At 37.4% G+C, this 72,089-nt stretch overlaps 2 protein-coding genes across 2 annotated transcripts; one reads left to right on the top strand and one right to left on the bottom strand.

The window, feature by feature from the left end:
- Positions 1–46,039: 46,039 nt before the first annotated feature.
- On the top strand, positions 46,040–46,453 carry LOC145121765 (uncharacterized). The gene has a single exon (XM_079057465.1). The coding sequence runs from the start codon at positions 46,040–46,042 to the stop codon at positions 46,451–46,453; it is 414 nt and encodes a 137-aa protein (XP_078913591.1).
- Positions 46,454–55,708: 9,255 nt separating this feature from the next.
- Positions 55,709–56,341, bottom strand: LOC145121764 (uncharacterized). The gene has a single exon (XM_079057463.1). The coding sequence runs from the start codon at positions 56,339–56,341 to the stop codon at positions 55,709–55,711; it is 633 nt and encodes a 210-aa protein (XP_078913589.1).
- Between the last annotated feature and the right edge of the window lie 15,748 nt (positions 56,342–72,089).

The following is a 72,089-nucleotide window of genomic DNA, read 5'->3' as shown; positions in this document are numbered from 1 at the left end:
ATTGTCATATACCACTCAAGAATCTAGTTAGGATAACATACCTTATGGTGGTGATTGAAGTCTTGATGTATCTAGCCTTAAGAGCTTAGCCCCAATAGTGTGGAAGCCTCAAGTGGAATCACAACACATCATGGACAAAGGAGGAACTTTGAGAGAGAATCTCCATGCACCCAAAACCACCATGAACTCCAAGAATATACTAGTGTCGATTTTGGGTAATGAAGTATGCATTTATATGTGGGATTTCTAGGGTCATGGATATAACCCAAATCCATACCCATGGGTCTTATGATCGATGGTTCATGTGGCCCAACTCTTTATGTATCCATACAAAAACTTGGCCCAACATGGATCATAAGCCCAACACACATAAGTATAACTAATTAACATAATTAGTCCCCATAGATTTAATTAGTCTCTTTTTGATCACTAAATCAATTCTAAATTAATTCTTGATCAATACTAATTAAAACCATATGATTTCATATTAATATATTAGTACTTATAATATATTAATAAATCATATATAACCTTCTCTCAAGAATCCATCCTAACAAATTGTCTTGATGATATGCAACCCAAATGGACCATGCTACTCTCGGGTCAAGTACATACCAATAATAGTTATGGACTTAGACATCTAATCCAACAGTCTCCCACTTGGATAAGTCTAAAGCTATTATTGCAAGTATGACTTCATAACCCGACTAGCAATCGTAGCTCTTAAAGCCGCTGTCGAACTCTGAACAAATCAATGACACGTCCATTAGATAAGTGATCATATATTCCTCCATTCTAGATATCACATGGACTGAGACATGGATTATAATCATTCTCTCTGTCCATTTGTTGTTTCCCGATTTTCGATTTATGACAACTGACTAATTGAACAAATCAAATCAATCCAGGCTTGGCCAAGCACTTAGGGGTGTCATCACTAAATCATCGAGGGCCCCACAGATATCGCTTTTATCCTTATGAGGTAAAAGGAATGGATAAACTTCGACTCATATGCTTGTACTAACTACTTGTTGAATCATACACAAAGGCACGTTTTATAACATCAAGTTACTGATGCGTTTTCGTACAATCAATGTATAACCAACTCATAGTCAACAACTCATATCTCTAGGTTTGAAGAATATAAGATATTATCGTCTCATGATTCACTCGTGATAAAATCCATGAAGTGATTCAAATGAGCGTGGGTTTAATCCAATACTCGAATCTTATTCCAGGAGCACTCATGAACACTGCAGCTAAGTGTAGCCACCTAGACAGACTACAAACCCATTAATGACAGTCTTGCCTCAATACCTACTTCCAAAGTATGATTGACTGTGGACGGGTTGAATAACTTAGTTATTCGGGAAGTCAAAACATGCAAAGTGAAACACAAGAATAATACTAATCCTATATGGCCCCAACACTTTGAGAGTAAATAAAAAACACCTTTTATCTAAGCACCATATTGATTACTCATTATTCATGTAATGTTTCGAATTATCAACTTAATACTTGAATTAAAACAATAGTCATGCCATGCTCCAAGCATGCACACTATGTTTACCTATGGTCCTTTCTTTTGTGAAATAGATCAATTGAACACGACTCCAATGATGCTCATTTCACAATCTCAATCCCTTTTGTAAATGTAAGAATACCAAACTCTTGCCATTTACTGTAATCTGTTAGATTCTAAACTTATATGCAATGATTCTCTTGTAATGACTATGCACAAAAGTCACAAAGATTTGGCAACAGACATTACAAAGTATTCCAATGGAGATCAATTCCATGGAAACGAAGTCTCATATTCAAAGTACATTCCTTTGAACATCCTTCTTTGCATTAATTTTTCTAATCTTACACAGATTCAGAGAATAACTTCCACCTATGGAAACAATTCCATATTACCATTTTGACTATCACTTCTGAACAAGAGTTGCCTCCTTTCAATATATGTCAATATGGTCCTTTCCAAAGTTTACACTATACTTCCAATTGTCCACGAGCAACCAATCTTTGGTAAACCTCAGATTGTCCTCGACAATTGTTTAATCATTTTAGTCATATCCGGTTCTATTCCTTTTTCCCTAAGCATTTGGAAAATTTAGAATGGATGTAATCGATCCTATACCCGAAGCAGATGGGACACGATTCATGCTATAAAAAAAATTATTTCCCATGTTCTCACAATTCGAACTATGAAGAGGGATGCCGTAATCATAATCGAATTTTGAGAACGCCACATATATAGAATTTCCATATGTTGAACCATTCCAACATAACATTCATATATATCCTTGAATAAAGCTGATTAAAATCTCAATCTAAGCTTGTAGAATTGGAATGAAGTATAAAATCCTCTCCCTTAATTATAGCAAAACAACTTTTCAAAGCGAATTGAAACTTTTGTTTTCTATAATTAACATTGCTAACTTGCAACACTTATCCTAATTATCATGCTCCCACTAACATGATGATTATTAGCATAACACTTATGCTCCCACTAGCTTTGACATGTACTCAGAAATCAGCTGGACTTCTAGAAATCAATACTTTATTGAATTTCTTACCGAAGTTCAGATTTCTGATACGAGATGCTTTGATAAGACTTTATCAAAATCATACACCTTTTCTTAGACAGCTCACATGTGTGTCTAAACATTTTTAGAACTATGAAAAGGGATGTCGTAATCATAGTTTCAATTGTTTAGACCTTTCCCATTTCTCACAAGTCTATGTTAGTGTGCCGGTTACCCACACACGCTCCACTAACGACTTTGAGAATGCAAATATCACAATTACTATATACTTAAAACCTACTTAGTGAAAGCGTTTCCTCACCATCATTTTCATGAATCGGAGAGAAACCTTATGATACTTAGATTTTATTTTTATGGTGTAAGTGTTCCTATCCATGCGAATTTGTCAAAACCATAATCATAAGACCAGGTTAGTGACAAATCCAGACTCATATGGACTGGACTTGTTTAATCTTACTTTCTTGCCACCTGGCAGCTCAGGGCCTACCATTGCTTCCAGGTTGTTATGCAAACAATTGAGAACTCATAGAACTCACAAGCATAGTCAACTTTTAACTGGAATAGACACAGAAATAAGAATATGTCAACATGATAGGTTACAAACGTCAAGTTGTGTGCTAGCGATTAAACAATGGGTTTTATTCTTGATTAGTTCTTGAAACTTTTCCAAGATCTTTAAGACTCCCACTGTCCTCTTGACATATGAGATTCTCTTGTCAAGAACCATTCCTTGACAGAACAAATATTCAAGAGTTAGTGCGGATTCTTATCAAGATAAACACTTCTCACAATTGGTCTTAGTTGGTCTATGTTTTATCCAAAACATCACAACTTACCAATTTCAAATGTATAAGAGTAAGAAACATGTTACTCTACATTTGATAAGTGTTATAAACCTTTCTTAAAATTATGTCACTCAAGTTACAATCTTATAGTATGACTCTAAGACTTGTTTTGGAACGAAGTATGATTTATCTTTTGATATGACCATTTCCACAGTTCATGATTCCTCTCCTTAGCCAAACAAATGGACTAAGGTGTCTTTAGAGGATCAATTGTGATATGGTTTTATAATCACTAAGATAATCATAAAACAAGATACTCAAGTACTCTCCCATCTCTTTAGATTGGAGAAACTTTTACCTTTTTGCCTTATTTGATTCTTCTTATCCGTCCTGCCATACATTGAAACTTTTCCAATGTTTCAGAATTACACTTAAACTTGTAAGTATAACCAAATTTACTAAACTTTAGTAAATCATAACGAATAATCTTATCGATCTTTGTGGTGGACCCGACCAGCGCACAACCAAGTGTACCCAATCTTTTAGTCCTTCACTTGACTCACATGAACATGCGAACAAGGAATTAGTCTTAATTTACAAAAGATGAAAATTCTCATTCACCATACAATACAAGTTGCATGATTCCAGGTTTCTATCCAACTGAAACTTGGGTGATGAGGATCTTTTCATATTTGGTAAATTATGACTTACCACAAATGAAAGAATCAAATCCATTTTCCAATATTGCTATCAATGAAATCATATAAACAACAATTTTTCACAAATGTCATCGTAAGGATACTTAAAATAAATAAAATCAAAACTTTTCTTTTATTTTAAAACTTGCGGAAAAACTTATCCTTACAATGTAAATACATATGAAAACATGTTGTTATCTATTACTAAGCAATCTATCACAACTCTTTAAGCAACAGCTCAAAATTCTGATCATCGAATCATGCGATCGAAATCCATCTTCGCGATTAGAATCAGCTTACTCTTCTTTAAGCTTCCTCTCTTTTCTTTGATTCTTAAAACTTTAACATGTGACCCAGTCACATCATGTAATAAGAATATCCAAATAGGAACTTAACAGAGTTAGATAGTGGATTTATCTAAAGCAGAGTCAAACTTTTTGACTTTACCATCCTTATGATCTTTCAGGTAAATTTGGCAGCTTCGCAACCAATGCCCCTTTCTTTGGCAATAGACACTTATGGACCTTTTGGGAATGGTACACGGGACAATCTCAGACATAGCCTTTCTCTTTACCATTTGGTCAACCGAGTTGACTATGGCCAATCCCTTTCCATTGGGAGGAGAAAGCTTTTCTAGACTTTCAATGTTACCATTACCAATGTCCATGGAAGCATGGGAAGTAGATCTTCCATTCAAATTTTCTTTACCATTGCTCCAAATCATTGCTGATTCAGAAGCATCGAACAAATATGTAAGATCATTAAGGGTCATGTCATGGTCTGTCACATAACAGTCCTTAAAAAACTCACTATATGACTTGGGAAGTGATTGAAGAACCCAGTTAACAGTGAACTTCCTTAAGACTTTGACACCCAACTCTCCGGGCTTTCCAATATGTGACTTAATCTCCAAGATGTAAGCACATATAGACTTTGCTTGCTAAATAGGGATTGAGTGACCTTGAACTTGTGTGTCAGGGAGAATTATTGGAGGAGGTGGAGGAAGTGAAGCTCTATCCAAAGGATGAGGAAGACCATAGTTGTCTGAACTTAGACATATATGAGGGAGAAATTCAAGTTTCAGTTGATTTAAGTCCTTAACATAACACCCAATATGAAATATTAAGGCTAGGACCCAACAAACTATTTTATAACTTGGAAGAGGGATGCCGTAATCCAAGCTACAAAATATTTGAAGGTAGGTAAATGACGATTTACCAATTTCCACCATGAAAAACAAAATAAATTATTAAGTTTTAATTGGATTGAAACTCCTAGATCTTTTGAGATTCATTGAACTTTCAATGGCATGTTTAAATCTCGATTTTTCCCTCTCAAGTTTGTGACTGGGATGCCGAGGATCACAAACAAGGTGTGAATAACCATGCAAATTGACTTAGTACCCTTAATTTTATCACCCAATCGATGTGACGGTTAACCACACACGCTCCACCGATCTATGATAAAACTTAAGTCACCCTTTGCCACACATTGTCAGTCCCATGTTAGTGTGCCGGTTAACCACACGCGCTCCACTAACGACTTAACAAGGGTGCAAAGTGTAATTTCATGGGTTAGCACCATTTCAAATTTTCCTAAGTAACTAAGATTGGGAATTTATAAGTGTTTAGTTACTTGGTATTTATCATTATACTTTTAATGAAAGGAGAATTAGAGTCCTATCCTACCCGTTCGGCTAACGACCCTCCACCAGTCAAGGAAGTGGTGGGTGAGAGTGGACACCCATTAAACTGCCATTTTATAGGCAGTAACCTTATACCCCCCCTTAGAGACCGGCTTCGTGAATGAGGCCTACTAACGGTAAGATTGACCTTATCTTCTACATATATATATAACCATTAACTTTTAATATTATAATAGTATAAGGTTGAATTTTAAACGTTTAAAATTCTAAGGTTTAATTTGGAATTAAAGTATACATGGGGAGGTAACTTTGCAAATTCCAAAACTTGAGGGCAAGTTTTGAAACTTTTCAAAACTCTTAGATTTTCATAACTTATGAGTTTAATTAAGGTTTTGAAGATCTTTAATGAAGAGACTCTTGAACATCCATAACTTGAGGACAAGTTATGGAGTTCATAAAACTATTTATGACAAAAAGTCTCTTCATTTTGTAACCTATGGCAATTTTATGAGTTTTAAGAGTCATAAATGTGACTTTTCATATAATATTGAGGACAAGTTACAAAAACACATTTTATGAACTACTTCTAGATCAATTTAGATTGAAAGCAACTAACACATTACTTTTTCATTAATCTAAATTAACTCATAAAACAAGGTAACACAAAATTAAACTTTTGGTGTTCCATAACTTGAGGACAAGTTATGGAGTCCATTCAATGTCATTGAGATCAAAAATTACACTAACAAACAATTTTCACATAATTCCTATGATCTACCAAAACTCATAAGCATGAACAATCCATATCAACAATTTTCAAGAATCATATAAACATATATAAAACTTGAAACTTTGATAATAACTTTGAAATTGGTTTACCATAATCATTACCACATTTAAAAACAAGTTTTATAAGTCCAAAACAGTTAAAGGTAATGATTCTAAACAAATTCCAGAACCAAAACTTGAAAATCTGCACTCCGGAGCACCAACTCGTCGAGTGCATGAACTGAATCGGTGAGTTGGTTGAAGATACACATGAACTCGTCGAGTTCCTTCATGGACTTGGCAAGTCCACTGTCCAGTGAGCAGTTTTTTGTCATTCTCGGCAAACAGCATCAAGTATAATTGAAAACAAGCCTAGGCTCTGATACCACTGTTGGGTTTTGAGCATTCTAACACTCCTAAGGTGTTCATGCAACTCTAAATACCTTGGATCTATGTTATCACTAATTATACATGCAATGGAGTTTCCAAGGTATTAAACCAATAACTAGCATATAATTATCATATACCACTCAAGAATCTAGTTAGGATAACATACCTTATGGTGGTGATTGAGGTCTTGATGTATCTAGCCTTAAGAGCTTAGCCACAATAGTGTGGAAGCCTCAAGTGGAATCACAACACATCATGGACAAAGGAGGAACTTTGAGAGAGAATTTTCATGCACCCAAAACCACCATGAACTCCAAGAATACACTAGTGTCCATTTTGGGCAATGAAGTATGCATTTATATGTAGGATTTCTAGGGTCATGGATATAACCCAAATCCATACCCATGGGTCTTATGATCCATGGTTCAAGTGGCCCAACTCTTTATGTATCCAATATAAACTTGGTCCAACATGGATCATAAGCCCAACACACATAAATATAACTAATTAACATAATTAGTCCCCATAGATTTAATTAGTCTCTTTTTGATCACTAAATTAATTCTAAATTAATTCTTGATCAATACTAATTAAAACCATATGATTTCATATTAATATATTAGTACTTATAATATATTAATAAATCGTATATAACCTTCTCTCAAGAGTCCATCCTAACAAATTGTCCTGATGATATGCAACCAAAATGGACCATGCTACTCTCGGGTTAAGTACATACCAATAATAGTTATGGGCTTAGGCATCTAATCCAACAGGTTCTCCAGCTCATTTGCAAGTCTCATAAGGTATAAAGTTCCTATCTTGTTATCTTATAGCTTGAGATCTAGATTAGGGCTTGTTTGGTGTTCTTATGAGCTTATGGACTATCTCTTGGGAGTTGAGCAACTCCAGAGCTTAGGAAGAGTAGATCTGAGGTCCTTTGGTCCATTTACTTCATAAAAATACAATCTTGATGAGTATTCCAACCTCATGCATGGATCAAGACCCTTGGAAAGGTCTTAATGGGTTCTTGGGAGCATATGGAGCATGCAAAGGCATAAAGTTGCCAACTTTATGCCTTAAGACGTATTAATGGACTTAGATCTGAAGTTTGATGTTGAAATACCGAGTATTAAGCACTTAATGGAAAAAGTAGCTTAACAGAGGAGTACGCTGGGCGTACATGCAGGTACGCGCAACGTACACCACCTTCAGCCAGTACGCTTAGCGTACATAGGGTACGCCTCGCGTACTCATCAGTTATGGGCTTGTGACGTTTTGGGCTTTGGGTTGGGCCAAGGAGTGGACTTTGGGTCTTTAGGCCTTAATGGGCCATCATGAGTCAGATGTTTTAGGTCAGGAATATGTTTGGGCTTAGGTTTGGGCCCATTAGAGGGTTTGGGCCCAATTGAGAAAATTAGGTCATTAGTGGACCATTAGTGGGCTCGGAAAGCCTACCTAGTGTTGGGTTTTGTTTTGGAGATTTGGGCCTTAGTTTTGGATCTTACTGATCCAGGGGTAAAATGGTCATTTTACCCCCCATGCATGGATTAATGATTATGGTATGGGACCCAGTCGCTAATTGGGTATATTGATCGGTATTGATGGTTCAGGAAGTGGGCAGGGCAGCAGCTGAGGATTTCTTCAGGAAGCTTCTACATTCGAGGTGAGTCTTCTCACCATACCAATGGGTCTAAGGCACCAAGGCCGGCCCATTGTATGATAGTTGGTATACTTGCTGTGTAGAGGTATGTGGCATTGTTATGCATTGATATGTGGTAGAGATAGCTTTTACAGCTAGTGGTAGAGATAGCCTTCTGGGCTAACGGTAGAGATAGCCTTCAGGGCTAGTGGTAGAGATAGCCTTCAGGGATAATGGTAGAGATAGCCTTTATGGCTAAGGGTAAAGATAGCCCTTGTGGCTAGTGGTAGAGATAGCTTTATAGCTAATTGATATGTATTATGTGGTAAAAGTAGCTTTACAGCTAATTGGCATGTGTTATGTGATAGAGGTAGCTTTTCTAGCTAACGTGTTATGTGGTTTAAGTGTGGGGTATGCTCTGGGGAACTCACTAAGCTTCGTGCTTACAGGTTTGTTTATGGTTTCAGATACTTCAGATCCCAAGGGCAAGGGCAAGGCGTGATGGCGCGGCGTGCACTCTCTCACTGTCATATTATGGGACACTCTGATGTTTGGAATAAAAGTTGTATTTGACTTATGTTTCTTAATGTATGGGAATATGTTTACTTATTCTAAAATGAAAAATTTACTTTGAAAATTGGTCCGTTAGAAGTTGGTATCAGAGCCTTGGTTTGAGGGATTCGGGCATACTCTCGGTGTGTCAGGACTCAAACTAAGGAAATGGTAAAATTGTTTTCAAAATGACATAAAAAGCTTTTGAAAGAAAGTAAAAGATGAGAGTGCAACGCACGTGATCATCCGAGCCAAGTAAGTAGTTCCCCAATGTGCTAGTCATGTTATTATGATATTTGAGCTTTGATGATTGTATAGAACTTGCTATGTGTATGCTTCCAAAATTATATACAGTTAGGAATTATAGCCTTAGAATGATTGATTTGGCCTTATTTCCTGTTTTCCTTATCTGGTTGTGGTCCTAGGGTAGAATCTTTTATTTGAAAGTCTGTTTGATCCTTTTCTGTGTAAAATTTGCATGCATAAAGGCAACTTGTTATGATTGGTCTGATTAATATGAGTAGATCAAATCTTAGGATAGCCTGAGATTGATGTATGCGGTAGTTCGTGGAATATGGCTTGGTTTTGGGATGAATTGGGGTTATCAGGTAGAGCATTGGGGAAAGGTACAGGTAGGTGTGGAGGTAGTATTGGGCCCGTACTACTGAAAGCACAGGACCCGTACCCGAACCAACATTAGATCTGACGACTTCAAGGAGGACCGGTGTAGGGAGATCCCTTTATGGAAATTCTGATCATTATGATTTATGACATTTCAGTTCGGCATGGTGGTGACACGATTTGGAGCAAGGGGATTAGGATCGGGATCTGGATCCGGGAATGGATCGGGCGACACTACCGATGTGGTTGATGAGAGGCTGCGCGAGCTTATTGCAACAGAGGTTACCAAGGGCATCCTTGACGCTACCCCAGTCATTTTTGGGACGGTCAAGGAGGGCATTATGGAGATCATGGAGGAGAGACTCATATCATTCAGAGCTGAGATTGTTGCGGGCCAGATTAGGGCCCGAACTCCCTTGTTCCAGGAGTTCAAGGCGTGCGGGGTGCCGGAGTTTTTCGGGGCCAGGGACCCCATTGTTAGTCGACGCTGGGTGGCAGATATCGAGAATGCCCAACGCACGAGTTCTTGCCCAGATGCAGCAAAGGTGGGATTTTCTTATTGTATGCTGAGAGACAGGGCCCGAGATTGGTGGGGCGAGGTTACGAGTCAGGTGGGAGCAGCCGGTGTGGCTGAGATGACCTGGGCCGAGTTTGTTCGGCGATTCGACTTGGAGTTTGCACCAGCCATTGAGGTGCAACGGCTTGTGAGGGAGTTTCATGACCTTCAGCAGACCACCGAGACTGTGTCGGAGATCACCGCCAAGTTTCGGGAGCGAGCTTTGTTGATCACGCAGTATGCTACCGATGAGGAGATGCAAAGGACGAGGTATCATTCCATGCTAAGGGATGATATCCGAGGGTTTGTGAGCTTTACAGGGTGTAAAACCCTGAATGAGATGGTAGAGAAGGCCCGGGAACGGGAGATGAAGTTGGACTTCCGCACCAAGCGGAAGTCGGAGCAGACGCAGGCAGCGAGGGCTCAGGCTAAGAAGCCTAAGACCTCAGACACTTCTAGCAGGGGTCAGCAGGGTCAGGGCCGGTGTACCAAGTGCAGTAGGGTACACGGTGGAGCTTGTCGTATCATAGGCACGAGATGCTATGCATGTGGCCAGCAGGGCCACTTGAGCAGGGACTGCCCCACGAAGGGCTTGATTTGTTATCACTGCAACCAGACCGGTCATAAGCGGTTCAACTGTCTGAGGTTGCAGGGAGAGGGAGGAGCGGTGACGGCGCTTGCACCCGCCACGATGAGGATTACCGATGGCCGTCCTGCCAAGGCGGATGCTCCAGCGGTGAAGAGCCGCACATTTCAGTTGACCACTGAGGAGGCTCAGGCAGTGCCAGACGATGTGGCTGGTACGTGTTTATTATTCTCTGCTCTTTATTATTCGTATGATTTATGTGTGCATTATGCTTGTATGAGGACCTTTTCGATCAATGGTATGTCGGTACATGTCTTGTTTTATTCGGGTGCTACCCGATCGTTCGTGTCACTTGCGCCTAGCTAGAGGTTCCGGGATGCGCCGGGAACCTTGGGTTCCCGCTCGAGGTAGAGGTTGTAGATGACCGCACGGCGAGTGTCGCGTGAGTGATATTAGTATGAGCAGCTAGAGTCATTAGCATTTTTGGGATTCGAGAAGTGCTAGCCGGTTTTCAGGAGTCATGTTGTTTGGAAGGGGTATTCGTGGTGCCCTGGCTCTGTTAGACACCGGCCGTCAGCAGACTGTCAATTAGACGAGAGAGGGCTTGGGGAATCCTTAAATTCTCGTGTGCCGAGCGGATCAAGTTGAATCTAAGTGGGGGAGGATCATCCAGTTATCCAGGATGGAAGCGAGTGTGAGATGAGGATGCGTTTCACATCCCCATTGGGGGAGGAAAGGTGGCCTTAGGGGCCGACTGAATGCAGGATATCGAGGGATGGGATTTCGGGAAACTCCCCAACGTTGGAATCACGTCTTCTTGACGCCATATAGCAGGATTTGGAGGAGGAACCAGGTAGAGTTCCAGTCAGTATTTGATTTCAGTTGGGAGGATAGACCGCGTGGGCGCTCAACGCTGAAATGCGTTTGGATTCGTTCAGATGGCTTAGACCAGTTCGCAAGGTCATAATGAATCCACAACTTAGGTGGAATCAGAGTTGGAAATGATGATTCGATAGGATACCTGTGGGCGAACCCGGATGGTTATGGGATTTCAGAATGGAATTGGTAGAGACTGTTGAGGAAAGGGTTGGGACCTCGAGTTGCAGGATCTTGTGGATAAGCGGCACGTGACGCATGAGGGCTATGGCTGGGTGGTCCTGATATTTGATCTTTTAGGAACCTGGTGGTTGAACCGGGTGCAAGACTGGTAATCTCAAGGTAGTGGCGGAGTATCGACCCGTTTCGGAGAGGACTCCGAATCGGGGTTTGCACAGGTTCAGTATAGGATTTTGATTCCGTGAGATGGGACACGGGAGCGTAAGGATGCCAAGGGCATCACATGCAGTATACCAGGAAAGGACGGGTCAAAGGAGGTCGGGCATGATGTAAGACTATAGTTGTTCTGGTAGCATTCATCTTTTTGTTGGGTTCAGTGGTGACGGGTTGTCTGCCTATCATGATCAGATGGATCAAGGATGGAAGGGGTCAAGAGAGGAGGTGTCGTCGGGGCAGTTATTGTCAGACGAGGTGTCCTTCGGAGGTCAGATGGGATTGCAGAGCGTGTGTCTCTGGCTCAGCAATCGGGAAGGTAACCGGTGTTTCGGATAGTTGGCAGGCGAGTTGGGACCAGGAGGGTCCCGACCGTTCTTCAGGAAAGCAGCCATGGGGCCACAAGAGGAGTAGAAGCGATTTTAGTTATATGGAGTCTGTGTATGGAATTACAGGGCATTCGGTAGTCGTAGTTGGTCGGTGACTTTTGTTCTCTAAGAAGTCTCAAGGTATTACGAGTGGGAAGTATTCTATCTAGGCATGTCTCTGGTGGAATCAGTTCAACGATGATTCGTTGTGGGTAGTCTGTCAGGAAGACAGACCCTCTTGAGACTTTAGGTTTCGGATTGAGCGGATGTGATCAGGTTGCAAGGAAATCGTTCATCTTCGGATTCTAGAACCCTGCGAGGGCTGGTTTTGATTGCCTTGGGAAGACTGGGGTATTCCCGGGTTGAGACCGTGTTGCTCAGGTAGTCTGGTATGTCGGCGATGGTGGTGCATGACTTCGAGGGCGAAGTCTAGTTTAAGTGGGGGAGAGTTGTAACATCCTGTTTGAAAGTACTCAGTTGGGTCTCGAGGACCAAAGGGTAGGGGCGATTCGACTTTTATGGGTCTCTGGTTTTATCCGGAAGGTTTTAGACTTGGAGGCGTCGATAGGAGCATAGGGCTTCCCGCCACCTTTCCGTGGATATAAAGTTCGTCGGAAACGGACTTAGAATGAAGGAGTTATGACACTTTGAAGCTATTGTCAGTTCTAGCCCCTAATGGAAATTGGTGACAAGAAGATCCCATGCATGCAAGGTGGCTGGCACAAGAGTATGCCCAACGTAAGCTGGGGTACGCCCAACGTAGGTGGAGTAAGTGGTCGCGGGTGATTAGAGACGTATGCCCAACGTACGAGGAGTACGCCCAGCGTACGCCCATAGTCACTAAACCCTAAATTTTAGGGTGTGACACTATATAAAGAACATTACACCCTCCATGCTCAACCTCCTTCTCATCCTTCAACCCCTCTTCGAAACCCTAACACTAATTGTGAGAGTGTGAGCTTATAAAGCCATCTTGGAGTGCATCTTAGTGTTCTTGAAGAGGAGTGATCATCTTGGAGTCTCATTGATCAGGGAAGAGCTTTTGGATCTAGGTTCTCCAACTCATTTGCAAGTCTCAGAAGGTATAAAGTTCCTATCTTGTTATCTTATAGCTTGAGATCTAGATTAGGGCTTATTTGGTGTTCTTATGAGCTTATGGACTATCTCTTGGGAGTTGAGCAACTCCAGAGCTTAGGAAGAGTAGATCTGAGGTCCTTTGGTCCATTTACTTCATAAAAATGCAATCTTGATGAGTATTCCAACCTCATGCATGGATCAAGACCCTTGGAAAGGTCTTAATGGGTTCTTGGGAGCATATTGAGCATGAAAAGGCATAAAGTTGCCAACTTTATGCCTTAAGACGTCTTAATGGACTTAGATCTGAAGTTTGATGTTGAAATACCGAGTATTAAGCTCTTAATGGAAAAAGTAGCTTAACAGAGGAGTACGCTAGGCGTACATGCAAGTACGCGCAGAGTACACCACCTTCAGCCGGTACGCTTAGCGTACAGAGGGTACGCCCCGTGTACTCATCAGTTATGGGCTTGTGACGTTTTGGGCTTTGGGTTGGGCCAAGCAGTGGACTTTGGGTCTTTGGGCCGTAGTGGGCCATCATGAGTCAGATGTTTTGGGTCAGGAATATGTTTGGGCTTAGGTTAGGGCCCATTACAGGGTTTGGGGCCAATTGAGAAAATTGGGTCATTAGTGGACCACTAGTGGGCTCGGAAAGCCTACCTAGTGTTGGGTTTTGTTTTGGAGATTTGGGCCTTAGTTTTGTATCTTACTGGGCCAGGGGTAAAATGGTCATTTTACCCCCATGCATGGATTAATGATTATGGTATGGGACCCAGTCGCTAATTGGGTATATTGATCGGTATTGATGGTTCAGGAAGTGGGCAGGGCAGCAGCTGAGGATTTCTTCAGGAAGCTTCTACATTCGAGGTGAGTCTTTTCACCATACCAATGGGTCTAAGGCACCAAGGCCGGCCCATTGTATGATAGTTGGTATACTTGCTGTGTAGAGGTGTGTGGCATTGTTATGCATTGATATGTGGTAGAGATAGCTTTTACAGCTAGTGGTAGAGATAGCCTTCAGGGCTAACGGTAGAGATAGCCTTCAGGGATAATGGTAGAGATAGCCTTTATGGCTAAGGGTAAAGATAGCCCTTGTGGCTAGTGGTAGAGATAACTTTATAGCTAATTGATATGTATTATGTGGTAGAAGTAGCTTTATAGCTAATTGACATGTGTTATGTGGTAGAGGTAGCTTTTATAGCTAACGTGTTATGTGGTTTGAGTGTGGGGTATGCTCTGGGGAACTCACTAAGCTTCGTGCTTACAGGTTTGTTTATGGTTTCAAGTACTTCAGGTCCCAAGGGCAAGGGCAAGGCGTGATGACGCGGCGTGCACTCTCTCACAGTCATATTATGGGACACTCTGATGTTTGGAATAAAAGTTGTATTTGACTTATGTTTTGAAAACAATTATAACTGGATTTCTTAATGTATGGGAATATGTTTACTTATTCTAAAATGAAAAATTTACTTTGAAAATTGGGTCGTTACAACATTAGTCAAAAAACTATTTTATTAAGCTATATATAAGTTGGTGAAACTAATATAATTCATGTATAATGAAACTGAACAACATATTTACCGAAAAAGACGATGTTTGAACCTTGAAAAAGAAAACAATTGTTGGAAATCCCTAGGAAATGTGTAGGAATTTCCGAGGGATTTCCTAGGGAATTTTTTATTTTTTTTCATTTTTTGGGGTTTAAACGTCGCCTTTTTTGTTCCATATATTGTCAAACTTTGTTTTATACTGAATACTTTGATCTTACTATCTTATACAAACGTAAACATACACATATACATATAGTATAACAAGATAAACATGTTTTACATAATGGGTTCTAGTAGTACACACACATGTATGTATGCGTATATATGGTATAAATCGGTAAGATTAGTATAATTCATGTATAATGAAATTGTACAAAAAATGAACCGAAAAAGAAGATGTTTGAGACTTGAAAAACCAAAAAAGATATTCTATTCGTTGGAAATCCCTAGGAAATGTGCAGAAATTTCCAAGGGATTTCCTACGCACATAAAACTGTAGGAAATGTGTAGAAATTTCCAAGGGATTTCCTAGGAATTTTTTTTTTTCAGTTTTTGAGGTTTAAACCTCGCCTTTTTTGTTCCATATTTTGTCAAAAAAATTTATGTACCGAATACTTTTATCTCACTATCTGATACACACATAAACATACACACACATATACATATACATATATTATAATAAGAGAAACATGTTTCTGATACACGGTTTTGTGGTTTAATGTTTTTAGGTACTTCCAGTTCAAAAGAGAAGGGCCATCATGATTGCATCATATCCACTAGATTCATACTTGTGATTTAATGATACTCTTATGTTTTTTTTTGAAACAATAATTGACATTGATGGTATTTTATGATATGTGTTGAATTTTTTCCTATTTAAAAGTAAAAAAGAATTCTATGAGTTTTTGGATGTTACACTTTGGTCAAAGAAACCGCGCCTTCATTATCACATAAGAGTTATATTGGTTCTTGAATGGTCAGGACTACTCCGAGATCTCCGATGAAATTCTTCAACCAAGTCGCTTCCTTCGATGCCTCACTTGCTGCGATGTACCTGAATTACACGTAGAAATGACCACCATTAACTGCTTAAACCTTTTCCAAGTCACCGCTTCACCATTCAACAAGAATACCCAGGTAGATTGAGAACAAAAGTTGTCTCGATCTGTTTGAAAGTTGGCGTCACTGTAACGACTCACTCTCAATGTATCATTGCCGCCAAGAACTAGAAACATGTCTTTTGTTCTTTGCAAATACTTAAGAATATTCTTGACTGATGTCCAATGGGATATGCCTAGATTACCCTGAAATCAACTAACCATGCTCAAAGCATAAGCCACATTAAGGCGAGTACACATCATAGCATACATGATCGATCCTATATCCGAAGCATATGGGACTCCACTCATGTCATCTGTTTCTTACTCAGTACTAGCACTTTGAGTCTTACTCAGTTTGATAGTATAATGAACGGGAAAATCCCTTTTCTTGGAGTTCTCCATAATGAAACGCTTCAATATTTTGTCCAAGTATGTACTCTGGCTAAGTACAATAAGTCGTTTCTTTATATCCCTCAAAATTCTTATCCTAAGTATGTAGGTTGCTTCCCCTAAATCCTTCAAAGAGAAACACTTCCCAAGCCAAGATTTTACTTCTTGCAAGGTTGGAATGTCATTTTTTATAAGGAGTATGTCATCAACATACAACAATAGGTAAGTTACTATACTCCCACTAGCTTTGATATACACACATGAATCATCCTCACTCCTAAAGAATCCAAACTCTGTGACTTTCTCAAGGAAGCAAAGATTCTATCTATGAGATGCTTGTTACAATCCATCAATGGATTTCTCAAGCTTACACACTCTATCAGGATACTTGGCATGTACAAAACCTTCTGGATGACTCATGTAGACGTCCTCAGTTAACTTCCCATTTGGGAAAGCGGGTTTAAACATCCATGTCCATACCTCATAATCATAAAAGGAAGCTATGGAAAGCATAATCATGATCGACTTGATCTTAGCCACTAGTGAGAAGGTCTCATAATATTCAACTCCTTGGGTTTAAGTAATTCCCTTCGTAACCAGTCGAGCTTTGAATGTGTGCACCTTTCCCTCCATGTCAGTCTTCTTCTTGAAGATCCATTTACAACCTACTGTCTTTCGATCAAGTTCATGATTAACAGTTCCATACTTGTTTATCATACATGGATTGGATCTTGCTATCCATAACCTCTTTCCATTTTGCAGCCTCAAGGCATGCCATCCTTTCTTTGTAGTTAGCAGGTTAATCCAAATCCACTGGTGTTCTATCACTGATGAATGTTTCCCCATTTGTAGTTATATGAAAACCATAAAACTCAGGTGGAATACTAACCCTTCCGAATCGACGAATAGGTAATTAATTGTCAATGGGCTCAACATGAGTCTCATCCTCTGGTAAAGAGCTAGTGTCATTTACGCTTCTTTTAGTGGACGACTCTGGAATTTCTCCCATATTAATAGCACTCCCACTGTCCTCTTTCAATATGAGCTCTCTCTCACGAAATAATTCTCTTCGATCTACAAAGACCATGTTCTTACTAGGCCCGTAGAACAAGTATCCAAAGTAATTTTGTGGGTAGCCAATGGAAATACACTTCTCGGCTCTGGGCTCGAGTTTGTCATGAGTTTCTCGTCTTACGAGAGCCTCACAACCCCAGACCTTGATATGTTCAAGAGATGGTATTTTCCATGTCCACATCTTATGAGGTGTTTTGGTAACCTTCTTAGTGGGACTAAAATTTAGGATATGGGTGGCTGTCTCTAAGGCATACCCCCATAAAGATATTGGAAGAGAATCTCAACTTATCATGGAACGAACCATATCGAGTAAGGTTCGATTACGCCTCTCAGCCACACAATTAAGTTGTGGTTTGTTTTGGGAGGAGTCATTTGTGAAACAATTCCACATTCCATTAGATAGTCATGGAACTCAATACTAAGATACTTTCCACCTCTGTCAGATCGAATCATCTTTATCTTCCTACCAAATTGATTCTCAATCTCGTTCTTAAACTCTTTGAACCTTTCAAAAGTTTTTGATTTATCTTTGACCAAATAGATATACACATATCTGTTGTAATCATCTATAAGCATCACATAGTATCGATTAGCATCCCTTGTAGCAGATCTGAAGGGCCCATACACATCCGTATGGGTAAGGTCCAATAATCCTTTACCTCTTTCACATATTCTAGTGAAAGGTGATTTTGTCATCTTGCCCAAAAGACATGACTCACATTTATCATCTGACCTTAAGTCAAATGATTCCAACACTCCATTCTTTTGGAGTTTGGCGATGCGTTTCTTGTTTATGTGCCCAAGACGACAATGCCACAAGAATTCCTTGTCTACACCATTAGACAAATCAATATGGAATACACTATTGCTTAAGTTATCAACACACATCACAGTTTTATACACACCATTACAAGGTAAATATTTGAATATTAAAACACCATTTTTATAAACCATAATCGAACCATTGTCACTATCAAATGAATATCGGAAACCTCGTTTGAACAATGCATGAAATGAGGTAATGTTTCTTGTCATTTCTGACGGATAACAACAATTAATCAAATCAACCCTAATACCATTATCAAGCATAAGACCATAAGTCCCAATCTTGGTAACAGTAGAAGAACGTCTATTTCCCATGATCAGGTTCAGCCTTTAATGCTCCACCTCCTCACTTTATCTTATCCCCTAAATATTAGAAAAAAATATGAAAACCACATCCTGTATGAAGGACCCAAGAATGAGAAAGTTGTGTGTTATTGATATGAATAGTGTATGAAACTAATGAGGAGCCAGATGGCTTGATCTTCCCCTCTTTCATCTCATGAAGGCACTTTGGGCAGCTTCTTCTCAGATGCCCTTTTTCACCACAATGAAAGCAAGTGGCCTCCTTTAGAGTCATGTTTATATTTTCACATCCAATCCATATAGTTTGGACCGGTCAACCTCTCTTTTGACATAATCGATAAGACAGTGAAGTTGGCATTTTGAGTGGAGGTTTGAGTAACAGGAGCATCACCGTTTCCAGACATCTATAATAAGAGATATAGTTTTAGTTAGTTAATATAAATCCTTAATATTTTAATCCAAATTAATAAGGGTAGGATCTAAAATACAATTCACAATTAAGAAGAGGGATGTCGTAATCTAATTGCAAATTTATTAAGGTATGTAAAAAAATTCACCAATTTCAATCTAATAAGAAATTCCTAGACCGTTTGAGATTCATTGAATCATATCAATGACATATTTAATCTAGGATTATGCTCTTCAATTTGTGACTAAGATACTGAGGATCACAAACAATATGTGAATAACAATGCAAAACCGCTCGACAACCTCGATGTCATTTATGATCTCAAATTGATCTTCCAGTAAACCACACACTCCATCAATAATGATAATTTTTGAGTTGTTCCATCATGTCAACTTTATAGTCCTAAAATAGTGTGTCGGTTAGCCATGCACGTTCCACTAATGACTTATAGAGAATGATATGCGTTTTTATAGATTAGCATACACTTCACATTTTTCCTAAAGTAACTAGAGTAAAATTTTTGAAAAAGGTTCTAGCATTTTATGTCATTATAATTTTAATGAGATTATGTGCTATCAAACCCGTTCAGCTAACGACTCTCCACCACGCAAATGAGCGGTGGGTGAAAAAAGCACTTATTCAATGGTCATTTTATAGGTTGTTTCCTTAGACTCATCGTATAACGCCGCTTCATGAATGAGGCCTACTATTGATTCGATTGATTTTTTCTTACATATATAGTATTAAACTTTTTAGTGTGTGTATATATATATATATATATATATATATATATATATATATATATATATATATATAAGGGTGTCTTTTAACACTTTTTAAAAGACAATGTTTAAATATTAATTATCTAAATTCATCATATAATTAATTAATCAATTTGTAACGCCCTGTCCCGAATCGTTTCCCATTTGGGTGTGGGTGTCGTAATTTAGATGATCCGGGTGTTCAGCTTGTGTTTTGGATCCAAGGGGTATTTTGGTAAAGTGTCAGCTTAGGCTTTATGGAAATTGGATTTTTGTTTGGGAAATTTTAAGGCGTGTATGAGTTTTTACCTTTTCGTGGATATAAGGATCGTCGAAATCGGATTTATAATGAAGAAGTTATGGCCTTCGGCGTATTTTAGGGTTTAAGGGTAACCCTAGTACGCGGGGTGTACATAGGGAGTACGCGGGGTGTACTAGTGCAAAGTGAAGTATGTGGGGGCGTACATTGGTTTACGCTTAGCGTACCAAGAAGGAATGTCTGCGAGGCCGAGGCCTCGTATGTTGGGCGAACGAGGAGTACGCTGGGCGTACGAGGAGTGCAAGGAACCCTAATTTTAAGTGTGTTTTACCCTATTTAAGGACCTTAAGTACCTAGGGTTGGCCTCTTTACCAACCCCCAAACATCCTAAAACCCTAAATCGACCCCTTAAGCCTTCTTTATGGTGTTCTTGAGCTCCTGAGAAGATTTTGGTAGTTATTTTGCCCTTTGTGAAGGAAGTAAAGAAGATTGAAGGTGCTTTTCTTGATGAGGAGCCTATAGATCCAAAATCATCACCCTCTTTGCAAGAATTTTGAGGTATCAAGTTCATACCTTGGCTTTTAAATGTTTAGATTTCTTTATGGCTTGATTTGTTATGTGTTTGGTCCCTTTTTGGGTTGGTTGTTGAGTTAAGACATTTGAAGGACTTATTCTTTTAGATCCGAGCTTATTAGGAGTTCCTTAAGCATAAAGGTGCCAACTTTATGGGTGTTGGGTCTCATGGATGCATTAAGTCACATATTAAGTCCTTTTCAAGCTTAAGAGCTTCATTTAGACATGCATGGATGTAAAGTTAGCAACTTTACATGATAATCCAGCTCAAGGAAGGCAGATCTACGTTTTGGAGCAATGTGTTAATGGATCAAGGGGTAAAAGTGAGTTTTGGTTGAATGGGTGAGAACGTTGGGCGTACAAGTCTGTATGCACCGCGTACAAGCCATTTAGCGTGTACGCTTAGCGTACAGCTGAGTACGCCCCGCATACTCAGTCTGATGGGCTTCGTATTTTGGGCTTTGGGTTTGGGCCTAGATGCTTAGGGTGTTGGGTCATCTGAATGAGAGTGTTTTGGGCTAGGAAAATTGATGGGCCTTGGGGTGAGGCCCGTGTAAGGGTTTGGGCCTAATTTGGAAAATTGGGCCATGTATGGGCCTTGGATGATTATTTGGTTTTGAGCCTTTTAGATTGTAGGTTTGGGCCTTAGTCTTGGACTAAACTAGATAGGGGGTAAAATGGTATTTTTACCCTGAGTATGGATTGATGGTTATAGATTGGAATCCAATTGTTAATTGGGTGTTTTTTGATATTGATAGCTTGAGGATTGTCGGAACAGAAGTCAAGGATTATCAGTGTGATTCAGCAGTGCGAGGTGAGTTTCCTCACCCTGTTTAGTGGGTCGAAGGCACCAATACCGACCCATGATCTGTTACATTAGAATATTCGTTGTCTGTGTGACACTAGTATGTATGTATGCTTGTATGCTTATTGGGCGGGGCCCGATAGTTATTCTGTATGTTGATACCTGTTATGCTTATATGAACTGTATGTGGGCAGGGCCTGTTATGCGAGTTAGGGCGGGGCCCGTTATACTCAGTGGGCGGGGACCATTATGCGAGTTAGGGAGGGGCCCATTACACTCATTTGGGTGGGGCCTGTTATGTGTTATATATATATATATATATATATATATATATATATATATATATATATATATATATATATATATATATATATATATATATGGTATGTGGTATTTTGGGAAACTCGCTAAGCTTTGTGGTTACGGTTTTCAGTGTATGTTTCAGGTATTTCTGTTTTCAAAGGGAAGGGCTCGGGATGATTGAAGGACACACACCGCCTCGTTCCACATCTTCTTGATTTACTCTGATATGTCATAATGATTGATACATTTGTTTATCTGTATTTGTATGACAATGTTTTGGAATACTGGTTTGTTAATTTTAAAAATGAAGTTTTTGAGTCTTATTTTTGGGACGTTTCACAATTTAAACCTATTATGGATTTATAATTATCTTTTAATTAATTTTATAATTAAACACTATCTTATTCAAGATTATCTCCTAATATTTAGGGTTTTAATTTCAATTATCTAAGGCAAGTAAAAATCAGATTTTGGCACAAAATCAAATCAAATAATCATCAAAAATAACCACAAAAATCAGATTAGACAGAAAATTCCGAATTTATGGTTTTGAGCTGAACTCACGTCGTGACAGAGGCTCTGTTACATTGTGAGAACAAATTTTTGAAAAAGGTTTTGTTTGATTCAACTCATACACTTTTAATATTAGACAACCAGATGGCTCTAATACCACTGATGAAATTTTCAGGTTACAACAATATACACAATGTTGAAAATCACTTAACAATTAAGAAGGGCAGATGCAACCTAAAAAGGATCTATGTCTCAACACTTTGAGGGCAACATGCATGAATAACAAAACGAACATGAACCCTAGAAAATTCGAAAACAAGGAAATAAGGATTTATATCTTTATATCTATTATAGCAAACACATTTCTTGATTCCTTCATTTGCACTTCAGAAAAGAAAGCACCAAAAGTTTAGTGCCTCTAATGGTTTGTGCCCAAACCCTAGCAACTACAAGACAGAGGAGAGAGGATGAGAAAAAAGAATTTCGACTATCCTTTTGGTAGGTGTGGTGGTCGAAAACAAGCGCCCAAAGGGTCTTATTTATAGCTGATAGGAAAACCCCAGAAACCGTACTCTTGAATATAATAATAATATTTCAAATTCTTGTGGTTATCCAGTTTCCTTATCTTCAGGAGGCTTCCAGAAACCCTAATTGAGTCTCCTCAAAATTGTGCCACAAGGAAGGTTCTTGATATGGGCATATTTAGTTATAAATTCATGCATTATCTTAATACTTTATGTTGTTTTTGTCTCAAATAATGAAAAAATGTACTTAATTAGTTTAAAATCTCATTTTAGCAACAAAGACATGCTCAAAAGGAAAAGGAAGCGGAATTGGCGATTGGAAGCTTGGATCTTTGATTTTGAAGAAAGAAGGATGTTGCTGGACAGCTTGATCCCTCGTCAGTGTTTTGGACATATCTCATGACTCGTAACTCCGATTGACAAGATTGAAAATGTTCTAAAAACTAGACACAATTTCTGACGACTTTTGTGTTTTGAGAAAATGTTGATTCCAAACGAACTCGACGAGTTGGGCCCAAAAACTAAACGAGTTGAGATGAAAATTCCCAATAAATTAGTGCCTTGCCGTACACGCGTCTTAAGTAAAAAACTCGGCGAGTTTTTCCATAAAACTCGATGAGTTGGAGCTGAGTTTTGGAATCTATATATAGATCGTTTATTCCTGAAACCCTAACGGATGCTGGAGGTTTTGGACGACTTTTGGAGGCTAGAAAGATTCTGAGAAGCTTTAGTTTTCGAATTTCAACTAGAAGCTTGGATTTAAAGATATAAAAGGCATAAAACTTCTACTTTTCTCTTAATCTTTGCTTTGAATCATGTTTATTACATTAGATTTCGATTTTATGATGTTATTTGCTGTAGTTATGAGCTAAAAACTTCATACTTCTGTTTAGAGTAGAGAAACTTATGAATATGGCTTGATTGAGTGGCTTGGATTAATTAGATTTGGTTATTTGTCTTGTCAAGCTTGTTAAAAAAAAAATCCTTGCATGTTAATGATAATTGTTTTATGTTAATAACTAAGTAATTGAGTTTCATGAACATCATCTTGATTGCTTGAATCTTATAGTTTTGTGAAAACAGGATTGTATGCCTAGTATTAGTGAACATGAACCTACGGTTAACTAGAAAATAAGTAAGTTAATGTTTGAGCATATGTGATGACCAACCTCATATGAGTTAATTGAACCAACCAATTTGATTAAATATATTACAAGTCTTGCTTGATTCGAACTGAACACTAGGAAACCTGTTAGTTTAATCAACTGGCCACTGTTTGAATTAACTTGTTTGCTAAAGGATTAGTAATAGTGAATATGAACCTAATCACATTAGAAATCGGTAACTAATGACATTAATCCATTGCACTTGCCACGAAATCAATCATAGGAATAAGTGAACCGAATCTAAACGGAAGTCTCTTTAATTTGATTGAATCCCGTTGTCTTTTGTTTCTCTTTTAGTTGTTAATTTCCTTTTTGCTAAAGTGTTTAGGAAGTTACTTAAGTTTCTAGTCTTGTAAAACTAGAGGAACCCCTCATTTTAATTAGTTGCTTTATTTAGATAATATTAGTAGTAATTTTAATTGTTTAGCGTTCCCTATGTTCGATACCCTACTTGCTTGAACTAAACTACTATCGATAGGTACACTGCCTATGTGTGTTTGTTTTTATTTGAGTTTGTTAGGATTAAAACTAGTATACTTCACACATATCAGTTCTGGAACCCTTCCATGTTCAACTCTTGAACAATTACAACTTAAGTCTTTGTACATTCAGTTAATTCTAATTAACCCATAATTAAATCCAAATAAATTATGATTAATTATTAATTAATTATTACTATTTTCAATTAATAAACTAATCATATAATATATTAATAAATAATTTCCAATTAATTTATTATTCATATGATAAACTAACAAATTATCCACTCTCTCCAAATGTCATTCAATTCAGTTACTAGTTATGAGGGTAACCCAAAAAAGACTTTGCTTCCAATTACAAGTATATACCAATTTAGTTATAAGCTTAGACACCTTAATCCAACAATACTATCTTTCGAGTTTTTGAATGGGTTAATGATTTCAAAGTATACTCTTCATTAGAATAGTAAATATTTAGAGTAAATTACATGAATGGCTCCTATGGTTTGATGTAATACTCACCTACGTCATCACTGCGCTTCCTTCACACCCACACCATACATCCATACCAACTCTATACTCACCCACTTCATCCGAGTGGTCGAATTCTGATGCTAAGCTAACCCACCCAGATCTCCGACATCAAAGATCACCATACTACTGTCACCGCCTCCTCCATACCAATTCTTCTTGCTGATCACCATAACATCATTGTCAAGATTAGACAAGTAATAGATCACCACAACACTCGAACTAGGAGCCAGAATTCGCCAAAGAAAAATTAGGTTCTTCGAAGAAGACGAAGCTTACCGGAAGAACATTGACACTTCCTCTATCATTCTCTCTCCTCAATCGTCGTATGAAACATATCTCTAAACAACACCTTGAGCAACGACTAGGAATTATTGGCCATATATGTAAGTCTCATTCTCTCTAAAAAACACATAGGCGCCGTAGAAGATGAAGCTTATCGGAGAGGACGAAGCTTTCAAGTTTAGTTTTGGTTCAAATTTGTTTAGTTTTCTTCAATTTCACGAATGATGTAATACATCGTGTTCAATTTAGAAACTCTAAAAACAGCTGGAGCACCCGATTTTAACCGATACTTATTGTTGTTCTGTAGGGTTTTGCTTTTAAGTTCAAGTTTGATTTTGTTTGGGTTTTGTTAAATTTCTGTAACGATTTAATGCTTTAGGTTAAGTCTAGAAAGCAAAACACAAAATGATTGGAGTACCTATCATTCTTATTGTTCTTTGGGATTTTGTTTGGTTTTGATTTAAATTTATGGGTTATTATGGTTTTGGTTTCTTTGTTTTGGTTGAAAGGGATGATGATGCTGCTTCCTGAGGTAGTGTCATAGGTAGGCTCGTGTAACATAGTAAGGAGGAAAGGAGTAGGGTTCCAGAGGTAGTGTCAGAGGTAGCTTTGTGTAACATAGTAAGGAGGAAATGAGTATGGTTGGATATGTTGGGGGACATTTAAATTGAAATATTATTAAAATATTAAAATCAATAATAAAAAAATCTAAAAAGAAATAAGAAATGGTATATCAATCATTTTAGGTCTGGTAAGGACAACACACACAACAAAATAAAACTATAAGGATGGTCTAAGTTTAAAAAAAAAAGTTAACACGTAAATTACCTTAAACCATTGGGAGTATTCGTGTAATTTACTCAAATATTTATTTGACTAGAGAACAATTAAGTTTTAGGGAAAATGATAACATTGTTTTCTTTTTGTATATAATTGGTTAGTATTATTATTATTTATTTTGCAAAATACACTGTCTGATTTGTTGATGTTGTCCACATTACGCCCTTATAACCTGTTGTTGCAAGTTTCCACCCATATGATGGCTTTTATGGCGATTTTGGCATCTTCGGCAGGCCTCTAGTCATCTTCTCCGCCAATACATGATTTCTCCGATGAGTCTATTTTTCCAGCCAATCTGCAGAGATCTATTTTTCAGGCCAATCTCCGGCACTATGGTTTTTGTCATTCTCTATCAGATGTGAAATTCGGGAAAGTAGGCGTAGGCCATCTTCTCCGGCAATATATGATTTTTCCGACAAGTCTTTTTTCCAGCAAAGCTGCTGAGATATATTTTCCGGGCCAATCTCAAGCAGGCATGGTTTTGGTGGTTCTCCATCAGATGTGAAACTTGGGAAAGTAGGCAAAGCCCATCGGGTGCGAAATGTGGAGTTTGAGGACAAGTAAGAGACTCTGATTGCGAAGCTTCGACATGATTGTTGAGATGCTCGTCGGAGATTGGATGGAAAAATATAATGGCCAAAAAAACACAAATCGAGAAAGAGAAACCCCAAAAAACAGAATCTTAAGATTGATTGGAAAAACATAATCGTCGGAGATTGGCCAGAAAAACAGAATCGCTGGAGATTGTCCGGAAACAACATAATCCTCGAAGATTTTCTAGAAAAAAACAGAATTGCGAGAAAATTATATATCACCAGAGAAGATGATTGGAGGTTTGCTAGAGATGCCAAATCGTCGAAAAATCCATCTTTAGGTTGGAAACTTATAAAAGATCATAATCATAATGTAGTAATATGGACAAATCCAACAAATTAACTTGATGTATTTACAAAAAAGAAATATTAATGACTAAATATATATAAAAAATGAAAACAATATTAACCTTTTGAATATTTTTTTAGTTTTAACAAGTTAACTCTCATTTTTTTAGTTTTAAGTTTTAACAAGTTAACTCTCTTGAGAATAATTAAAGATCGGCTAAACAAGGCGCTTGAGCTAGTTTGGTTAAAGGTTTATTGGACGGACTAGACCCACTTAAGGCCCAAACATATTTAAATGAGGCTTGACATAAAAAATGGACAAAGAGTACAAGACCCGTAAAGTAATCTGTTGAATTATAACTAGAAAAGGGCCCGCTTTTGCAAGGCGATTTCCCAACTCTCACACAAATCACAATAATGTTTAGAAACAATCGGGTTTACCTTTATCTTCACCCAATTCCTTCGGTCTCTCCAGTGGCTTTGGACTGTTTGAGATAAGTTTGGGCCTCTTCTTCAGTCTTCACTATATAGTAGTTAGTATATAGGTATAATTCGGGCCTAGTAGCATTATAACTTATAAGTAGGTAAAATTATCCATACATTTGAAAACCCTAGGTAAAATTAATAAATTAAACAAGTTTTGTGAAAAAATGTCACAAATATTTATCCTACCTTAATAGATTCTCATTATTTGCCACTATATGTGATTATGTGTCAATTATCACACTCTTAATTATATTTTCATATAACGGCATTTATTAAGACTAATTGATGTGATATATATATATATATATATATATATATATATATATATATATATATATATATATATATATATATATATATATATATATATATATATTGCAATCGCACGTTTCTCTCTCCAAATGTCATACAATCATACTCGGAAAGTTTTTATTTTTACGCACAAATGCACAATATTGCAATAAACTTCGACATAGTGCATGTATCACCCCCAGGAACACAAAACTATCGATACACGGTATATTCCACGTTAGTTTTTGCTAGACACAATGATAATAAAATGTAACTATTCATTTGATTTGTTATAAACACAAATGTTTTCATTATCCTTATATGACAATTCAAATTTTTTGTGAAGAACTTATTTCCACAAATAAAATATCAAACTTTAAAATAATGTACGACCATAACAAGTTTAACATCGACTACCAGTTTTTTACAGAAGAAAAAAAATGCATTTCTTGATGGGTGAGTATTAATTTATAAATTGTTTCGTTCTATAAAATAAAAAAGAAAATATGATACAATTAAATAACAATATTAGATTGATAGATTCTATGAGAAAGAAAAAAATGATGTTTGCACGCTAATTAACAAAATTTGTCTCATCTAGTATTCACTAGAATCCAATACAAATACGTCGCTTTAGAAGGACAGTAGTAGCCACTCTCCAGCATTGCATGTGCACCCATTGCTTTCAGTAAACGCATTTCACGGATCAACTGCACCGATAAAATTTTCAGTCACCGATCTCCCAAGTTTGCATGGTCTCAACCGGGTCAAACCAGTACAACTATCGTCCGCATCCTTCAATCTTCATGAAGCATCATGTCTCAAGATTTTATTGATATCAAAAGGAAAAGTGTGTGTTATATTAATGGAGTGTAGGTTTGGCAGTAAGGGAGGAAAACAACAGTTGATTTGCATGGCGCATGCTATAACTTTAAGGAAGAAACCAAAAGGGGTAGCCGTAGGGTTACTGGTTTGAACTAGGGGCCAGGGATATGGTTTGATAACGAGGTGTTTTTGGCTTCTTGTACTCGTATGGACCATCTATTTGTCACGAGATTAAACCTACCCCACCTGATGCACATGCATGAAATGGCTTATATGGTAATTAAGCTCAAGGACTCAAGTGGTTCTGAATTTGTTGGAAACGAGAGGTGCTAAGTTACTTAGTTTGTACCGTTTTCTATAAAAAAAAAGTCTTTTGGGTTCTCTTTTCTCTAATAAAAGGGTAAATTGTACACACTCGCGGTTTTACTATGGTGCCTGTATACTACTAGAAAATTGGGTAATTAGCTACGATAGTATTTGTAGGAAATCTGTAGGAGCAAGGTGTTACCTACAGAATTCCAAAAAAAAAACGGTTTGTAGGAAAAACTCTCGTGAATAATTTTTTCCTACAACTTACCTACAGGCTTTCCTACGGCTTTCCTATGAAATATTTTGTTAGGAATTTACCTACGGAACACTTCTAGAGTACCTACGAGTTTATTTGCTACAGAACACCAACAAAGTACCTTATGGATTATTTTCTTACAAAATACCTACAAACTGTTTTTCTTACAGAATACCTAGAGACTTTATTGTATTTTAGTTCCTACAGAATATTTATTTCCTATAAAATTTCTATTATTTTTTGTCAGTTTGTATTGAATACAATTTTATCAAAAATCTGTTGCTATATTAAATTTATAATTTAAAAATATCCAAATGTTATGTTTAAAATTAATGAAAAAAAAACACAAAAATAGTTATAATAATAGTAATATACCGTTGCATTCATTAACGTTAAAATAATCAATAACATAACATTCATACATTAAAGTACTCAAAATACCATTACAATACCATAACAAAAAATAAGAACTAGTAAATAAAAACTGCCAATTGTTGTTGCACTTGCAATTTCATTTCATTTGGCATTTGCTGCATTTCCAAATCCATTTGACTTTGCCCTTGATCCATGGCTTGTTGCATGTTTGACACTTGTTGTCACACTTCCGCCCGACGGCAGAAACGTCGGGCTGTGCGACATTGTGATGGTGGTACACAGTTATTGAATACATTGAACATTACACAAAAGACATAACCATTATTCTTATTTATAATAAGGGATTACATCATCATTCGTGGTGCAAGCATATCCTAACAATACTAAACAATAGAAAACAAATGAAACTTTCAGATACTTCCTTCATATTGCTACCTCCACAACTCATTTCCCTGAGAATACATGTAGTTTAAAACGTCAATGTAATGTTGATGAGTTCATAGGTTTTTGTAGTTTTTATTGGATTAAGGTGTTTAAACTTATAACTAAATTGATATATTCTTGTAACTGGAAACAAAATTCTTTTTAGGTTGCCCTCGTAACTAGAACTTGATTAGAATGACATTTGTAAAGAGATGATGATTTATTAGATTATTATATGATTAATAAACTAACTGGAAATTATAAGGAAATGATTTGTTAATATATCATATGATTAATATAAATTGGAAATAGACACTTGATTTGTTAATTTATTATGTATGGTTAATAAATTAATATGAGATCAATCATTAAAATAATTGATTTTTTAATTTATATGATTTTTTAATTTATAACTTTTAAATGCGGGCTCCGATATTTACCCTCTTTATACCCACGTGATGCTCTATACTAGTACCACAACTCTTCTTTAGGTTGTTTGACAAATGTTAACTTTCATCTTTTGGCCTAACGGGGGTATCTTTAAACGATTTTATAAAAATCATAACTTCCCTGTACTGGCACCGATCTTGACATTTTTCGTTTCACAGTTCTTACATCGAGGAGTACTACGACTTTAATTTTTGTGTTATTAGCCAAAACTTAACCGATCTCTTCATATTATTTTTCGTTGTAAAAATTATTTACGCGGTTGGTTTTTATTTCTAACCAAGACTATAAGTCCTTCGTACGAAGTTAGATTTTTTTATAAAGTTTATATTTTTGGAATCTCGTTGTCGTGTACTTCCTGAACATGTTAACAAGTTCCTATGATAACATGACTTTTCCCGCATCTATTTTGTAGCTTACTTGTCGCATTATTCTTATACGTAAGGACGTATTTTGAATATATTCGTGAGTATAATGTAGTACTTACATTGCTTCCCTATTAAATTTATTTTATAAACTAACTCCAAATGGTGTTCAGTGACGGGTTTTCTTCAGTTGTCACATTCTGCCCCATTTGAAGGAATTTCGTCCCGAAATTTAACTAGTCATCGGGATTCTTTCGAACAAGTGAGGGTATATGCTATTCATTTGATCTTCCTGCTCCCAAGTGTACGCTCGTCCTCGTTTAGTGTTACATCATACCTGAACTATAGGGTTACGACTCTATTTGAATCTTTTGACTTCCCGATCTATGATCTCGATTGGCTCCTCGACAAAGTTGAGTTTGGTGTTAACCTGAATTTCATCGAGATGGATGATAAGTGCATCATTAGCAAGACACTTCTTGAGATTTGACACATGGAAGAAGTCGTGCACATTGTTGAGTTCTTGGGGCAACTTGAGTTGGTAGGCTACTGGACCGACCCTTGCGAGGATCTCTAATGCTCCTATGTACCTTGGATAAATCTTACCCCTCTTTTCGAACCTTATGACTCCTTTCCAAGGAGAGACCTTTAGCACCATCCTGTCTCCAGCTTGGAATTTAAGGGGTTTATTGTCACACCCCCAAACCTGAACGGCGGAAACGTTCGGGGGCGGAGGACGTCATGTACAGTATCATAACAAATGAATAGTAAAGGAAGTACACACCACCATAACATATATTTGAAAAGTTTACATGATTGTTGTATTACATGTTTCAAAAGTCAAATACAATATGATGTTACAAAAGATATTACTAACGCCAGAGCATTAGTCCCCAAAAGCAGTTGCTAACCTGGTTTAGCGATTTCCTGAGAATACAAGTCATTTCAAAGAAAAAGTGTCAACAATTAAGTTGGTGAGTTCATAAGTATATATTTGTATGCCATTTGAAAGTTTCGTGTTTGTTTTCCAGAAAATCCGATATTTTCTCATAAAAGGAGTTATGAATCTTTGTTTGTATAATAAGGATGTATTGAACCAGGAAAAACCTATATTTTCCTAACAGCGGAGAGTAGTCTCAAATGTCCAAGACTATGATTTGTAAGTAAACATGTCATACTTAAAATAATGATGCATAGTTTTATTAGTAAACAAAACTATAAGAAGTTTGTAATTTGGCGTAAAAGTAATTGTAATATTACTTTTCCCGCAAAAACATAAATACCATAATAATTGTCTATCCTGTGAGTTTTCATAACCGTACTATGATGGGTTTGCCTGCGGCGACGTTCTTCAGGCGTCGAAGCGATATGATATTTGTCACCCCGCAGACTGTAGCTAACAGTCAGGGCTCGGGATCATCAGTCCCGTATAGATCTATACACACGTATCACGTTCTCACAACAGAGACTCTGGTTATAAATCAGGGCTTTCTAGTGGTACCTTGACAGGTATGGTGAAGACGATTGACTCACATATTCTCAATTAAGTCACGTATTTGGAAAGATATATGAATGATTTCTAAAATGATTGCCCTTTCTATAGTGTTAACAAAGGCATAATAATGAGTTGCATTTTCTTATATAAACATGATGTTATAGTTGAAATGGTTACTCTTGGTATGATGTAGTATACAGATATATAAATAAAACATATTTATATTTATAAAACATATTGTACCCCATGAGGGTAATGTTGCGATGCATGATGTTTTGCATGATAATAATTTCATAAGATAGTTAAAACAACAGTATGAAAAGTATAGCAAAAGATTTGTGTTTCACACGAGTTTAACCGTGTGTTTACTTGTATTCCCCCCCTTAAAAGCGTTTAAAAAGCATTTGAAAACTTAGTGATAGGGGTATGAACTCACCTGATAGATTGAAGAAAGTGAGACGAAAACCGAGCAGAACTTTGACAGGAGAAAGCGGATTTCTCGGGATTCTCGGGAATCTCGGGAGTGTAAAACCTTCCTTTAGAACTTGGATGTGAAGACCGGGGCTTAGAGAGAGTATCGGGAGTGGGAGAGTAAGAGATGAGCAACCAAACTCGGCTGACCCTCGATTTCTATTTATATGGCAACTTTTGGGGTCTCACGTCGTGAGTTTTGATCTTATCCTCTTCCAAGCACGCGACGTCTGCTGACAACTCTGGAACCCATCAATCACGAGCTCACGTCGTGAGCATGATTCCCTCACGTCGTGAGGCTGAGTCAGCCTCGGGTTTTGTGTCCCGAACTTGTAAAATCCGTAACTTTCGCGTATGAGCTCCGATTTCGACGTTCTTTATATGTACGCGTAGGTGTGAAAAGGCTCTACAACTCTCGTTTAGACTCCGTCGGCTAATTTTGACTTTATTTTTATTATATTATTTTTAACAGGCCGGGCCTGGAAAAGTCCGTTTAAATTCCATAACTCCTTCATCTGATGTCCATTTTCGTCAAACTTTTTACTGTTGTACTCCTATTGTCGGGGTCTTCAACTTTTGTTTAGGTTGTGTCGGCTAAAGACCGCTCGATCTCTATTTCGAGTTTTTAGCTGTCTACTGCTAGGTCAGAAACTTCGAAAAATCATAACTTCCTCATACGAAGTCAGATTTGGGCGTTCTTTTTATGTATGTTTACGGTTTAATGATATCTACGACTTTAATTTAGATACTTAAGGCTAAAAAGTATTTTATCGGAATTTCGTATTTTACGCTTAACAGTGTTTTGTCGGTTTTGTTGCGGATCTTTGATTGGTCATAACTCCTTCGTTATAACTCGGATTTTAATGTTCTTTATGTTTTTGGAAACCTTGTTACGATATCTACCACTTAGTACACTCAAACTGAGCTTTTTGAACATTTCATTTTTGACGTTATTCCTATTATATTAAGATAGGTTACCAAACTCGACTTTGGATCGTTACATTGATTCGAATAATCGGGTTGTTACATCATCCCCCCGTTAGAGGGAATTTCGTCCCGAAATTATATACAAGGTAAGTGTCTATGGACTAGGGAAGAGATGCGGGAACTTTGTTGCATCTGATCTTCTCGCTCCCAAGTGAATTTAGGTGCCCGCTTAGCATTCCAGCGAACCTTCACTATTGGTATGCGACTTTGCTTTGTTCAACAGGTTCTTCCACAAAGTTAAGATTTTCGTTCAACTCGATTTCCTCGAGTGGGATTACAAGGGTTTCATCAGATAGACACTTCTTTAGATTAGACATGTGAAACACAGGATATACGTTGTTAAGTTCGAGTGGTAGTTGGAGTCTATAAGCTACTGGACCAATCCTCGCAGTAACTTCGAAGGGTCCAATGTAACTTGGGTTTAGTTTTTCACGCTTCCCAAAGCGTATCATGCCCTTCCAGGGTGAGACCTTTAGTAAGGCGCGGTCACCAACCTGAAATTCCAAGGGTTTTCGTCTTTTGTCGGCATAGCTCTTTTGTCTATCTCTTGAGGCCTTCAGTTGTTCACGGATTTGGACAATCTTTTCAGTTGTCTCTCTAATGATTTCCGAGGCAGTGAGAGTGCTATCAGGGACTAGGCCTCTCGCCAACTGTGTGTCACCCACTTCCGCCCAGCACAGAGGTGATCTGCACTCGTGGCCATAGAGGGCTTCAAAAAGGAACAGTCGTGATGCTAGTGTGATAACTGTTGTTATACGAGAATTTCAACTAACGGTAAGTGGATGTCCCATGCTTTACTGAAGTCTATTACACAAGCTCGTAACATGTCTTCTAGGGTTTGGATAGTTCTCTCACTCTGTCCGTCAGTTTGTGGGTGATAGGCTGTACTCATATCTAGCCTAGTTCCCAAGGCTTTTTGCAGTGATTGCTAGAATCGTGATGTGAATCGGCTATCTCCGTCCGAGATAATAGATATCGACACTCCGTGAATTCGCACGATTTCATGGATATAAGTCCTTGTCAGTGTTTCCATCTTATCGGTCTCCTTGATTGGTAAGAAGTGGACAGACTTGGTTAACCTGTCGACGGTTAAAGCAAAAGGTCTTTCCATAGCATATGGAGCTGGTATAGTGAGGACCAAGCCAATCCATTTCTAATAGCTACTTGGGAACTTCTTATCGTAATGTGCGTTACTTGCATTGTGATGTGCCATGATGACTGTCACGACGGCTGTGACCGCAACTTGAAAAGTAGTTGAGTCTATATGCAGGAGTGGTGTTTCGTTGCTTGGTTGGTTATTTCCATGTGAAGACATGATTCTGCTACATGATGTGAAACGAGTTGGTTAGATAATTATGATCGTTGTTAGCTGGATTCTATATGTATAATTTCCCCATCCTGTTATTCGGTATCTAATGTTTCGACTTACATCCCTATGATGTATTTATGAATGAGGGTTGAAATAGGTATCGTATTTACGTTAAGTTTTAGCAAATTTGGGTATAGATGTTGAAATCTTAGGTCGATCTAGTTTCATGGGTTTTGGAAGAGGGTATCCCTCTTACTATTTTTAGTTATGAAGAAGGATGTCATACACCTATCTCATAGCGCGAGTAATATAATTACCAACTCACTAGGTAATATTAATTATTAATTATTCGTTTGACGCATTAGGTCCTTTACCACTTTGCATGCTTCACGAGTGGTTCCCTCTGTTCTCTGTCCTATTTTTAGTGGAAAAGATTTGTTATCTCCTGGTATCTTTATAGGGTGTCCCTCTCAGGTGTGTTGAATCTTTGTCATTGTTTTGATTGCCCTAGTTGAGGTTGTAGAGATTTGATATCCTATGGTAACTGTCTCTTTCTCTAAAGGGTGTAAGTGATAGGAAAATTGGGCTTATCGAAGGATTTGGTTTGTTTGGTTAGCGAGACGGCATTTTCCCGCTATAGGGTTAAAGATGAAATGGTGGAAAGACTTCAACAAAGTTTCCAAGTTCAATAACATTGAACTTCCATAGATTAGGTCAACAAGGATAGTGTAGTGAGTTTCTAAAACAGTTTATGACATGAATTGTTTACATAGCCAAAGCATGGATTGATAGTGATGATCTTTAAAGGAAACAAGAAGTCTGTCATAATAGTTGGTGTAGAAGTTACATAGAATTCGGAAAACTTGACTTTGGAGTAGGTCTACAATACACCACACATGGAAAACTTGACAGCATAGAGATCTAGTGAAACAGCACTAGCCAGACAGGAAAGTTTACATGACAAGAGTACTATTCGGAGTACATACGAAGGTTATTCGATAACCTAAAAGAAAGAGTGAGTAGAGTGCCCTCTACTCGTGATGGGAACTGCTTGGATGAGCCTTTGGTTCTGCCAACTGACGCTCCATCTCGAGCATACGCATTTCATACCTTGCCTGGCGTGCTCTAAGTTCCCTGACTTCAGTTGGAGTTGCAGTTAGTTCTCTCTGCCAGGCCTCATTTTGATTTACGATTCTTCCATGAGCTAATCCTAACTGTCGGATGCGAACTATATTGACTCCAGTGTTCGCATCATTCTCCTCAGTTCGATGGATGGTTGTCCTTCCTTGTTCATGAATGCGAGAAATTCGGCGAACCAATATAGGAAGGACTCTGTCTGCTGAGCCTCCCTCGCTCAGATTGTAGAAGCTTCGGTCTCCATTGTATGGAAGGGGTTGACCCTGTTCGCGACTCCACCTATTCAGGTTGGTTGCCCATAGAGGTGTCGAGCCATGAAATTCCGGTCGAGGATTAGGATTTTGGATTGAAGCCACTAAGGGTAGGTTATTGTCTTCGGGATCTGAGTCGGAGTCTTCGTGCATTTCTTCCTTGACTTCTTCTTCCGGATCATTCTCTATCCTTCCTCCACTATCTTGGTTCGGGTAGTAGGGGTCCCCTGGTAGATGGAATCCGGCCATTGCGTCTGTACGAGAATAGGGATATAAGAATTGTCTAGAACTAAGGAACATAAGGTTGAACATCAAAGTTAAACTATTGTATGCATAAAATACTCCTATAGTACTCTAAATGTTATGTTCGATTCTAAGGTTTATAAGTTTGGTAAGTTTTAGACATGTTGTCCACTGTAGCTATCCCCTGTCATATGTTGGTCGGCTCTCGGACAAATATAGTTGATCATGCTATATTCATCCCAGTCCCGATTACATATTCCAAGGCATACCTATATTGCACAACTCATCTATAATACTTCTATATTGTTTTCATTATGATACTGACCCTGTTACATGATGTATGCATGTATACTTTATAAAAAATTCATTTTAAAAGTATAACTCTTAGTCAGAGTGTTTTTTCCCAGTTGTGTTTATAGTTATATATAAAAAATAAATGGTTTTGATATACTTAATTCACTATAAACAATGCTCTGATACCAATCTGTCACACCCCCAAACCTGAACGGCGAAAACGTTCGGGGGCGGAGGACGTCATGTACAATATCATAACAAATGAATAGTAAAGAAAGTACACACCACCATAACATATATTTGAAAAGTTTACATGATTGTTGTATTACATGTTTCAAAAGTCAAATACAATATGATGTTACAAAAGATATTACTAACGCCAGAGCATTAGTCCCCAAAAGCAGTTGCTAACCTGGTTTAGCGATTTCCTGAGAATACAAGTCATTTCAAAGAAAAAGTGTCAACAATTAAGTTGGTGAGTTCATAAGTATATATTTGTATGCCATTTGAAAGTTTCGTGTTTGTTTTCCAGAAAATCCGATATTTTCTCACAAAAGGAGTTATGAATCTTTGTTTGTATAATAAGGACGTATTGAACCAGGAAAAACCTATATTTTCCTAACAGCGGAGAGTAGTCTCAAATGTCCAAGACTATGATTTGTAAGTAAATATGTCATACTTAAAATAATGATGCATAGTTTTATTAGTAAACAAAACTATAAGAAGTTTGTAATTTGGCATAAAAGTAATTGTAATATTACTTTTCCCGCAAAAACATAAATACCATAATAATTGTCTATCTTGTGAGTTTTCATAACCGTACTATGATGGGTTTGCCTGCGGCGACGTTCTTCAGGCGTCGAAGCGATATGATATTTGTCACCCCGCGGACTGTAGCTAACAGTCAGAGCTCGGGATCATCAGTCCCGTATAGATCTATACACACGTATCACGTTCTCACAACAGAGACTCTGGTTATAAAACAGGGCTTTCTAGTGGTACCTTGACAGGTATGGTGAAGACGATTGACTCACATATTCTCAATTAAGTCACGTATTTGGAAAGATATATGAATGATTTCTGAAATGATTACCCTTTCTACAGTGTTAACAAAGGCATAATAATGAGTTGCATTTTCTTATATAAACATGATGTTATAGTTGAAATGGTTACTCTTGGTATGATGTAGTATACAGATATATAAATAAAACATATTTATATTTATAAAACATATTGTACCCCATGAGGGTAAAGTTGCGATGCATGATGTTTTGCATGATAATAATTTCATAAGATAGTTAAAACAACAGTATGAAAAGTATAGCAAAAGATTTGTGTTTCACACGAGTTTAACCGTGTGTTTACTTGTATTCCCCCCCTTAAAAGCGTTTAAAAGCATTTGAAAACTTAGTGATAGGGTATGAACTCACCTGATAGATTGAAGAAAGTGAGACGAAAACCGAGCAGAACTTTGACAGGAGAAAGCGGATTTCTCGGGATTCTCGGGAATCTCGGGAGTGTAAAAACTTCCTTCAGAACTTGGATGTGAAGACCGGGGCTTCGGGGGGTTAAAATAGGGCTTAGAGAGAGTATCGGGAGTGGGAGAGTAAGAGATGAGCAACCAAACTCGGCTAACCCTCGATTTCTATTTATAGGGCAACTTTTGGGGTCTCACGTCGTGAGCATGGGCTTGCTCACGTCGTGAGTTTTGATCTTATCCTCTTCCAAGCACGCGACATCTGCTGACAGCTCTGGAACCCATCAATCACGAGCTCACGTCGTGAGCATGATTCCCTCACGTCGTGAGGCCGAGTCAGCCTTGGGTTTTGTGTCCCGAACTTGTAAAATCCGTAACTATCGCGTACGAGCTCCGATTTCGACGTTCTTTATATGTACGCGTAGGTGTGAAAAGGTTCTACAACTCTCGTTTAGACTCCGTCGGCTAATTTTGACTTTATTTTTATGATATTATTTTTAACAGGCCGGGCCTGGAAAAGTCCGTTTAAATTCCATAACTCCTTCATCTGATGTCCATTTTCGTCAAACTTTTTACTGTTGTACTCCTATTGTCGGGGTCTTCAACTTTCGTTTAGGTTGTGTCAGCTAAAGACCGCTTGATCTCTATTTCAAGTTTTTAGCTATCTACTGCTAGGTCAGAAACTTCGAAAAATCATAACTTCCTCATACGAAGTCAGATTTGGGCGTTCTTTTTATGTATGTTTACGGTTTAATGATATCTACGACTTTCATTTAGATACTTAAGGCTAAAAAGTATTTTATCGGAATTTCGTATTTTACGCTTAACAGTGTTTTGTCGGTTTTGTTGCGGATCTTTGATTGGTCATAACTCCTTCTTTATAACTCGGATTTTAATGTTCTTTATGTTTTTGGAAACCTTGTTACGATATCTACCACTTAGTACACTCAAACTGAGCTTTTTGAACATTTCATTTTTGACGTTATTCCTATTATATTAAGATAGGTTACCAAACTCGACTTTGGATCGTTACATTGATTCGAATTATCGGGTTGTTACATTTATGAATGATATCAGCATAGCTCTTTTGACGTCTACGAGCGATCTTCAGGTGCTTTCTGATTTGCACGATCTTCTCAGTGGTTACGTGGATGATTTATGGGCATGTTACTAATGTATCTCCTGAGAATTCCTTTGTTATTTCAGTAACACCTACTTCTGCCCAACATATTGGTGATCGACACTTCCAACCATAGAAAGCCTCAAATGACGCAACCTTGATGCTGGTGTGATAGCTATTATTGTATGAGAACCCGATCAAGAGTAGATGAGTGGTCCACACACTTCTGAAATCTATCACACATGCTCTGAGCATATCCTCCAACGTTTGGATTGTTCTTTCGCTTTGATTGTCGTTCTGGGGATGATAGGTTGGGCTCATGTTCTCTTATTCTTATGAAGGCTAAGTTAGTAGAAAGAATGATTCTAATGACAAAGCAAGTGGGAGGTACATGGAACTTGAAGCAGCTCAAGAGCCATAACATTGTGTAGTAATGATTGGCACTAGTTTTAACAAGGATTATTAAACTTGAATAATAGCTATTCACAAACACAAGTTGTTCACATTAGTGGTAGAAATCATCTACGACTTGAGAAATGTGGAATCTCTCATTGATGAGATTTTATTGATGGTTTCTGGAAAATCCATCAAATACCAAGATGCTATGTCAGATCTCGAATCTGATCAATGACTTAGAGTCATGAACATGAGATGCAACCCATGTATGATAATCAAGAATGGGCTTGATTAAAATTTATCCCTATAGCAAGGCTAGAAGGAGAAAATGATTCTTTTAGAAAGAATAAATTACATGGATTTTGTCATACTTATGTCATTGACTGTGATCCTTATCATATTCATGACATTGACTGTGATCAAACCTTTTTCACAAGTAGCTATAATTAGATCAACAAGGATATTATTTACTATAAATTCATATTCTTAATATGAGATATATCATATAGATTTCAAGAAAGACCATTTCTCTTAATAGACATCTACTAGAAGATATCTATAGAGATTAGCCTGGAGGTTTTCTTAATCCATGTTATCCTAACAAAATGTGGAGCTTGAGATCCACTTATGGATATAAAGCAAACATATCAATGTTGCAATCATCATTTTAATGTAAAACCACAAGGTATGTTTTTATATCAAAATAAATAAAACATGTGTGTTTACTAAGAACTAGTGGGAGCATAGTGAAATTCCTAATCTTGTATGAATGAGACATACTTATTCATTTGAAATCACATTCTGACTAAGCAAGGTTGTCTTCACTTTGACTCGGAAAGTTTATCTAAAATGAAAGACTTAGGAAGGAGAACATACATTCTTGGAATGTGAAATATATAAGGGATAGATAAAATGAATGTTAAAAGTTGTATGTCCTTATACATATATTGGCAATATCTTGAAAGAGATCAAGACACAAGATTCTTTTGGAGAATTCTTAGCATTGTCATATGGCATCATTTTGAGCTAGCCTCAAAATTACATAGCTCATAGGCTTGAACTAGATGAAATCATTTATATTCTATTTGCTTGAAAAATGAATTCATCATTTACACCATATTATGCATAGGGCATGGTATTTGATCATGCTCTAAGCATGTCATAGGATACTAATTGAATACATGGTTAAGTCATTGGATGACTAAGAGAGCATCCTAAGAGTACTTTAAAAGAACTAAGTGAATGAGACAATTAGTTTAGAAATGATCTTTATGGAAAGAGCTACACAAGATGTTAATTTCTAAACAAATATAAATAATTATGAATTATAATTGGATTTTTGACTTCATTATGGAATGAAGACTAAGTCTTGTTGGAATGAGGTCCAAGCAAAACATAATGACATAATCTACTACAAAATAATAATACACTACTTTAGAAGTTGAATTCAAATATGATTGGATGAATGAGATCATTGAAAAACTATGTTGATTTCTGCCATTCAAGGATCACATAGAAATCTTTGTGACTTCGAGAGTATACTTAATCTAGCTAAGAGACTCTATGTCATGAAAGAACACCAATCATATCTCCAATATATTTAACTATACCTAGAGTAAAGTTAAGCATGGAAATGATAGTATTTACAGAATTCACACAAATTAAATTTTGACAGATCCATTGATAAAGTCATTCTTTTGAGCTAAGTATGAATGGTCACACTTCAACTATAAAACTTTATTATTCTAGAAATGAATTTTGATTTGGATTTAGTATTTGGATATTGGAACATTATAACAACAACTATTAGATAATGTTATGATATATTGGGATATAGTCATCACATTAATACTTGTTGTGTTCTATATTAACATGTTTAATCTATGAATAATGTTATTATTCTAAAATTTCACAGTCGGTTATAATTGTGGGAGAAATTATAAAATAAGACTAATATGAATTGGATTGGTTGACTTTCACTAGATGAAAGTAGGCAAGTAGTTGTAACCAAGTTTCATAGGTACTTGTCAGAGAACTAGTATTGAACTGACCCACATCAAGATCATCTCATGGATCGCTATCAATAATGATACTTGATTAAAAGGTACTATCTTTGTATCCTTAACACCTAAGATACATAGTAGGACTTAAGTATAGGGAGTACTATGCTTTGATATGGTCAAATATCGTTCCTTAACTGGACAGTTATAAAAGCCATTTTCAGGTATGGTGTGAACTATGCAAGATGCTTATGTAGTCAAGATGGGATTTGTTCCTCTTATGTGTTGAGAGTTAGACATTTAAGGTTCCTTACCAAAAGTTGAACAACCAGTGAGATTGATCGTGATCCGTATCTCATGTTCAACATGATGTCTGTAGCAAAGCGGTAACTGATAAACTTACCTTATACACCAATTGTAGCTTTGAGCTTTTTAGGAATTAGGCGTTGATAGAATGGCACAAAGTCGTATGTTGTTGGGGGCAGTGAAATGTTGCTAGACGTTCACCACTGTCTACATCAGTCTAATATGAGTCTTGCGCAACTAGGAGATTGAAAGCTCTAGTATGCTCAAGAATCATATTAAAGTGATATTGCTAATTAACATATTATACTAATGGGTCACACTAACAACAACTTGATATAATTGATTATTTATTAGAAATTGATTTTAATAAATATTCAATAAAACTCTTATAATTAAATTGGAAATTATTTATTTCATGGAAATAATAATTTTCATTAGCAAGTAATGTTACATAATTCATATGGTATGAATTAATAAGTTATGTACAAATTTTTGGACTATTTGAAACCTTTTTGTCTTTTACTCAAAAGATAAAGTTTATATTTTATAAACTTTGAGTTTATAAAATTTAAACAAACTCTTTTTTTTTTGTATATAATTTTCATGAAGAAAAGAGTTATGGGTTTTTGATTATTTAAATGAGAGAATGGCTCTTTGAATATTTAAATAAGAGTATGGCTTTTTGATTATTTAAATGTGAGAATGGTTCTTTGATTATTTAAATAAGGGAATGGTCTTGTGATTATTTTATTCAAAATGTAAGAATTGTTTCTACTATAAATACAAGACTTAAAGCTTTCATTTGGTTGCTCATTCACACTCTCCAAAACCGTAACCTCCTTAGAGGAGGTTACTCTCTCTCTCTCTCTCTCTCTCTCTCTCTCTCTCTTTTCTTCATCTTTTCTTGAAGATTACTTGCATTCACATGCCCTCTTTAAGTTCATATTGGTTATAAACTTAAAGATTAAGGGTTTAAGAGTTTATGGACTAACATATACATCAAGTTGAGTCATTGTTGGTGTCTCAAAGGTTCCACATTCTTCATCTACTTCCAAGCCTCCCAAGAGGACCCAAAGAGCTACAAAGGTTGTTATTTCTTCATCCTCACTTTGGTTGGTGTTTAAATATTTCTATAACTTGCTAGAAGATCCTTGGTGGGTATAAAAGTTTATGTTATGCTCAAAACTTTAAGTCTTCCGTTGCCATATTTTTCTAGTTTATGAAACTATTTTTGAACTAAAACCCAACAGATTTGATATGACCCTTAGGTTCAAAATAACAATATTTTGGATTAGGTGTCTAAGCCCATAACTATAATTGCTATATACTTGAATTGAAAGTAGCACAATCCTTTTGGGTTGCCCTCAAACCTAGCAATTGGACACGATAACTTTTAAAGAGAGAGGTTAATTTATTATATGATTAATAAAATGAAATTAGAATTTTATTAATATATTATGAAAGTAATATATTAATTAGAAATTTTATTATTTAATTAATAATTGATCAGGAATTAGTTAGAATTAATTTTGGGATTAATATATTTAATTAAAAGTGAAGGGTCTGAAGTGTAATTGTTCAATAGTTGAGCAAAAGGCTGCAGAAGGGATATTCTAGGGTTTCTAGAATATCCTATGTGGATAAATACGAAGCTGGATAATTAGTAAATTCGAATTAACATAATTTAATTCAAATTAGGGTTATCTAAGGTTTCCTTGTACCACTATATGAAGGACCCTATCCCTTAGAATTTCGGCCACCTATTATGCACAAGGGATAACCGAAATTCATACCTTTCCTCTCCTCCTTCAAGTCATCTTCTTGCTAGCTTGCGTGGCATTTCATTTGAGGCACGACATTTGTGGTGCTAGCATCCAAGAGATCTACAAGTGAAGGATCATTGTTATTTACTACAATAACATTAAGGTATAAATTCGAAACCTTTTTGATATTTTCGAAAGTAGCATATACCATCTAGGGTTTATTATTTGATGCTCATAGTTATTGGTTCAATAGTGAAAACAAAGATCTTTAGGTTACATGTGAACTTAAGAGTCTTTTGTTTTGCATAAAACCTATCAGTGGTATCAGAGCATTTGGTTTGTTTTCAATTGAATTGCTATATTTATTGAATTAGATCAATTAGGGTTTATGGATATTAAACCCTAAAAGGAATGAATTTCGACTGGGGTTATGGTTTTTCGAAACCCTAGCCTATTCCCCTTGGATTTTGAAATTTAGGGCTAGGGTTTTGAAAGCCAAGCCTTCCTCCGCAAGTTTTCAAAAATATGGCTAGTTGTTAGGCTTTCCTATTTTAGATAATTGTTAGTTTAATTTGAATTAAATGGGATAATTATAAAATTGGGTATATCCTACACCCTAATTTTCAAAAATTAGAGGGTTAGGATCATGATTAAATTATTTGATTAATTTAATTAGTTAATCCTTATCTAATTTAATATTTTAGTTAACTTTTTAAATTAATAGATAAATATTAAATTATTTGGTTTATTTTAAATTTAAATTAATAGTTTATTAATTTTCGAAATTTAAACTATAAACTTAGTAATTTGAAAAGTTTTAAAATACACCTTATATATATATATATATATATATATATATATATATATATATATAATATTAAATGATTAAATAATATATGTATAAAAGTCAGTCAGTCAAATCGCTAGTATGCCTCATTCACGAACCTAGTCTATAACGGGGTATAAGGAAACTGCCTATAAAATAGTAGTTAAATGGGTGTCCACTCTCGCTCATCGCTTCCTTGATTAGCGGAGGGTCGTTAGCAGAACGAATTTGATAGGACAACTAAATCTCATTAAAAGTATAATGCTATTTAAAAGTACTAGACCCTTTTATTTAAAATTCTATATCTAGTTACTTTAGGAAATATGTGAATTAGTATGCTAACCCATGAAATTATACATTGCACATTATAAGTCGTTAGTGAGGTGTGTGTGGTTAACCAACACACTAATAGAACTAATAAAGAGTTGTAATGGGTATCTAATAAATTATCATTGTTGTTGGAGCGTGTGTGGTTTACCAGCACATCAACTAAGATGATAAATGACAATGAGGTTACCAAGCACATTTGCATACTTATTCACATCTTATTTGTGATCCACAGTATCTCAGTCACAAATAGAAGAGCATAATATAAGATTAAACACGCCATTGAATAGTTTCAATGAATCTCAAAAGACCTAGGAATTTCACTTAATTTCATTTCTTTTCTGATGGAATTGGTAAATCGTCATTTACCTACCTTTATAAAATTTACAATTAGATCACGGCATCCCTTTTCTATGTTGTGAATTATATAGTTGGGTCCTAGCCTTAATATTTTATTTGGGGTTACTATATTAAGGATTATTCTTATCTAACTAAAAGTACCTTCTTTTTATAGATGTCTACTCCAACTGATGCTTCTGCTTCCTCCTCCTCCAACCACCATAACTTCTCGTTATTGTCAATCTGCTAAAACGTGACATTGGATGCCACCAACTACAACGATTGGATGTGCAACATGAAAATGTCCCTTCATTTTGAGAACAAGGAGTATGTCCTTGAAAAGATTTGAATGAATTTGACGAAGAGAAGAACACTCCTGAAGAATTAGCCTCCTACAAGAAACACTATGATGATGCGACAAAATTTTATTGCATCATGGTCGCTACTATGACCCCTGAGTTGCAGAGATTTTATGAAGACTACTGGCCGTATGAGATGAACAAGGACCTTGTGGAAAAGTTCCATAAGCGAGCTTGTCAAGAAAAGTATGAGGTGGTCAAAGCCCTCATGGATTGCAAGCTCAAGGAAGGAGACTTAGTTTGTGCCCACGTGCAGAGAATGCAACGATACATGGAGCACCTTGTTAGGCTAAATGTGCACTTTGATGAGGAGTTGGATATTGATGTAGTCTTAAACTCATTACCAAGTTGTTATGATCAGTTCATCTTGACCTATCATTTGAACGACACTAAGACCACCTTGGCTCAATTGCACAACCTTATTCAGACAGATGAAGCGGGGATAAAAGGAAAAGGTTTAGCCTCCACTCCTGCTAGTGATCTCGTTCTGGCTATTGGATAGCGAAAGGGGAAGAAGAGGAAAGGTCCTCCTAAACAAAATTGGAAAGGAAAATCTTATGTTAGGTTGTCAAGCAATGGACCCAAAGGAAAGCCCAGTTATGAAATTCCTCACACTTTTGATCCCAAAGTGGCCACACGCTTTTACTGCAATGATAAGGAGCATTGGAAACGAAGCTGCCCAAAGTATCTGCCAAACATCAAGGATGGAAAAGTGAAGCCATCTTCTGTAGGTATATACACTATTTCATATAATAACTCATCATCTTCTCGTTCTTGGGTCCTTGATACACGATGTGGATTTCATATTTGTTCTGATTTGCAGGGGCTAAGAGAAAAAAGAGGAGGTGGAGACGGATGAATGAATATGATCATGGGGAATAGGCGATCTTCTCCTGTTACCAAGATTGGAGTTTATAGTCCAGTGCTTAGTAGTGGTGTTTGTTTAGATTGAATAAATTGTTGCTACTCATCAGAGATGATACATAACATTATTTCTTTTCATTCTTTATTCAGACAAGTTTTTAGATATTCATTTAATGATTTGAATGGTTCTATTTCTGCTTATAAGAATGGTTTTTTTTTATATTTGAATCTTTACCTTGTGATGATGTGTTTGAAACTGTGACGTGTGTTGATAATTTAGGCAACAATGTTTTTCATATTGATTCGTCTAATGGTGTAGAGAAATCATGCTTGTGGCATTATTGTCTTGGACATATTAACAAGAAATGCATTGCCCAACTCCAAAAGGATGGAGTGTTGGAATCATTTGACCTAAGGTCAGATGATACATGTGAATCTTGTCTTTTAGGAAAGATGACAAAATTACCCTTCACTGGATCTTGTGAAAGAGGTGAAGGTTTGTTGGATCTCGTACATACATATGTGTGTGGACCTTTCAGATTATCTATAAGGGATGCTAATCAATTTTATGTAACTTTTCACAGATGATTATAGCAAGTATGGTTATATCTACTTAATCAAGCATAAGTCGGAAATCTTTGAAAATTTCAAAGACTTTAAACATGAAGTCGAGAATCAGTTGGGTAGGAAGATAAAGATGCTTAGATCCGATAGAGGCGGAGAGTATCTTAGTATCGAGTTCAACAACTATCTAAAGGAATGTGGAATATTTTCACAACTGACTCCTCCTAGGACACCACAATTGAATGGTGTGGATGAGAGGTGTAATCAGACCTTTTTAGACCTGGTTCGTTTCAAGTTGAGTCATTCTTTTCTTCCAATTCACTTCTAAGGGTATGCCTTAGAGATAGCCGCCCACGTCCTCAATCTTGTCCCTATAAATAAGGTTGCCAAAATAGCTCATGATATGTGGACGGGTAAAGTTCCCTTATTAGAACATATCAAAGTCTGGAGTTGCGAAGCTTTTGTCAGACGAGAGACTCATGATAAGCTAGCATCTAGAAATGAGAAGTGTATTTTCATTTGTTACCCAAAGCAATCATTCGATAATTATTCTACGGATCTAGTGAGAATGTGGTCTTTGCAGCATGAAGAGGAGTCTTTCAAGAGAGTGAGTGAGAGAGAGAGAGAGAGAGAGCTAATATTCAAAGACGACTGTAGGAGTACCATTGACATTGAAGAAATTCAAGAGCCAACAAGTGAAGGAACCTTAGATCATACTACCAGTCAACCAAAGGAAGAGATTCATGTTGAACCGAAAGACAAGTCATTACCTCTTAGGCGTTTCAGAAGAGTTAGCATGCCACCTGAGTTCTATGGCTTCCATATTACTACAGATGGTGACACATTTGTCAGTGTGTAACGACTCAAAAATCAAGGGTAAAAATTTCACTTTTTAATATAGCTAAAACATTGATACCATTTATTTCAAACATTTCAAATCCATGTTAAGTGAATCATTTATCAGAGTTCATCCGAAAATCATTCATTGCAGAAATCATAGGTGTGTGCACTGCAATCAATCCGAGCTCTTCTTTTCCAAATCGATGATACCTGAAACCAAAATTGTAAACCGTAAGCACAAAGCTTAGCGAGTCCCCCAGAGCATACCCCACACACAATCCACATAACACATATCATAATAGCTGTAAAAGCTATCTCTACCATATAAGCCCTGTATATAATCATATAAGGAAGTCATGGAAACCCTCCAGGGTCTTACACCTAGTGCCACAGGAATCCCCACGTGGTCTTATCTGCCATGGGAACCCCCACATGGTCTTCCTGCCTTGGGAACCCCCACAAGGTCTTCCTGCCAAACAAAACATAATGCAAACTACACATACAAACATATGAGATAAACATAAAAACATATAAGGATGCCCTGGAAACCCTCCGAGGTCTTACACCGGGTGTCACTGCAACCCCCACATGATCTTAGCCCACTGCCATGGGAACCCCCACATGGTCTTAGCCTGGAAAGCCATGGGAACCCCCACATGGTCTTATGTCCAACTGCCTCGGGAACCCCCCGGGGTCTTCCATGCAAGTATCACAAAGACAACTATCATACCAAATACGGTCTTTTATGGGTATAAGCATGATCTAACGATTCAGTCTTTTATGGGTCTCGGGTTTTATTCGAAATGTTTCAAGGATTGGGGTGTAGCTAGGAGCGTAGGGCTTCTTGCCACCTTTTCGTGGATATAAAGTTCGTCGGAAACAGACTTAGAACGAAGAAGTTTTATTACTTTGAAGTTGTTGGCAGAATTGGTCCCTGAATGGAAAAGCTTGCATTTCAGCCCATGCATGCAAGGTGGCAGCCAGGTGAGTACGCCCAACTTAGTGTTAGAAAAGGAATCGCGGGTGCTAAAGACGTACGCCCAGCGTACGGGGATTACGCCCAGCGTACGTCCAAGACCTCAAAAACCCTAATTTTTTGGGTTGGCTCACTATTTAAAGCACCTAAAGTCTGAGGGGGTGCGCCTCCCTTTCATTCTCAGAGCCTTAAACCCTGATTTCGAGTGGTAGCTTCATCCAAGAGTGTTGTGAGCTTTGTGGGTGCATTTTGGGTGCTTTTTGGTGCATTTCAAGAAGATGGAACTTGTTGCAAAGATGGGAATCAAGGAGGAGCTTGTGGATCTGGCTTTTGGGACTCATTCTCAGCTTGATGAAGGTATAAATCTTTGATCTTGATCATTCATCTCTTAGATCTAGCATTGTGAGTTTTAGTTCATTTTGGTCCCAATGATGAAGCTTTATGGTTGAAATCCGATTCTTAGGCTTAGAGTTGCCACTCTCAGTGTTAAATGAGTCCCTAAGGCAGAAAGTTGCCATCTTGGAGGTCTTAATGGGTTCATGCATGAGTTAAGACCATTTTCATGGAAGTAGATCATCATTTTTGGAGTTTGAGCTTATGTGGGACATGCAAAGCCATCAAGTAATCAACTTTATGGTTTAAGACGTGGTAGAGGACTTGGATCTGTAATTGTAGCTTCTGGAGTAGAGTATTAAGCACTTAATGGAAAAGTGGCTTAACAGAGGGGTACGCTGGGCGTACATGCAGGTACGCGCATCGTACACTCTATTCAGCCAGTACGTTTAGCGTACAGAAGAGTACGCCCCGCGTACTCATCCGTTATGGGCTTGGTGTGTTTTGGGCCTTGGGTTGGGCCAAGCAATGGACTTTGGGTCTTAGTGGGCCATCAGAAGTTAGATGTTTTGGGCCAAGAATATTTTTGGGCTTAGTGTGGGGCCCATTAGAGGGATTGGGCCCACTTTAGCAAATTGGGCCATGCATAGGCCTTTATGGATTTTATGGTTTTGGAGTTTGTGTTTTAGGGCCCTGTTGGGCCATCAGGTTTTGGGGTTGATATTTATTTGTGGAGGCCCATTATGGTTTTGAGCCCAATTTGGAAATTAGGCCATGAAAGGACTTATGGACATTATAGTGTCGGACTTTTGTTTTGGGATTGGGCCTAAGTTTTGGATCATACTGGGCCAGGGGTAGAATGGTCATTTTACCCCATGCATGGATTAGGGATTATGGTATGGGACCCAATTACTAACTGGGTGTATTGATTGGTAGTGGAAGCTCAGGAAGCTGGCGGGGCAGCAACTAAGGAATTCATGCGGGAAGCTTCTGCAGTGCGAGGTGAGTCTTCTCACCATACCAATGGGTCTAAGGCACCAAGGCCGACCCATTTATTTAGTTGTGATGATTGTTGCGAATGTGCTATTGATACATTATGTATTTATGTGAATACCTTGTGGGGGTTCCCCCACAAGTTCTTCACATAAATACATAATGTATTAATAGCACATTCGCAACAATAATCACAACTAAATAAATGCGCCGGCCTTGGTGCCTTAGACCCATTGGTATGGTGAGAAGACTCACCTCGCACTGCAGAAGCTTCCCGCATGAATTCCTTAGCTGCTGCCCCGCCAGCTTCCCGAGCTGCCACTACCAATCAATATACCCAATTAGCAATTGGGTCCCATACCATAATCCCTAATCCATGCATGGGGTAAAATGACCATTCTACCCTTGGCCCAGTATGATCCAAAACAAAGGCCCAATCCCAAAACAAAAGCCCGACACTATAATGTCCATAGTTCCTTTAATGGCCCAATTTCCAAATCGGGCTCAAAACCATAATGAGCCTCCACAAATAAATATCAACCCCAAAACCTGATGGCGCAACAGGGCTCCAAAATGCACCCAAAATGCACCCACAATGCTCACAACACTCTTGGATGAAGCTACCACTCGAAATCAGGGTTTAAGGCTCTGAGAATGAAAGGGAGGTGCACCCCCTCAGACTTTAGGTGCTTTAAATAGTGATCCAACCCTAAAAATTAGGGTTTTGGAGGTCCTGGGCGTAATCCCCGTATGCTGGGCGTACGTCTTTATCACCCGCGATTCCTTTTCTAACACTACGCTGGGCGTACCCCAGCTTACGTTGGGCGTACTCACCTGGCTGCCACCTTGCATGCATGGGCTGAAATGCAAGCTTTTCCATTTAGGGACTAATTCTACCAACAACTTCAAAGTACTAAAACTTCTTCGTTCTAAGTCCGTTTCCGACGAACTTTATATCCACGAAAAGGTGGCAAGAAGCCCTACACTCCTAGCTACACCCCAAGCCTTAAAACCTTTCGAATAAAACCCGAGACCCATAAAAGACCGAATCGTCAGATCACGCTTATACCCTTGGCCTCTAAAGACACAATCGAACACTCTCAAAACCCGGTGTTACACAGTGATAGGACACTGATAAATTTGGATGAGCCTGCTAGCTCCAAGGAAGAAATGGCAAGCCCCGAGGCTGCTAAATGGAAAAAGGCAATGGACAGAGAGATCAAGTACATGTATGACAACCAAGTTTGGAATCTGGTTAATGATGTACCAGGTTAGAAAGATAGCTGGGTGTAAATGGATCTTCAAGAAGAATACTGACATGGATGGAAATGTGCACACCTTCAAGGCTCGACTAGTTGTGAAGGAATTCACTCAAACCCCAGGGGTTGACTATGATGAGACCTTCTCACCAGTAGTCAAGATAAAATATATTAGTATAATGGCCGTGATAGCTTCCTTTCATGACTATGAAATTTAGCATATGGATATCAAAACCGCTTTCCTTACGGGAAGTTGGTTGAAGATGTTTACATGAGTCGGCCAGAGGGTATTGTAGATGCAAAGTTTCCAAATAGAGTGTGCAAGCTTGAGAAATCCGTCTACGGATTAAAACAAGCATCTTGCAATTGGAATCTTTGCTTCCATAAGAAAGTCAAAGAGTTTGATTTCTCTAGGAGTGAAGATGAGTCTCATGTGTATATCAAGGCTAGTGGGAGTATAGTGACTTTTTTGGTGGTATATGTCGTTGACATACTAGTCATGGGATACGTCATTCCAACTTTGCAAGAAGATTAGTATTGGCTTGGAAAGTGTTTTGACACTAAAGACCTTGGAGAAGCATCCTATATTCTCGGGATAAGTATATTGAGAGATAGAAAGAATAGACTAATTGGATTAGTCAAAGTACATACTTGGATAAAGTACTAAAGAGATTTTGTATGGAAAATTCCAAGAAAGGAGAGTTACCTATCTAGAGCAGTACCAAATTGAGTAAGACTCAAATTCCTAGTACAAATGAAGATATAGTTGATATGAGTTTAGCAGCTTATGCTTCGGTTGTAGGGTAGATCATATACACTATGACATGTACTCGCCATGATGTGTCTTTTGCCTTGAGCATGGTTAGTCGTTATCATGGAAATCCCATTAAAGCTCATTGGACAACGATTAGAAACATTCTCAAGTATTTGTAGAAGACGAAGGACATACTTCTAGTCTTTCGTGGCAGTGATACATCGAGAGTGATTGGATACAGTGACACCAGGTTTTAGACAGACAGAGATACATTTCGTTCTCAGTCAGGCTGGATGTTCACTCTAAATGGTGGATCTGTAACTTGGAACAGTTCCAAGCATGACACGGTGGTTGATTCAAACTATGAATCAGAGTACATAGCTGCAAGTGAAGCATCAAAGGAGGCGACTTGGTTAAGGAACTTTATCGGTGACCTTAGAGATTTCCCGACCATTCAGGAGCCAATGGAACTTTTCTGCGATAATGAAGGAGCGGTTGCCTTGACTAAGGAACCAAGAGATCATGGAAAGTCCAGACATATCGACATAAAGTACCATTACATCAGACATAGGGTAAAAGAAGGTCATATCATCGTGAAGAGGGTATCATCAGAAGAAAATCTTGCAGATCCTTAGACGAAGGCTTCGAGAAGGGTCAAGCATAGTCAGCATGCTAGGAGCATTGGTCTAAGAGATGATATTAGTTTTAGTAGTTAGATAGTTATTTGAAACTTGTAACAAAGTAAATGTAATTGATTTTTGGTGATTAAATAATGAAGAATTATTTATGAGTTTGTTTACTGCCTTTTGTCAATTATTTATTTTGTGTTTCGTTTTGCATGTTTGACTTCCCGAATAATATTATTATTTAATTCCACAGTTATTTGTACTTTTGGAAATAAGTAGTTAATTAAGACTGCCATGAATTGGATTGTAGATTGTCTAAGGGAGTTAGACATAACAATAGAATTGATGTAATGTTCATGAGTACTTAGAAATGGTGACTTAAGTATTGGATAAACCCACGCTTAGAGAATTACTTCATGGATTCTATCACGAGTAATTCTGAGACGATAATATCTTATGATCTTAAAATGGAGATATACGAGTTGTAATTTACAAGTCGGTTGTACATTGGTAATGCATAAACACATCAGTAAATTGATGTTATAAAACGTATTGTCATGCATGATTTGATGAGTAAAAGATGCAAGCATTTGAGTCAAAGTTTATTTGTTCCTTTTTCCCTAACAGGAAAAGAGATATATTTGGGCCCCTCAGTGTTTTGGTGTTGACTTATAGTGTTGGGCCTAGCCAGGACTAAATTCATGTGTTCGATTGGAAGTCCTATATCATCATAAATCAGAAATCGGGAAACAAAGTCTTGGACAATGAGATTGTTTGAATTCCATGTCTCATATCCGAATGATATCTTGCAAAATGGAGGATTATATGATCACTTATATTAGGACGCGTAACTGACTGGGTTAGAGTTCGGCAGCGGCTTTTGGAAACTATAATTTTCATATCACTTCAGAAGTTTTACTAACAGTTATAGTTAAAAACTTGTCCAATTGGGATACTATTGGATTAGGTGTCTAAGCCCATAACTATAATTGGTATATACTTGAATTGATAGTAGCACAGTTCTTTTGGGTTACCCTCAAACCTAGCAATTGGACAAGATGACTTTTAGAGAAGAGGTTAATTTATTATTTGATTATTAAATTAAAATAAGAAGTTTATTAATATATTATGAAAATAATATATTAATTAGAAACGTTATTATTTAATTAATAATTGATCAGATATTAATTAGAACTAATTTTGGGATTAATGGAATTAATTAAAAGTGCAGGGTCTGATGTATAATTGTTCAATAGTTGAGCAAAAGGCTCTAGAACCTTCCATCTTAAGGGTTGGACGGTTTTTGGGGATATTCTAAGGTTTCTAGAATATCCCATGTGGATAAATAGAAAGCTGGATAATTACTAAATTTGAATTAATATTATTTAATTCAAATTAGGGTCATCTAGGGTTTCCTTGAACCACTATATAAAGGACCCTATCCCTTAGAATTTCGGCCACCTATTATTCACAAGGGATAGCCTAAATTCATACCTCCCCTCTCCTCCTTCAAGTTATCTTCTTGCTAGCTTCGCTGTGATTACATTAGAAGCATGACATTTGTGGTGCTGGCTTCCAAGAGATCTACAGGTGAAGGATCATTGTTATTTACTACAATAACATTAAGGTATGTAATTCTAAACCTTTTTCGTATTTTCAAAAATTGCCTATTCCATATATAGTTTATTATTTGATATTCATAGTTATAGGTTCAATAGTGAAAACATAGATCTTTAGGTTGCATGTGAACTTAAGAGTCTTTTGTTTTGAATAAAACCTATCGCAATCATCTTCTTAGTCATTTCCGAAACGATGGTAACGACATAAACAAACGAAACAAACTCAACTACCAATGCCTTGGTAACCTTGTGACTTTCCCTAATCTAAGTGTGATTACTGTGCTTCCGGTAGTATAGGCCTCTACTACCATTCATATCTACTCATACTTGTCCCAAGAATTGCCTCTTAGTTTTCCAAGTCACCATACAAGAATTTCACATAGTCATTTAACACATCGGATAACATAACTAAGATTTATTTTATTCTTGAAACGATTACATAGATATTCAAGTTCACCGTATACTACGTGTCTTATATTAGGCTACACCACATGATGCTATGAATATGGCTACTTTATATCTCGATCTTTAGATATATATATATATATATATATATATATATATATATATATATATATATATATATATATATATATATATATATATATATATCCTTACTCTTGATCCCTTGCATCGTCACCTGCTTCATCAATGATCATTTGGAATGCTCTTGCCATTTCTATTGGCGGCACATTAGGCTTTGCCTCCTCTTTCTTCTTCGGGTAGTCCCTAGCAATATTCCCTTCTTCATTACATCCGTAACACACCCTCTTGTTCAATGTACACTCATTGGCATAATGACCAGTTTTCCCGCACTTGAAACAAGTCAACTCCTCGCCATATTTTCTAGAGTGCTTCTTCTTGCACTTATCACACCATTTTGGTACACCTCCTCCTCCTCAAAACTTCTTGGAATCAGATTTTGAAAATCATCTTTGCTTGTTTGACCTTGAAGAACCATCAAACTTCCTTTTCTCTCCTACCTCTGTCCTCTCCAGACCCTTCTCCCGAAGTTGGGTCTCCACATTCTTGGTTGCTCTAACGGTTGTCTTCAAAGTAGTTGCCATTTTTACTGTTGGAATAAAGTCTACTGGTAATCCGTTAGAAAACCTTTCTGCCTTGGAGAGTTTAGTAGGCACCAAGTACGGGAATAGATTCATCTTCTCGGTGAATGCAATGGCATAATCATTAACACTTATATTCCCTTTCTTTAGGTTTTCAAACTCATTGTTTAGGTCTATCAGATCCACCTCCGAGTAGTACTGCATTCTCAACTGCTCCAGGAATGCTTCCCAAGACATCCTCAGGGCTTCTCCCTGTGGCATTGTATCTGCCAACAGCTTCCACCAAATTAAAAACCCAGTCTTCAGTTGTTTGACTACAAAGACGGTTTTCTGCTTGTTGCTATAGTTGCAAATTTCAAATACCATTTCCATCTCGGAGATCCAGTCCATATTCTCTACTGGCTTTGGGCTTCCAGAAAGACCTGGTGGCTTGGCACCCAATAATTTCTTATACATATGCCCATCCTTATCAATCCCTATGTCTAGGTTGTTCCTCATTACCACTCGGGGTTCAAATTGACTCACAGTACAATTGTAATTTACCTCTTCCAACAGTTCTTCATTCAGTTCGGGCTGCACAACAGGCACAGTAGGCTCATCCCTATTCTATTGAAGTAAACGCCTTGTCTCCTCCATTTGACGATCGAACATCGCCTGTATCATTGCCAATGTTATAGGTTCCGGTGCAGCTGCTACCTTTGCCACACACTCAATTACTCGTGGCTCAGGCTGCTGGTTTCCATTAGCATTTCCTAATCCGATGCAAGTTCTCACCATGTCGATATATACACCAAATCAGATGTTTGGTGTACAGTGATGAGAATTAAGATATAGAAAGCTATATTTACGATAGACATATAAATCCTCCTTGGCACTCCAAAAAGTTATATGCCAGTTCTAATACCGTTATTAAACATTTAGAAATCAAAACACATAAAGTTTCCAAATCTGATCGGCAGTAGACCATAAATCCGATCGAATAATAGCATCATAAGGCATATAAGGTATCCTATAGCTATAACATAAATCATTTAGCACATAAAAGTAATTTAAGCATATTTCCTAAAATAATCTAGTGCTCATGTCTATTCAAGTATATTTCCTACATATGGCAGCCACTCATCTTACAATCATCGCTTAGCATTCTAAGTTTAAGTCTACAAATCATACAAATTCCTAGTTCTCTTAAACCAATGCTCTGATACCATTGTGACATCCCCAATTTCACGACGAGGAAAGAGCGATTTGTTTATGCTTCATTTAAAATCAGAGTATCCTTTTGAAAAGTAATATTGTAGAATTTGTTCCCAAAAATATGATAAAGATATTATCAAATCATTTCCAAAGAAATGTATTTTAATTATATTAAAAACATTGGGATGTCATCGTCAATACAGTATATAAGCATAAACAGAAATAACATAGGCCTTACAAACATCTTATATATACTGCTCTATAATCCATAAATCTCTCATCTGATCATCACAATTGTGCCCTTGTGCCTTTACCTGTAATACAAGAAACTGAGTAGGTCGGGCTTTGGAACCTAGTGAGCACATAAGGTTTTCAACCTACAATTACTAAATTCTTTATTTTCATCAAATCATTCAACCCGATTACCTATTCTCGTTATCCTCACTTTCTGTCCCTAAAGCATCTAATTTATGGGACCTATCCTAAGCATTATCTTCGGAATAAACAATAATGCTTAGGGGATTCCTCAACAATATATGTTAGTAAGGAAACTACGATGGAGATGGAGTACACCTGGTGAACACTTAGTTCAAAAACATCTACAGGTTGCGAGCCTGTCAGCATTCCACTGGTCTATCTAGATTAGTCCATGGTCATCATCTATACTTCGCTAGACGACTGGATCATCTTTAAAGTCAATGCCTCTCATCATTCATCTTTCATTATCTATATCATCTGTCAGATACACATCTTTATCTAATATATTTATAGGTATAAAATATATATACAATTTAAATCAAGTAAAACATGTATAAATCGTTCATCTAGCATAGATAGCAGGAACACAGATAAAAGGCACATATAGCATGTAATTTTATCTTAAATACTTCATATCTATGTGTAAGATGAAAATAACTATGCACTCACTTGTTAAAGTGACGACTCAAACTTTGGACAACGTTTTGCTTCTAGCAACTCTCTTTTCCTTTGACGTAACCCAATATCATTATCACTAAGTCTTAGTCTAGTATTTATTGCGACTAATTATTAGTCTAGATTCATCATTAATTCAAAGTCTACTGATCTATAGCTGATAAGGGAAAACCTATTGGATTATATGTCTAAGCCCATAACTAAAATTTGTATATACTTCAATTAATAGTAGCACAGTCCTTTTGAGTTGCCCTCAAACCTGGCAATTAGAGAGGATGACTTTTGGATACAAAGGTTAATTTATTATTTGATTAATAAAAGATGATTATTAATATATTATGAAAAATAACATATTAATTAGAAAAAGTATTATTTAATTAATAATTAATCAGAAATTAATTGGAATTAATTTTGGGATTAATTTGATTAATTAAAAGTACAGGGAATGTTTGGTTATTTATTGAATGTTGAGGAAGGAAGGCTCTAGAACCTCATGGGATGAGGTGGACGAAAATCCTCTAGTGTAATTTGAGAAGATTTCGTCCAACACTCCTTGGATAAGGAGATTGGACTTCTTGGTCACCAAGTAATTCAATCTAGGGCTTATCCCTTAAACATTAGCTTTGGACCCAAAATTCCTCAACTATATAAAGGACCCTAGTCCTTAGATTTTCGGCCACTCATATTTTCTAAGGGAGAGCCGAAATTCTACACCTCCTATATCCTCATTCAAGTCATCTTCTTGCTATCTTGGGTGTGATTCCATTAGAGGCTCGACATTTGTGGTGCTAGCTTCCAAGAGATCTAGAACAAAGTATGTAATCCTAAAACCCTTTTGTGTTTTCCGAAAATTTCCTAGGGTTTCTTAGGTTTCTTATTTAATGTTCATAGCTATAGGTTCAATAGTAAAATCATAGATCCTTTTAGGTTGCGTGTGAACTTAAGGGTTTTAAGTTTACTTGTTTTACCTAAATCCTATCGGTGGTATCAGAGCGTATTTGGTTTGTTTTCAGTTGAATTTCTATAATTGTTAAATTTGATCAATTAGGGTTTATAGAAATTAAGCTCTAAAAGGCTAAGAATTTCGACTAGCGTTATGGTTTCTCGAAACCCTATCCCATCCCCTTATATTTCGAAATTAGGGTTAGGGTTTTGAAACCCTAACCTTCCTCCCCAAGTTTTAAAAACTTGCTATATGGTTAGGGTTTCCTATTTTTGATAATTGTTAGTTTAATTTGATTAAAAGGGATAATTATAAAATTGGATAAATCTTACACCCATAATTCTCAAAAATTTAGAGGGTAAGGATTAGGATTAAATTGTTTTATTAATTTAATTAGTTAATCCCTAATTGATTTGATATATTTAATTAATTGTTAATTAATGGATAAATATTAAATCATTTGGTTAATTTTTAAATTTAAATTAATTAATTATTAATTTTCGAAATTTAAAGATTAAATAAACCTAGCATTTTGAAAAGTTTAAAATACACCTTATATATATTGTTATTAATTGTTCATATATTATATGTATAAGATTAAGTTAGTCAAGTCACTAGTATGTCTCATTCACGTTTCCGTACTATAAAGGAGGTATAAGGTAACTTCCTATAAAATGGTAGTTGAATGGGTGTCCACTCTCACCCACCGCTTCCTTGATTAGTGAGGGTCGTTAGAAGAACGAATTTGATAGGAAAACTAAATCTCATTAAAATTATAATGCTATTAAAAGTACTACAACCTTTTATTTAAAATCCCATATCTGGTTACTTTAGGAAAAATGTGAATTAGTATGATAACCCATGAAATTGCACATTACACTTTATGAGTCGTTATTGAGTGTGTGTAGTTAACCAACACACTAATATGGACTAATAAAGAGTTGTAATGGGAATCTCATAAATTATCATTGTTGATGGAGTGTGTGTGGTTTACCAGCACATCAATTGGGATGATAAACGAAAATGAGGTTACCAAGCACATTTGCATGGTTATTCACATCTGTTTTGTGATCCTCGATATCCCAGTCACAAATAGAAGAGAATAATCTCAGATTAAGCATGTCATTGAATAGTTTCAATGAAACTCAAAAGACCTAGGAATTTCACTTAAATTCAATCTTATTTTTTCTTGGTTGAATTGGTAGATCGTCATTTACCTACCTTTATAAAATTTACAATTAGATTACGACATCCATTTTCTAAGTTGTGAATTATATAGCTGGGTCCTAACCTTAATATTTTATTTTGGGTTACTATATTAACGATTATTCTTGTCTAACTAAAACTACCTTTTTTATAGATGTCTACTCCAACTGATGCTTCTGGTTCCTCCTCCTCCAACCACTATAACTTCTCGTTGTTGTCCATCTGCTCAAAGGTGACATTGGATGGCACCAACTATAATGACTGGATGCGCAACATCAAAATGGCCCTTCGTTTCGAGAACAAGGAGTATATCCTTAAAAAGAATTAAATGAAATTGACGAAGAGAAGGCTACTCCTGAAGAATTAGCCTCCTATAAGAAACACTATGATGATGCAACAAAAGTTGCTTGCATCATGGTCGCTACTATGACCCCTGAGTTGCATAGATTTTATGAAGACTACTGGCCGTATTAGATGAACAAGAACCTTATGGAAAAGTTCGACAAGCGAGCTCGTCAAGAAAAATACGAGGTGGTTAAAGCCCTCATAGATTGCAAGCTCAAGGAGGGAGACTCTTACTGTGCCCACGTGAAAAGGACGCAATAATACGTGGAGCGCCTTGTTAGGATAAATGTGGATTTTGACGAAGAGCTGGCTATTGACACAATCCTTAACTCCTTACCAAGTTGCTATGATCAGTTCATCCTGACCTATCATTTGAACAACATTAAGACCACCTTGGCTTAATTGCACAACCTTCTGCAGACAGCTGAAACATGAATGAAGAGAAAAGGTTTAGCCTCCACTCCTGGTAGTGCTCCCTTCCTAGCCATTGGACAAGGAGAGGGTAAAAAGAGGAAAAGTCATCCCAAGCAAAAATGGAAGGGAAAGTCTGATGCATGGCCATCCAGTAGTGGCCCTAAAGGAAAGTCTAGTTCTGATCATCCACCCTCTTCTGATCCCAAAGAGGCTATTTGCTTTTACTTCAATGATAAGGGGCATTGGAAAAGAATCTGCCCAAAGTATCTGCAAGATGTCAAGGATGACAAGGCGAAGCCATCTTATGTAGGTCTATACATTATTTCATCTAACAAATCATCATCTTCTCGTTCTTGGGTCCTAGATACATGATGTGGATTTGACATTTGTTCTGATTTGCAGGGGCTATAAAAAGGTGAGGAGGTAGAGCATGGAAGAATGAACCTGTTCATGGGGAATAGGTGATCTTCTCTTGTTACCAAGATTGGAGTTCGTAGTCTAGTGCTTAGTAGTGGTGTTTGTTTAGATTTAATAAATTGTTGCTACTCATCAGAAATGACAAGACATGATCTCTTTTCATGCATTGTTCAGACAAGGGTATAGATATTCATTTAATTATTTGAATGGTTCTATTTATGCTTATAAAAATGTTTTTTTTATATTTGAAGCTTTACCTTGTGATGGTGTGTATGAAACTATGACGTTTGTTGATAATTTAGGCAATACTGTGTTTCAAATTGATTCTTCTAATGGTGTAAACAAAGCATGCTTGTGGCATTGTCGTCATGGACACATTAACAAGAAACGCATCGCCCAACTCCAAAAGGATGGAGTGTTGGAATCATTTGATCTTAGTTCAGATGATACATGTGAATCTTGTCTTTTAGGAAAGATGACAAAATCACCTTTCATTGGATCTTGTGAAAGAGGTGAAGGTTTGTTGGATCTCATACACACAGATGTATGTGGACCTCTCAGATTATCGATAAGGAATGCTAATCGATTCTATGTGACTTTCATTGATGATTATATCAGATATGGTTATATCTACTTAATCAAGAATGAGTCATAAACATTTGAAAAGTTCAAAGAGTTTAAATAAAAAGTCGAGAATCAATTGGGCAGGAAGATAAACATGCTTAGATCCGATAGAGGCGGAGAGTATCTTATTATCGATTTCAATGACTATCTGAAGGAATGTGGAATAGTTTCACAATTGACTCCTCCTAGTACACTAGAATTGAATAGTGTAGCTAATAGGCATAATCAGACCTTCTTAGACATGGTTTGCTCCATGATGAGTCGTTCTTCTCTTCCAATTCACTTTTGGGGGTATGCCTTGGAGACAGCCGCCCACATCCGCAATCTAGTCCCTACAAAGAAGGTTGCCAAGACACCGCACGTGATGTGGACGGGGAAAGTTACCTTGTTAGCAAATATAAAAGTCTAGGGTTGCGAAGCTTTCGTGAGATGAGAAAATCATGATAAGGTAGCGACTAGAAGTGAGAAGTATATTTTCATTGGTTACCCAAAGCATTCATTGGGATATTTGTTCTACTGACCTAGTGAGAACGTGGTCTTTGTAGCACGAAAGAGAGTCTTTCGAGAGGGAGAACTCATATTAAAAGAGGACAACGAGAGTACCATTGAACTTGAAGAAGTTGAAGAGTCAACTAGTGAAGCAATCGATGATACTAGCATTCAACGAGAGTAAGAAGTTCCTTTTAGACCGATAGACAAGTCATTACCTCTTAGGCATTCCAGTAGAGTTAGCATGCCACCTGAGTTCTATGGCTTCCATATTACTACAGATGGTGACACGTTTGTCAGTATTAGGACACTGATAAATTTGGATGATCCGGCTAACTAAAAGGAAGCAATGGCAGGCCTTGAGGCTGCTAAGTGGAAATAGGCAATTGAAAACGAGATCAAGTCCATGTATGACAACCAAGTTTGGAATTTGGTTGATAATGTACCAGGTCAAAAGGCAGTTGGGTGCAAATGGATCTTCAAGAAGAATACCGACATGGATGGAAAAGTACATACTTTCAAGGCTCGACTGGTTGCAAAGGGTTTTACTCAAACCCCAAGGGTTGACTATGATGAACCCTTTTCACTAGTGGCCAATATAAAATCTATTCGGATAATGCTCGCCATAACTACATTTTATGACTATGAAATTTGGCAGATGGTTGTAAAAACCGTTTTCCTTATTAGGAAGTAGGTTGAAGATGTTTATATGAGTCAGCCAGAGGGTTTTGTAGATGCAAAGTATCCAAATAGAGTGTGCAAGCTTGAGAAATCCATCTATGGATTGAAACAAGCATCTTGCAGCTGCAATCTATGCTTCCATGAGAAGGTCAAAGAGTTTGGTTTTTCTAGGAGTGAAGATGTGTCTTGTGTGTATATCAAGGCTAATGGGAGTATATGTTGGATTAGTGTCTAAGCCCGTAACTATATTTGGTATGTACTTGACCCGGTTGTGCAAGGTCCTTTTGGGTTGCCTTCACCAAAACAACTTGATAAGATGATTTATGGAGAAAGAGAGGTTGTGGTTTATTAATATATTATATGAATAATATATTAAAAGAGAAATCATATAGTTTAATTAATATTAGACAAGAATTAATTGAGAATTAATTCTGTGGCTAAAAGACATTAATTAATTAAAGGGTACTCGAACTGTCTAGTGGCGAATCTAGAACAAAATATCACGTGGTTCCTAAATTAAGTGGAGCCGATAAAAAAAAATCAACAACACTTGTGAGGGGTCGGGCCGGGTCGGATCGTGCACGATTTAATGAAATATAACTTAAAAAACCGATCAGGCACCAGAAATTAAAATTTTAAAAAACGACTAAAATATAATTGAAAAAACTGAACGATTTAATTAAAAACTAGTTGATTATTAGTGCATTGATACCTTATTGTTTGATAAAAACTATATATTATATTTAACCCTATATATTTAACAGCACAAATGCCCCATGTAACTTATTTTTTTCTCCTTTTAAAATGATTTTTTTAAAAACAAACTCAAGGTAGGTCCTTTATTTTTTCTAAGGTGGTTCCTAATTTTTGTGGTATATATATTATAAATGAAATTCAAATCTTAGGTAGGTCCTAGGACCTACCTTCATGCTTGTTAAATACGCCCTTGGAACTGTCAATTGTGTGATAGTTGATATTGGGCTGAGAATCCTTATGGATTAGGGCATGGACGAAATTAAGGAGGATTCCATCTTAAATTCGTCCAAGGAGGCCTTATTCCAGAATGTTCTCAAGTTACTTAGGACCTAAGTCATCCAATTAGGGTTTTGACTGAAACCCTAGAAGCTCAAGTATATAAGAACCCCTAGGGCTAGCAAAATCGGCCACTTGATCCCTTGGAAGCTTGGAGCCGACTATTGCCTCTCATCCTCTCTCCTAAACATCATCCTCATTCTTGTGGTGTTTCTAAGCCATTAGAGGTGTTACACTTGTGACACTAAGCTTCTTGAAGATCAAAGGATTCTTGCAACCATTGAAAGGTATCATCTAAACTAGTTCATTATAGATTTCGATTTCAATGTATGCTAGATTAGGGTTTTCAAGTCTTGGATGAATTGCATGTACAATAGAGAAGCCTAGATCCAAGCCTTAGGGTTTTGTATGAGCACATAGGATTGTTTTTTATGTATAAAACCCATCAGTGGTATCAGATCCTTGATTGGCTTCTGTTGTATTTGATGCTTTGTGTTTCATTTATTCTTGAAAAATCGAGTTTTTGGTCCTCTGCGTGATAGACTCAGCGAGTCCCAAAGTGGGCTCGACGAGTAGGATGAACTCGACAAGTCCATAAGGGGACTCGGCGAGTCGGGCTGTCAGATAGAGGGATTTTCGGGATTTTATGCCTATTTTGCTGTGGGATAATTACCAAATCGTTTTTAGTTGATAAAATACGAATTTTATTAATATTGTGTGATTATCCTTGCCAAAATTAAAGATAACTTCAAATTAATTGAATGATTATTTCATTATACGATAAATGTTAATTATTTGAATTTATTTGATCATTATCTTGCATAAAATTGGATTAGGTCAAAATTAGATAATCACCATAATTAATTGTTTAATTATTTCTTTGAATTTTGATCTAGTTAGTTTTGAAATGTTTCAAAACTTGCCCTCAAGTTTTGGAATTTAATTTTTGAATTAAAAGTTTAATTTTGAAATTATTAAATTCCAAACCCTAGAATTTTACAAGTTTAAAATTCACCCTATACTATTATAATATTATAAGAATAGTTATTATATATATGTATAACTAAATGCTAGTCTTACCGTTACTAGGCCTCATTCACGAAGTCGATCTATAAGGGGGGTATAAGGTTATGGCCTATAAAATGGCAGTTTAATGGGTGTCCACTCTCACTCACCGCTTCCTTGATTGGTGGAGGGTCGTTAGCCGAACGGATAGGATAGGGCAGACATTTCCTCATTAAAAGTATAATGAATTTATAAAGTAACTAAATGTTTTTACAAAATTCCCAATCTTAGTTACTTTAGGCAATAGTGAATTTGATGCAATTCCATGAAATTACACTTTGTACCCTTGCTAAGACGTTAGTGGAGCGTGTGTGGTTAACCGGCACACTAATTTGGCTCTAAGCAAAGGTGGAAAAAGGTGACTCGATGTTTGTCATAGATCGATGGAGCGTGTGTGGTTAACCAGCACGTCGATTAGGTGACTGTAACATTGGGGGCACCATGTACATTTGCATGGTTATTCACACCCGATTTGTGATCCTCGGCATCCCAGTCACAAACTTGTGGGGCATATCGAGATTTAAACATGCCATTGAAAAGTTCAATGAATCTCAAAAGATCTAGGAGTTTTCAATACATTTTAAACTTAATTTTAATTTATTTTTCAAGGTGGAAATTAGTGAATCATCATTCACTTACCTTCAAATTATTTTCTGTTTGATTACGACATTCCTTTTCTAAATTGCAAATAATGTTGTTGGATCATATCCCTAATTTTTCATTTGGGTGTTTAATTAGGGATTCTTATCTAATCAAACTTTGTCTCTTTTCTTTTTCAGATGTCGAACTTGAACAACAACGCTTCCGGCTCAAACGCCTCCGGCTCATTCTCACTCATGAATTTGTGTAGGAGGGTGATCTTTGACGGAAACAATTTCAATCATTGGATCCGTAACATAAGAATGGTCACCCGCTACGAGGACAAGGAGTATGTCCTTGACAAGGAGCTGAAAGAGGTGGACATGAACACTGCCACTCCCGAAGAGATCTTCGCCTTCGAGGCCCATGAGCGTGATGCCATGAAAGTCCATTACATCATGCTACCGACAATGACTGCTGAACTCCAAAAGTCCTACGAGGACTTCTATCCCTACGAAATGCATCAGGACTTGGTTGAAAGGTATCACCAAAGTGCGAGGCAGGAGAGGTACGAGATCATCACTTCGATGATCACGACCAAGATGAGAGACGAAGAGTCTGTCATTGCTCATCTGCAGAAGACGCAAAGGTATGTTGACCGCCTGCTGAAGTTAAATGTTAACTTCGATGAAGAGCTGGCAATTGACATCATTCTTCATTCACTGCCGCCCTGCTTCAACCATTTTCGCATGACCTACCATATGAACAAAGAGGAGGTCACGTTGAGCAAGCTGCAAGGTCTATTGAGGACTGCTGATAGTAACCTCAAGGACAAGTCCGTTGCACAAACTCCTACTCCTACTGCTGCCCCAGTCTTGGCTATTGGGCAAGGAAAGGGTAAGAAGAGGAAGGATCCCTCAAAGAGCCACCATAAGGGAAAGTCTCATGATGCCACCTCTTCTAGTGGAACCAAGGCTGGTTCTGCTGGACCCAACTCCAACCCCAAGGATGCAGAGTGTCATCACTGCCACGAAATAGGGCATTGGAAACGAAGCTGCCCGAAATATTTGCAAGACATCAAGGATGGGAAGATCAATCCGTCCTTCGCAGGTATTTACACTATTCAATCTAATGATTCATCACATTCTATTTCTTGGGTACTTGATACAGGATGTGGTTTTCACATTTGTTCTGACTTGCAGGGCCTACGAAGAAATAGGGATGTGGAGTATGGGAAGATAAACTTGATCATGGGGAACAGAAGATCGTCTCCTGTCACCAAGATTGGAGTTTACTTTTTAGTGCTTAGTAATGGATTAGGACTAGATTTCAATAATTGTTGTTATTCGCCAGAAATGGAAAGAAACATCATTTCTTTTCATGGTTTGTATAGACAAGGATTTAGATATTCATTTGATAATGAAAAGGGTTCTATTAATGCTTATCTTGATGGTGTTTTCTATTTTGAAGCATTGCCATGTAATGGAATATATGAAACTGTGATGGTTGTAGATAATTTAGGAAATGATGTGTTGTGTATCGATTCTTCCAATAGTTTGGATAAAGCATGCTTGTGGCATTGTCGTCTTGGACATGTCAACAAGAAGCGCATAGCCCAACTCCAAAAGGATGGAGTGTTGGAGTCATTCGACCTTAGGGACGATGACGTGTGCGAGTCTTGTTTACTCGGAAAGATGACCAAGTCACCCTTCACTGGCACTTGTAAGAGGGGTGAGGGTTTATTGGATCTCATACACACTGATGTGTGTGGGCCCTTTAGATCCACCACAAGGGATACGAACCGCTTCTATGTGACTTTCACCGATGATTATAGCAGATATGGATATATCTACTTAATCAAGCACAAGTCAGAAACCTTTGAAAAGTTCAAAGAGTTTAAACAAGAAGTGGAGAATCAATTGGGCAGGAAAATCAAGATGATTTGATCCGATCGAGGAGGAGAGTACCTAAGTCTTGAATTCTATGACTACCTCAAGGAATGCAGAATCGTTTCGCAATTAACGCCACCTAGGACACCGAAGTTGAATGGTGTGGCTGAGAGGCGTAATCGAACCTTGCTAGACATGGTTCGTTCCATGATGAGTTATGCTTTGCTACCTATCTCATTCTGGGGGTATGCCTTAGAGACTGCCACCCATATCCTTAACTTAGTCCCTACGAAGAAGGTTGCCAAAACACCTCACGAGATGTGGACAGGGAAAGCTCCCTCGTTGGCACATATCAAGGTTTGGGGTTGCGAGGCTTTCGTAAGACGAGAGACTCACGACAAGCTCGAACCTCGTAGTGAGCGGTGTATTTTCATCGGCTACCCGCAGAAGTCCTTTGGATATCTCTTCTATAGACCGAGTGACAATGTTGTCTTCGTTGCGAGGAGGAGGGTTTTCCGAGAGCGAGAACTCATAAGCCAAGGGGACAGTGGGAGGAAAATCGATCTTGAAGAGCTTCAAGAGTCGAGTGATGAAGGAACCTCTAACGCTAGCTCTCAACCCGAGGAGGAAACTCCGGTTGAACCGATTGACGAATCCTTACCTCTTAGACGTTCCAGTAGAGTTAGCGTTCCGCCTGTGTTGTATGGTTTTCATATAACAAGTGAGGGTGATACGTTTATTATTGATAGTACACTAATAAATTTGGATGAACCTAATAGCTACAAGGAAGCCATGGTAGGCCCGGAGTCTGCAAAATGGAAAGAGGCTATGGACAGCGAGATTCAGTCCATGTATGACAACCAACTTTGGAATTTGGTTGACAATGTGCCAGGTCGTAAGACGGTCGTGTGCAAGTGGATCTTCAAGAAGAAGACCGACATGTATGGGAAGGTACACATGTATAAGGCGTTATTGGTTGCGAAGGGCTTTACTCAAACTCCCGGAGTTGACTATGATGAGACCTTCTCGCCAGTAGCGAAGATAAACTCTATTAGGGTGATGCTAGCCATTGCCGCATTTCATGACTATGAGATATGGCAGATGGATGTCAAAACCGCTTTCCTTAACGAAAATTGGCTGAGGATGTTTACATGAGTCAGCCAGAGGGTTTTGTCGATGTAAAGCACCCCAATAGAGTGTGTAAGCTTGAGAAGTCCATTTATGGATTGAAACAAGCATCTCGCCGATGGAATCTTTGTTTCGATGAGAAAGTCAAAGAGTTTGGTTTTCTGCGAAGCGAGGATGAATCATGTGTATATGTCAAAGCCAGTGGGAGTATAGTTAGCTTCCTCGTATTGTGTGACAACCCGAAATTTACTCCGTCACTATAACCCGTTTCCGTTAATAAAAGTTAGTTTTATTAAAATTTTCCGTTAACTTATATTTATCTAAATAATTCATTTTTGAATTATTATTATAATATATTTATTGACGGGATAAAAACAACTAAGTCGGGTTACGGTTAGTTTACCCGGTAAAAACACTTAGCTCCGTTTAAACGACAGTGTATGGTGGGTTCCCACTAGGCAGCCATATATAAAGGAGGAGTGTCCACCTTTAGAGTCTTTTCCCCACCTTGGAGCTTTCTCTCTCTACCTTCCCTCTCTAAAATCGGGTTTGGCTCAAGAACACCACTTTCAAGCCTAAAAAATCAAAGGTAATCTTCCTAACTTGATTTTCTAGCTTGGTATTCATGCTATTTCGAGTTCGATCATCCAAATACCCCAACATGCATGTGTTTACGGTTTGGGGAGCCTCCCAAAACCGTAAACTCCTATGTGAGGGTTTTGAAGCCCCAAAACACTTCCAAACCTTCTCTAATGCTTAGATATAGCTTAGATACTTGCATGCATGGACTAAGGAACCCAAGATCATGACTTTTTGGCCATAAACTTGAGTTTACGGTTCTTGAACATTCAAGAACTGTAAACCCAAAACCGTAAACACCTCAAATGGTGTTTTGATGCCCCTAAACCCTTCCTTAGCTTGGTTGATGAACTGGAAACTAGTGTAGATGAGCTTAGGACCCTAAAACATGAAATGGTTGAAGTGGTCAAGGGTTTACGGCCGTAAACCCTAGAGTTTACGACCGTAAACTCCCAAGGAGTGGTCCAAGGACCGTAAACTCCAAGGGAGTACCCATTTGAACCCTAATCACTTCCCAAGCCTTTGAATTGATCCTAGAAGCCTTCCTTGTGATGCATGAGACCTTTAGACACCCAAACTCATCATTTCCATGAGTTTACGGCCGTAAACTCATGGGGGAAATGGTCTCCCAACCGTAAACACACTTAAGGGTGGCCATTTGAAGTGTAAACTCCATAGTGAGGCTATACACTCCTTAGATGCAACCTTTAGCACTCCTAACACTTGAAACAAAGTGTTTTGATTCATTAAAGTGCCTTTACTCACTTAATTAGTGATTACACAACTAATTAGATACTTTATACATCACTACATGTTACATAGGATCCATAGGTGTGTTCAAGTCCTCACTTGACGCCTAGCATCCTACCCGGCGTTTCCATCCACTTCACTCACTACAGGTGAGTTCATACCCCTAAATGAACCTTTTTAAATGTTTTTAACTGTTTTATGGGGGGGGGGGGGGAATACAAGTTGAACCAAATAAGTTATAGTAACAATCGCATGTGAATTATAACTTGCAACCAAAAGGATTTTTACACTATTAACTGTTTTTACCACCAAAAAGGGATTTTCTATATTTTCAACTATATTGCCAATTAAACTATTTTCAAATGCTTACCAAATTCATTTTCTTGTTAAATCACTATAAAACTATTTTCGAAAATTCGTTTAAACTAATTTTAATTCTCAAACCATATCTACACCAATATATTTATATAAGTAAGACTTGAAGGACTTAGGACTAATAGCTCACCTTATTTCCTGTTCTTGTTTGATTGTGGGCTTAGGGTATTTTGTTATTAGTCCGACTCTCGTTGAATTCTTAGTTATATATCTTATATATTTGTGTCAGATATAAAAGTTTTCATATCAGTTCAATGCCTTTGAATATCAAGGACATTCAACCAACATTACCATTTAACTATAATAGGTATAGTTAAGCATTACTACACAGTGCTGCTATTGCCATGACAACTACCAGAGTCAGTTCAGTTGTGAGTCAATATATGCTATGTACTATACAAGAGAACACTATATACTATACAAGGAGAACATTACATACTATACAAAGAGAACACTATATGCTATACAAAGAGAACAATACATACTATACAAGAGAACTTACTAAAATCGAATGTGGCATACGACACATCTTTGTGCTATCACCGCGTAACCAGAGTCTCCTGGAGGGAGAGCGGGCATTATGTGTATAGATCTATACGGGACAGACACTCCCACATCCCGACTGCTAGCTACAGTCCGAGCCGTCTAGGCCCAGGGGTGACAAAATGTCACATCACTACATATGACTTGGAGGGTCAAAGGGATTCGATCGTCAATCAGCATGGTTACGTACGAGTTCACATTCAAACCTTTAATTAATACTTTAAGAATTAAAGGCAACAGACTCCCTGAGGAGTATTGTACATTTAATACTACCTGGAGCCTGCATTTCATTACATATGGCCGACAGTGATACTGTTGGGGTAAAATATTTTTCTCATTACTATACATGAATAAAGTCTAAAACTATATTTTCAAACTAATAACTACTGGGAAAACTTGTACATTATCAAAGGAACAAACAAACCATCGGGTCTTGGTGAAGACTACTTTTTCTGGAAAACATAGGGTTTCCTAGGGCTCATACTATTTTCGAGCACCGAAACTTTCTTTTACAATGTATAATTGTGAATATTTTTATACAAGAAATGACACTAAATACTTATGAGCTCACCAGCTTTATGCTGATAAACGTTTTCAAAATAACTTGTATTCTCAGGTCATCAGTAGACAGGTACGGATGCAGCTTTTGAGAAGACGGAGCACACACAAGACTCTATTTTATTTTGATTGTATTTTTGGTGTCTAACATTTGTACTGAACACGTTTGTATTACAATTATTATCTTAATGCAATGGATGTTGTTGCTTGTCTTTACTATTATGCTTTGTTATGATACTGTACATGACGTCCTCCACCCCAGAACGTATTCCGCCGTTCTCAGTTTTGGGGTGTGACAGATTGGTATCAGAGCACTGTTTATAGTGAATCAAGTATATCAACCCATAAAAGATATACAAACTATAAACACATCGGGACTAAAACACTCTGAACAAGAATATATACTTTTAAATAATAAAATGTTTAACTAAGTATATATATACATTCATTCATACAAAGGGTCAGTATCATACTAGAACAAAACAAAAGTATTAAGATTGTT

The sequence above is a fragment of the Lactuca virosa genome, chromosome 6, assembly GCF_052849685.1.
Source record: "Lactuca virosa cultivar CGN04683 chromosome 6, Lactuca_virosa_CGN04683_v6, whole genome shotgun sequence".
Taxonomy (NCBI): Eukaryota; Viridiplantae; Streptophyta; class Magnoliopsida; order Asterales; family Asteraceae; genus Lactuca; species Lactuca virosa.
Note: the sequence above shows the minus strand (reverse complement) of the source record. Positions and strands in the feature narration are given on the sequence as shown.

Coding starts and splice junctions, on each gene's coding strand:
- LOC145121765 (XM_079057465.1), top strand. CDS start 46,040: ATGACCCCTGAGTTGCAGAGATTTTATGAAGACTACTGGCCGTATGAG.
- LOC145121764 (XM_079057463.1), bottom strand. CDS start 56,341: ATGAGGAACAACCTAGACATAGGGATTGATAAGGATGGGCATATGTAT.